This window comes from Ceratotherium simum, chromosome 19 (assembly GCF_057802395.1).
Source record: "Ceratotherium simum simum isolate JZ-2026a chromosome 19, ASM5780239v1, whole genome shotgun sequence".
Taxonomy (NCBI): domain Eukaryota; kingdom Metazoa; phylum Chordata; class Mammalia; order Perissodactyla; family Rhinocerotidae; genus Ceratotherium; species Ceratotherium simum.
This window is the reverse complement of record NC_141918.1, coordinates 34,339,211-34,395,555: the sequence shown is the minus strand read 5'-3', so window position 1 is coordinate 34,395,555 and position 56,345 is coordinate 34,339,211. Positions and strand designations below refer to the sequence as shown.

Sequence of the window (56,345 nt, the reverse complement as noted above, 5' to 3'; positions counted from 1 at the left end):
CTCCAGCCTTCTCTAGGTCCAGACAACTAGTTGTGACAGCCTTAAATCTTATTCCTTGAGATTTATCTACCCTTTGGGGAATTCACACTAATTGCTTCTGTTTCCTCTACCGTGGCCTCTAGATTGTCCCCAAATGTTCTGATACTTTATGACATGCTTGAAAACAGAAGGGAAACAGACACACAGAATAGCATGTAGTCTGGTAATATGATTCTTAAATGCTGCTTCATGGGTTGGGTGCAACAGAATCACCAAAGGGAATGAAAATACTGATTCCCAGGCTCCACCCACAGACATGCTGATTCAGAATGCCTGGGATTGGGCACAGAAATACATGGTTCAGAAACCAGTAATTTAGGAGATAACAGCTTGCTTACCTTCTACTTCCTGCTTAGTTCCTCTTAGTGACAGAAGCCTTCTGCCCTACTCCATCTGGGGGTTCTTTCATGCATGCTGGGACTTCTAGAAATCTAGGTTCTAGACTCCAAGTTGCAGAAAGAGCTGAGAATCCCCAGGGTGAGAGTGTGGTGTAATGGTTTAGATCCTGCACAATGGATTCTGCCACTGACTACCTAGGTGACCTTGGGCTTAACCTCTCTGGGTCTCAATTTCTTCACCTATATTTTTTTTTTTTTTTTTTTTTTTAAATTTTTTGTTTATTGCAGTAACATTGGTTTATAACATTGTAAAAATTTCAGGTGTACATCATTGTACTTCTATTTCTGCATAGATTACATCATGTTCACCACCAAAATACTAATTACAACCCATCACCACACACATGTACCCAATTATCCCTTTCACCCTCCACCCTCCCCCCTTCCCCTCTGGTAACCACCAATCCAATCTCTGTCCCTATGTGTTTGTTTATTGTTGTTATTATCTACTACTTAATGAAGGAAATCATACGGTATTTGACCTTCTCCCTCTGACTTATTTCACTTTGCATCATGCCCTCAATGTCCATCCATGTTGTCACAAATGGCTGGATTTCATCGTTTCTTATGGCTGAGTAGTATTCCATTGTGTATATATACCACAGCTTTTTATCCATTCGTCCCTTGATGGGCACTTAGGTTGCTTCCAAGTCTTGGCTATCGTGAATAAGGCTGCAATGAACACAGGGGTGCATGTACCTTTGCAAATTGGTGTTTTCAAGTTCTTTGGATAAATACCCAACAGTGGAATAGCTGGATCATATGGTAGTTCTATCGTTGATTTTTTGAGGAATCTCCATACTGTTTTCCATAGTGGCTGCACCAGTTTGCACTCCCACCAGCAGTGTATGAGAGTTCCCTTCTCTCCACAACCTCTCCAACACATGTTGTTTCCTGTCTTGTTAATTATAGCCATTCTGACGGGCGTGAGGTGATATCTCATTGTAGTTTTGATTTGCATTTCCCTGATAGTTAGTGATTTTGAACATCTTTTCATGTGTCTGTTGGCCATCTGTATATCTTCTTTGGAGAAATGTCTGTTCAGGTCTTTTGCCCATTTTTTAATTGGGTTGGTAGTTTTTTTGTTGTTGAGATGCATGAGTTCTTTATATATTTTGGAGATTAAGCCCTTATCAGATGTATGGTTTGCAAATATCTTCTCCCAATTGTTAGGTTGTCTTTTCGTTTTGTTGATGGTTTCCTTTGCTGTGCAGAAGCTTTTTAGTTTGATGTAGTCCCATTTGTTTATTTTTTCTATTGTTTCTCTTGCCCGGTCAGATGTGGTGTTTGAAAAGATGTTGCTAAGACTGATGTCGAAGAGCGTACTGCCTATGTTTTCTTCTAGAACTTTCACAGTCTCAGGTCTTACATTCAAGTCTTTAATCCATTTGGAGTTAATTTTTGTGTATGGTGCAAGGTAAGAGTCTACTTTCATTTTTTTGCATATGGCTATCCAGTTTTCCCAACACCATTTGTTGAAGAGACTTTGTTTTCCCCATTGTATGTTCTTGGCTCCTTTGTCAAAGATTAGCTGTCCATAGATGTGTGGGTTTATTTCTGGGCTTTCGATTCTATTCCATTGATCTGTGTGTCTGTTTTTGTGCCAGTACCATGCTGTTTTGGTTACTATAGCTTTGTAGTATATTTTGAAATCAGGGAGTGTGATACCTCCAGCTTTGTTCTTTTTTCTCAGGATTCCTTTAGCTATTCGGGTCTTTTGTTGTTCCATATGAATTTTAGGATTCTTTGTTCTATTTCTGTGAAAAATGTTGTTGGAACTTTGATAGGGATTGCATTGAATCTATAGATGGCTTTAGGAAGTATGGACATCTTAACTATGTTAATTCTTCCAATCCAAGAGCACGGAATATCTTTCCATTTCTTTGTGTCTTCTTCAATTTCTTTCAGAAATGTTTTATAGTTTTCAGTGTACAGATCTTTCACCTCTTTGGTTAAGTTTATTCCTAGGTATTTTATTCTTTTGTTGCAATTGTAAATGGGATGGTATTCTTAATTTCTCTTTCTGCTACTTCGTTGTTAGTGTACAGAAATGCAACTGATTTTTGTATGTTGATTTTGTATCCTGCAACTTTACCATATTCGTTTATTACTTCTAAAAGTTTTCTGGTGGATTCTTTAGGGTTTTCTATATATAAAATCATGTCATCTGCAAATAGTGACAGTTTCACTTCTTCCTTTCCAATTTGGATCCCTTTTATTTCTTTCTCTTGCCTGATTGCTCTGGCTAGGACTTCCAATACTATGTTAAATAGGAGTGGTGACAGTGGGCATCCTTGTCTGGTTCCTGTTCTTAGAGGGATAGCTTTCAGTTTTTCACCATTGAGGATGATATTAGCTGTGGGTTTCTCATATATGGTCTTTATTATGTTGAGGTACTTTCCTTCTATACCCATTTTATTCAGAGTTTTTATCATAAATGGATGCTGGATCTTGTCAAATGCTTTAAAACAAAAACTGTAAAACGAGACAAAGAAGGGCATTACATAATGATCAAGGGAACAATCCAACAAGAGGATATAACACTTGTAAATATCTACGCACCCAATGTAGGTGCACCTAAATATATAAAGCAATTATTAACAGACATAAAAACAGAAATAGACAGTAACACAATAATAGTAGGGGACTTTAACAGTCCACTTACACCAACGGATAGATCATCCAAACAGAAGATCAATAAGGAAACATTGGCCTTAAATGACACAATAGAACAGATGGACCTAGTAGATATATACAGAGCATTCCATCCAAAAACCGAAGAATACACGTTCTTTTCAAATGCACATGGAACGTTCTCCAAGATTGATCACATATTAGGCCACAAAACAAGTCTCCATAAATTTAAGAAGATTGAAATAATACCAAGCATCTTTTCTGACCACCAAGGTATGAAACTAGAAATCAACTATAGGAAGAAAATCAGAAAAGCCACAAATACATGGAGATTAAACAAAATGCTACTGAACAACGACTGGGTTAATGAAGAAATCAAAGAAGAAATCAAAAAATACCTGGAGACAAATGAAAATGAAAATACGACATGCCAGAATTTATGGGATACAGCAAAAGCGGTTCTAAGAGGGAAGTTTATAGCAATACAGGCCTATCTCAACAAACAAGAAAAATCTCAAATAAACAATCTAACAATGCACCTAAAGGAACTGGAAAAAGAAGAACAAACAAAGCCCAAAATCAGTAGAAGAAGGGAAATAATAAAAATCAGAGCAGAAATAAATGAAATAGAGACCAAAAAAACAATAGAAAAAATTAATAAAACCAAGAGCTGGTTCTTTGAAAAGATCAACAAAATAGACAAACCTTTAGCTAGACTCACCAAGAAAAAAGAGAGAAGGCACAAATAAGTAAAATCAGAAATGAAAGAGGAGAGGTTACAACAGACACCTCAGAAATACAAAAGATTATAAGAGAATACTATGAAAAACTATATGCCAACCAATTCGACAATCTGGAAGAAATGGATAAATTCTTAGAATCATACAACCTTCCAAAACTGGATCAAGAAGAAGTAGAGAATTTGAATAGACCAATCACCAGTAAGGAGATCGAAACAGTAATCAAAAACCTCCCCAAAAATAAAAGTCCAGGACCAGACGGCTTCCCTGGTGAATTCTACCAAACATTCAAAGAAGACTTAATACCTATCCTTCTCAAACTCTTCCAAAAAATTGAGGAGGGGGGGAAGCTCCCTAACTCATTCTACGAAGCTGACATTACCCTGATACCAAAACCAGACAAGGACAACACAAAAAAAGAAAATTACAGGCCAATATCACTGATGAACATCGATGCGAAAATCCTCAACAAAATACTAGCAAATCGCATACAACAATACGTTAAAAAGATTATACACCATGATCAAGTGGGATTTATTCCAGGTATGCAGGGATGGTTTAACATTCGCAAATCAATCAACGTAATACACCACATTAATAAAATGAAGAACAAAAATCACATGATCATCTCAATAGATGCAGAGAAAGCATTTGACAAGATCCACCAACTTTTTAAAGCAGCTATTCTCTGAGGCTTCTTCTAGGGAACAAACATCGTAGCCAGTCCTTTTGTATACACAAAACAGATACAGTTATCAGCTCTTTTAAAGTCTTTTAATTAATGATCCCGCTTGTTGTCCTATAGCCTACTCCCTGTCGTCATCCTTGCTGATTTCAAGCTTGTATCCCTCTTAAAATCTCACTGAGAAAGACAGTTCTTATCTCTACATGAGCTTTCTCTACACCATTTTCCTAATCTCTGTTTCTCCAGCACTCTCAAACCTGTCCTTTTTCTTGTATTTTTTTCTGCCATTTCAGTATGAATTGGGAAAGTAGAAGAGAGAAATATGTGTGCCCAGTTAGCTACCTTGATCCAGAAGTCATGCAAACGATTTTATTTTATTTTATTTTATTTTATTTTGCTGAGAAAGATTAGCCCTGAGCTAATATGTGTGCCAATCTTCTTCTATTTTGTATGTGGGTCACAACCACAGCATGGCCACTGACAAGTGGTATAGGTCTGCACCTGAGATCCAAACCCATGAACTGAACCGCCAAGACAAAGTGAGCTGGACTTAACCACTATGTCACGGGGCTGGCCCCCATTCACACCATTTTAAGTTCTCTAAAACCATATATTTAATAATGCATTCTGTAAATTTTTTAGAGAGCAAGATCAAGCCCCGCCTGAAACTGACAGACTATGTTTTCCCTTCTAGACAGTTAGTATAATGTTTCTCACACCTTTCCTGTGTGCCAGGATTTCTGCAAGATGATAAATGTTTGTTCTGAGATCAAGTCTGCAACCTCTTTCAATGCCCTGGAACGTACCTCAGCTTTTAAAGTTGCTGGGTGGTCTCTTCTTACCTCCTCACCTATCTGACGCTTCTCTTTTCTACCTTCCAAGTTTTCGAAACTGCCAGGTTGGAAATACTTTCTGGTGAAGGAGCATGTCATTGTATTTCATCGGCATAACTCTTGACTCCTTCTCAGGCTGTCACACAAAATGCAACCTTAAACGTATTTTAGAGAAGAAGACACCAAGCTTCGCAGACAGCAAGAAGGAGGATCAAACCAGGGGGTAAGCTGGAGAAAAGGTTTGTAACTGTTTCTGATTTTAAACATCTCCAGTATTTGTGACTGATTGAGGTTTCTGAAGAGGGAGGTTAAAGAAAGACTCTCCTTGATACTCACCTCATTTGGTTTTCTATACCTGGCCTAATTCCAGTAGTGACTTAAGATAGCGTTCAATGAAAGCCACATGATATAGAACTCTTAAAATAGAGATGAAAAAAATGCATATATTGGAAATGAGACAGAGGTGGGCCATAGTTATCACCACTGTATACAGGGGTCTCAATAGTATCTGCTGAATGGTTTAAATAAGAAACAACATACAGTTGGTTCCACGGGTAAATATACATCACAATGATGGACTAACTCTGATTGTATGAAATGGGCCTTCTTTTAAAAATCCCATAAGTTTGTCAAATACCCCAGTCGCAAGTAAAGCAGAGTTGCTTAAGATCTTATTATTTTTATACTTAAGCCCATAATCTCATCAGGAACACAATACTGTAGCATATAACTGCAAGAACTCAAGAGGAACCAAAACACTAACAAGAAACCACGGAATGTCAGAAGGGTGTCTAATAAATAAAGATAATAAATTCAAAGTCTTTTCAGAAAGAAAAAGCTTAAAAGAAGTTGCAAAATAGATAAGGGTAGACAGATGCTATCAAAAACAATGGAGAAGGCAAAAAATGTTCCTACTAGGAACTTGGCTTGTTTTTTCTTTAACCAGACCTGATATTGAGCTGGTGTGCACTAGCACAGGCAGAGCAGATGTTAAATATTGAAATGCTTCACAACTGGTTCAAGTGCATGCCCCTCCATTTCCACTGCCACCCTACAGCCAGTTCTACAGACCCCCACGCCTCTGGATGTGCTAGCAATTTAAGAGATTATACCAGGCACAGCAGGCAGCCTCCCAGATTTTTCAGCCAAACACCTGTTCTGATTGGTTGGTACCAGTGTTATATAGTTGTTAAATATTTAATATTACCCTTGTCTTTATTTAAATTTAATTTTAGTTTTTAGTGCCCATTCCACTGAATGGCGGAAACAAGGTCAAGATTCTCATCCTTTTTCCCAGGGGTTTTAATTAAGTTCCAGAAAGCTTAAGCGGTACAAAAACATTGGACAGGAGGGATATGAGGATGAGTGTGGAGGGATCTTGCCCTGTAGGACTGGAAAAATGTTCTTTGGCTACTTTCCACCTTATCTCCAATTTCACTGGCGCTCAGCTGTCAGCCAGTGGAAACCCAGTCCCTGAGATGTTAGCAGTCTATCTACCCTGTCCCATACAGGTCTTCTATGCCAAGTAGCACAGATTAGTAGGTTACAGAACAACCATTAATAACTCTAAACTTTCCTGTGCCAGGTTCACTCAAGAAGAAAGTTAAGAGACTTTTGATGACTTCACACATCATTTGGTCACTAAGGTTTGGAACTCAATAGCTCCAAGCTGCAAAACTAAGCAGGCCAATTAAATAAAGAAGCTATAAATAAACTGGCTCGCTTCTAACCTCAGAGGTGCATGGAGGTCCTTCAGAAATGCCCGTGGCTGTCTAGAGGTAGCCGTGGATAGCAGAAGGGGTTCAGTGGGCCCATGCTTCATCAGATCGGGTTCTACTACTTGAATGGAAAGGCAGCAGTGGCCCCAAATAATGGACTTCATGGAACAAAGAATGCTTTTCAGTTGGAGAGGTAATGAGGGGCAATGTCCAGGCAAGAAATAGAGAAAGAAAATATTTAAAGAAGAATATAGGCGGAAAATCTAGATTGTTGAAAATTTCATAAAAGTATTAAAGAGAAATTTTAAAGAACTAAAAGTAGTCTGGACTTGAGGGAGCTTAAATACAGCATCACTCACTTCAGGAACGGAATAAATAAAGTCACTGTCCAGTTATGCCTCATGTCTAATGAAGGCAAAGAGAGAAGGAATGAGATTAAATTCAAGCAGCAGTGATCAGGTAGGGCATAAGAAATACTCTCTCCACAGTAAGGGCCGGGCTGGATTTTAAATACTTCATAACCATTGAGGAGCCTCCTGTTACAGTTTAGAAAACAGACAGGAGGGAGACTGACAAGGGGGATCCTTGGGCACCCTGAGCTCTCTTATTCACTGCAGGGATCCGGCTGGCAAAGGAATGTTTATAAATATCATTACTCCATGTGTGCTCCATTTCTTCCAGTTATATTAAAAACAGCTGCTATCAAGGAACAAACATTTGGGCCGTTCTGGGGCTGTGATTTTCAACTCCGGAATGCACCAATAAATATGACATTTAAAGAGTACATTCAAAGCCTTAGATAAAATGTTTGGATAAAGAGTGGGTTTATTCTCCCACATTTTTCTTCTCATTCTGGCATCACCTTTGACCCTGGTTATGTTCCCTCGGGACAGGACTTAAAAAACCTGAATTATGTGGAGGCTCTCTCCCCACCCTACCCTGCACCTCCACCTCCTCCACTCCCACGCCCCTGAGCCCCGTAGGGCTGCTAGGATTGAAATTCACTTGCAGTGATGTGCTGGGAAATCAAGTGGACACCAGGGAGCTCTGCTTTTTGGCATTTGCTGATTTTCATAGCGTAAATACTCCCACCATGGCCCATTTCAAAGTGTTGAACAAACGGCTTCTAAAATTCCTGAAAACCTCACAATAGGCTTTCATGAGCTGGTGTGGGCAGATCCATCACCACTGGCGAGGAAAGTCTCCCTGAATCCAATTCTCTGCCGCACAAAAGTAATAGTCCAAACCTCTGAACAGTCTTAGACAAATACAACAATAAAAATAACAGCTGCCTCTTGGTAATCACTCTTTATGTGCCAAGCTTTAGAATAACATTATTGGTCCCCACAAGTACCCTACAAAGGCATTATCATTACGTCCAGGAATAAAGGCTTAGGATATCCTGAGCAAGGCCACGGATATTGGAAGTTACAGAAGCAGAATTCAAACCCACTTCTATCTGACTCTAGAATCCATGGCTTAACCTCTTCTCTATCCTGCTTCCTGTTCAGTGGAAGCCACTTATTCAGATGGTCTTTAAGCCCTGCTGCCTTTTGTGTGTGTGTGTGTGTGTGAGGAAGATTGGCCCTGAGCTAAGATCTGCCAATCCTCCTCTTTTTGCTGCGGAAGACTGGCCCTGGGATAAGATCCATGCCCATCTTCCTCCACTTTATATGGGATGCCGCCACAGCATGGCTTGATAAGCAGTGCGTCTGTGCGTGCCCAGGATCCAAATCCTTGAACCCCGGCCCACCACAGCGGGGCGCGCGCCTTTAACCGCTTGCGCCACCGGGCTTGCCCCCCTGCTGCCTCTTTTAAATACTTTCCTGCCGTTTCTCTTGACCTTCACGTGGTCCCACTCACTTTCCCTCTTCCTCCACATAAAGGAATTATTTGCTGTTGGAGGGCAGGGGCAGTGTCTCAGGCATCTTTGCATGCCACCAGTGCCCTGTGAGTGCTCTTTTGATGTTTGCTGGATGAATGAATGAGTGGATTGATTCAAACCAAGTCCATGAGTTATCTTTATTCCTGTTGTGTAGAAGGCTCAGCCTTTCGCTTTCTCCAGGCATCAGAGCCTCAGGGTAGAAGCTGACTTGTAAGGTCGGGGCTGGAAATAAGAAGATGCAGTGCAGCCTTGAGTTGAAGTTTGATCACAAGACACTGCTTACCATCTTCATTGAGTTTTGGTTTATTTTTTTAAAAAGAGAGATGAAAGACTCTTAAGGCAATATTCCCAGTTTATAGGTGACCTGGGCCGGTTGTCCCCTATATTTATATCTCATACGCTCATTAAAATGCAAAACTTCCAAATGGTCATTTCATTGCTTTCCTGCCCCCTAAAGGATTAAGTATCACTTCTCCAGACTTGAGGCTGTAACTAGTCCCCCTGACTCACAGCTCTTTGACCTATAAAATAGGCTTATAAAAATTACAGCCTGGAAAGCAACATCTGGAGTAACCCATAGACAAGGCTGATCAATCATTTCATAAATTCATAAAAACTTAAGAGTGTTTTCAAGTGAATAATAACAATCACACTTCAAAAGAATCTCAGCACGTGCTTTCTAAAATGAGGCACACTGGAGTTGTTAAGCAGCAGTGTCTAATAGGATATTTCTACATGTTTGGCTTCCTTTCACAACTCGTGAATTAGTTAGGCCAATTAGCCTGCACTTCTAAGGCCTGTGACACACATCAAATCCAAGAGATATTAAGTTTGACGCCGGTTAGAATGTGGAAATGTGACTTATTTCACTTCTGCAGATACTTGGGCAACAGATGATCATCCTCTTTTCAGTATAACCTCCAGGTCTCCCTTTGCTGACCCCAATGGCCCCAGGTAAGAATTTCATAGATATTCCAATTTGTTTTTTTGTGGCCTATCTGGGAATAACTATTAAATTAAACCAAGAGATATTCTTTCCGTATATACACATCTTTACATATATGGTAAGAATTATTTTAACAAGTTTCTTCTAAAAGACTATTTTGGATTTCCTTTCCTGAATTAATCGCAGTGCCCTGCTCATAGAAGGCCCTCAGCAATATTGTCTGATTGGCTTACTGACCTTTAGTTCTGGTAAAACAGCAAGGGGAGAGGTTACAGGGCTTCAGTTTTTATTAGTTTAGACTTTTCAGCTGATGGTGAGTTGACTGTATCATCTTTAAAGACAAAGATAATCCATTATTAGGTAGCTTGGAGTTTGTATCAGATAGAAAGATCCTAATTTAATATGCATTTCAATTTGTTTTCTGCCCTCATAGATATAGTCAAACAAGATCCTTCTCTTTTAATTAATTTACAAAACTATGGCTTTCTAACCTAGTTTTATCTTAGACAACACATACCATGTATTTTATTTCAAATAGCTCACGATTCAGAACTCTACCCAGTTTTCCAGTCTTAAAGTGAAGAACAATTTTGAATGTCTGACGATAAGCTATTTTTGATAAGAATGCTTTACTTATTCATTCTTCTATTCAATTTTATAGTCATAAAATGCTGGCAATTTTTCAAATATTAGAAGCATTTACAGAGGGAAAAAAAACCCATGGTAGATGGGCTTCTTGAGCTTTGTAAAATATTATAGACAAGATATTTCATTTCCCCAAAAATGGGAAACTGAAATTTTCCTTCCTTCAACTGTATACAGTCTAGTACGTTTTCTAAGCAGCAACATCACACTTTATAAAGATTGTAGATTCCATTTATGGTTTCTATAAAATTAGATTCATATCCATGCAAACTAAATAGCTTAAAACTCATTTTCCCTTTTCGCGATTTTCTTTTTCTTGGTGTTGGCCAGGAGAAGTTGATTGGCAAGTGGTAGAGATGCCACTTCATTGTCGAGTAAAGATGGAATTAGTTGCCAGGTTGGAGGTTGGTGCTTGTGGTAGGCAGAATAATGGTCTCCTAAAGATGCCCACATGCTGAGATGTGGAATCTGTGAATATGTGAAGTTACATGTAAAAGGGAATCAAGGTTGCAGATGGAATTAAGGTTGCTAATAAACTGACCTTAAAATAGAGAGATTATCCTAGGTTATCCAAGCGGGCCTAGTGTAATCACAAGAATTCTTAAAAATGTAAGAAGGAGGCCAGAGGAGAAATGGAGAAAGAAAGGTGATGATGAAAGCAGGGTCAGAGAGCTGCTATGATGCTGGCTTTAAAGATGCAGGAAGAGGCCACAAGCCAAAGAGTGAGGGGGAGGTTATGGCTAGAGATAAAAATCGGGGTAGCTTTGGTAAGAGTGGAATTGAAAGTTAAAAGACTAGAGGAGCTCACTTATGTAAATAGTGTAGATAGAGAAGAGAAGATGGCCAAAAACAAAACCCTGGGACACACAAACATTTAATAAAAAAAACTAATAGCACAGTTATTGAATTCTACTATTCACCAGGCACTTTGCTAAGGACTTGACCTGAATTATTATTTAATCCTTACAACAATCCTCTGACATAAAAACTATTGTATCTTTATTTTACAAATGAGGAAACTGAGGCATGAACAGGCTAAGAAACTTGCTAGTAAGTGATAGAGTGGGGATTTGAACATAGGCCATCTGGCTCGGTGAGGCAGAGAGGAGGCTTCAGAAAAGGAGATAGGAAAATCAGCCAGTGAAGGAAAATCACTGTGGAGGGGTCAACTAAGATAAAGACTGAGAATAAAATAGATTTGTAAGATAGAAGTCACTGGGAGTCTCCAGAACAGCTCCTAAGAGGAATGAAAGCCAGAATGAGACTTGATTAAAGAGATAATGTGAGATGAGAATGTGGAAACACTACGTAAGCATTGCTACTGAAATGTGTTCCAGAAGGTACTATTCATGGAGACCATAATATGAAGCATGTTCCCTGGAGTTGTGCAGCATATTGGTTCTGAGTGAATGGGTTCAGATGCAGGTAGGTTTAAAGGTTTGGTGGTGGGAAGATGCAGAGTTCTAATTGCTTCTGTTTTCTTAATAAAATGAGAAGCATGTGCATCATGGAAAGGGAATGTTGTTTGAGGAGAGAAGAGAAGGTATGAAATAGTCCCTCAGAGAGTATAAAACAGAATGACAAGGGAAGCGAAGCTGGATGGTTGGGCAGAGCGGAAGACCCATCTGAGATACGTGCTAAGTGTCAGCATGGATTTCTGTTTTTCTCCAGCCTCATTCAAATCACTTAATGCAGGTGCTGAATTCTGAGAGTTGGGAATAGTCAGTGCGGGGTGCTAAGGAGCTGAGAGTACAGGAGAGGGATCATCACAGCAACTGACTATCGAAACCATGAAGTGAGAACAAGAAGAGGTTAAAGAAGAGTGAAAAACTATATTGCCAGAAAATTCCAGGTAAGTAAGGGCCTGTGATTTCTCAACTCCTAAATAACTGCCAGGGCCCTGAACCCAAACCCACAAGAAGGGCTCTGTGAATAGGGAAACCACACTCCAGTTTGCTGGACAGTCCCATTTGACACACATTCTCCTGGACTAACAATTACAAGCACCCACTTTCACTCTGAAAATGGTCTCTTCCTGATGATAAGTTATGTGCTCACCCTACCATGAAGGAAGTAGAGCCCACATCAAGTATGTGCAAAAATAAAAATACTGGTGTTGTAGCGAAAGAGAGAAGACCTAATATTTCTTAAATTTCTTCCATGAACCAGAACACTGTGCTTGGTGATTTTCGTGGTTAATGTGTAATTTAATCTGATTGATCTTAAAAACAGCAGCTCTATAAGAGTAAAATTATCATCGCGATTTTACAAATGAAGATATGGAAGGCTAGCCTAATATTTTGCCTAAGACATAGTCTTAATAATCAGTAGATTTGTAATTTCAACCCAAATCTGACTGACTCCAATTTTAAAAAGTAGAGTTTCTAGGTGGTATATAACATGATAGACAGAAGAGACTCAAATGTATGTACAACTTATAAAAATTTATATTTAAAAATGTTTTTAAACATTTTTGGTTTTTTGCGTCATGACCAAGCAATTCAAAACTATGTAGAATATACTTGAAGTGGATTCTAAATAAAAGTCCAAAGAGACAAAAATAAGAGAAGGAGGGAGGGAGGGAGGGAAGAAGGAAGGAAGGAAAGAAAGAAGGAAGGAATCAAATCTGCAGTGAAACAAATTACCTTTTATTAAATCAAACAAGTATTTGATCAATGCATTGTAATCTGTCTTTTCAGTCTGAGACTATTCATATGAGGATGTTTGTTGTAAGGGAATTTGACTCGTACAAATTTCTAGGCAAAATCTGACTTCTGTGAAAGTAGACAGATCAGTTACCGCACCTGTGACGTAGTCTCACGGAGGAAACCAGTAAGCAACCGCCCCGCTGAGGCCACGGCCATGGGGATTCCTTCCCTGTGCCTAAACCTTCTATGCCTGAGTAACCCTGCATATCCGCTATAGCTGTTTGGACCAGAGTAAGCACCTCACTATAGACTGGCCCATTCGCAAGTTCTGCCCAACAGTAATCATGGTGATTTTCTAGCCCAATCAAAGTATCTATATTCCTCAGGAATTTTAATGTGGCAGGAATTTGAGTGTGAAATATAGAAAGAACTGTCGTTGGGGGCCAGAGTGGGGGAGGCAGCGCAGGGTGAAGACTAAAAGGCACCAAAAGCAGACATAAAGCAGAGGAAACATGAAGGAGCCAAACTGTAAGTAAGCCAAAAATATACCGTACAGACATGAGTAGGATAGAGAGGATGATAATTAGGCAGAAGCAGTAAAATCAGAAGGAACTCAACAGAGAATTACAGAACTGCCAATGAGGGCCCATGAAACACTTGGTTCCCCAGAGCAGCCTTGAATCCCAAACAACCATTTCCTCTAGGGTTGGCTCTGTAAATTATGGCTGAAGAGTGACTTCGGTTTCTTTTATGTGACTCATGTTTGCAGTCTTGTGAAACCCCATCCCCCTTACTGCCACACAGATAACCTCATAATAAATCTCCATCATTAGAGATAGCCTTATATTCTTACAACTAAATATCCTAACTAGGCACTCACTATTTTTGAATGGCTTCTACCTTTCCATCAACAATTAAATAATCAGCAGTTGCAAATGTATAGTAATCTTATATTTTGTGGGGGTGGGGAGTGCAGAAATGGAGGAAAGATTTATAAGAGACAGGGAATAATGGTGGGGAGCATAAATGATGGGGCTTCAAGGTTTTGGGTTGCAGGGGACTGTTTTGGGTTACAGTAGGTTTATGGGATGATGTTGCTTAATTGGGTTATCATCTTCCTATTAGGTGACATTTTTATTTTATAGTTAATTAACCTGTAAATGTTGGTACGAGTTGCTCCAAGTAGAAAGAAGGCAGTCCAGGTTTTAAATGGACTTGCGTTCCAAATCGGAGTTCTGAAAATGAATGGGGCATAAAGAATCTTCCTAATTTCTTTCAGTCCTGCAGGTTTGCTTGGCATCCCAGCTTACATAAATGACTGATTGTTTTCTCAATCTAGTTCCATTGGCCTCGTGGTAATATTCTTCACAGATTCTTACAATAAATTGATTGACAGTTCTAGTTTTCTGTGCAGTGAAATCAAATATTTTATTAAAATGTGTTTCTGTGTACATCCACATGTGAACTATGCAAGCCTCTTTTCTTTTTCTTTCCTTCCTTTTCCCTTTCTTTCTTTGAATCGAGTGGAATGGGATGGGATGGGAGTAGTGAGGGAGGCAGTCATTTCAATCAGCCTTATGAATCAGTCTTAATAATATTCCCTGTTCACTTTGCAAAGGAGAGGGATAGATCACCCCATTCTCATTACAGGCAGGCCCTGAGGTATATCCAGCACAGTCAAAAGGAATTGAAAGGGATCAGAAGGGAAGCAGGGCAGTGAGACACTGCTGAATATTCCCGGGTCATGGTGGGATGGAGGAGGAACAATAGACCCAGATTGTTCCCGTCTCGCCCTCTGCTGGAGGGTCTGGGGCAACCAGGAGCACTCTGCAATTGAGGATTCATGGCTGCTCACCAGAGGTGTGTGACAGCCAGGAAAACACCAGCAAGGTAAGATCTTAGGGTGCCTTCTTTCTCCTGGAGGAGTGGCTAACTCAGCACAGCACGTTGTTATTTTGGACCTCAAGTCTCTGGAATGGTGGACCTTCACCTCCCTCAGTGTTTGGGGCTGCCTAGGACTCCAGGCCTCCAGCAAGGATTCTAGTCCACATTTGTTCACTTTGAGTTACATTAGATAGAGGAACTTGGGAATTTGGACATAGTTATTTACAGGTCACATCTATTATCTATTAAACTCTAAAAATGGTGCAGTCCCCTGAATTTGGTAGAACAAGGCCAGTGATGAGGGCAAAAATCTTTAAGGGAGTGCTTATTCCTCCCGATATTCAGCTCACATATTTCACCGACATTGGACATTTATCCCCTTAAGAAGGTATTGCTTGAGTTCCTCCAAAGCCATGACACGTACCAATATATAGTCAAGGTTCACTATCATTCCCAATTCTTCCACATCCCCAGTCTCTGTCACCATGAGTTTGAGGCACAGGAAACACCCTACGGCTTCTTGCCTTCTACACCTACTTGTGTCAAATATCTGATAGTACTCGCTCTTAAAACTTAATTCTGAAAACCACCATCTCTAGATTAAATGGTCATGAGCATCCGGCACTCACAACACAGGGCCATGGTACATCTTCATGTGTTTACTAACCTGGGTTAACCTCTGCTCAGCCTCATTTGGCCTAGCTTCTTTTATGCCTTTACAACCGAGTATGCATAGGGACTCTGAGAAACAGTTATAAATAATTCTTTAATATAGATGCTCAAATTATTTATCTCTTACAAGCCATTCCCTCTGGAATTCTCTTGCCATAGTCTAGTATATTGTGACTTTATTTGAAGTCTCTCAGCTTGAACAAAGCTCATATCCCACTCAGAAACACAAAGTACAGTACTCCTAGCTCAGAGCGTCTCTCTTAATCTCTCCTTCCATTCCCTGGGCTCTGTGAAGCCACAAAATTTAAGATGCAGCAGAAAAGGGAGAAGGTACATCCTTATACATTTCCATTCTCACACCCACCTTCTATTTCATCCTTGAATGTTTTAAATTTCAGTGATTTTAATGTGAGTTGAAATGAATAAGATCCTAATGACTCTATCATCTCCATTTGTATTAGACAAGTATATAATCCAATCTACATAAATATGCATGCATTCTTAAAAACAGAATACTAATGCATCATGCTAAAGAGAAAATCTCAAAAGGGGTATTTTAAAATTATATACCTAAATCTGCAAGTACCTATCACACTTTCAGCATAGGTGAAATTATCTGAAATTATCAAGCACTTTCTATATTTGGGGTCAGAGAGTGTCTGAAATTTTGAAGCGGAGGAAATTTTAACAGTAGGAGACACTTCTGACTATGCTACAGTAATGTTTTTAAAATCTGCATCTGTCAACCCCAAGTGTGCTTTCTTACTTTTTTAAAATCAGGCGTGAGTTCTCAGGAGACATTCAACAATTACTAAGATGTGTTTTAAATTTTGAATATCCAGAGTGCTAATCTATGATTAAATATCATTACCAGCAAAAAATCAGGTCTATGGTATCTGCACAGATATACAAAGTAAATAATTCAATCTTCTTCTACTCAGATTGCAGGGAAGTATAATTCAGTCTTGAGGTTTTAATTAAAACAAGCTCTCAAGTGTAAAATGTAATTCTTATATTTTAAAACAACCAGAATGTAAAAGTCACTGAATGGCAGCAAACCAGTCAAAAGGTTCAATTTTGTGTCAAATTCAAGTTTGTGTCAAGTCCTTTGAAAGGCATCAATAACTAGTTCTGGCAAACTGTACATGCTGAGCCAAAATGATACCAATCTTCCCTTTTAATTTACGTAATTTTATTAAACCGTTGAATTTTATATATACATCATCACATGTATATATATTAATATACCAATCAGATTGTCAGAAATCACTTTAGTGCCTTATTTGATGGCTATCTATTACACTTCAAAGTGATTCTAATTCCAGGTTGGATATTTTATTGCCATCAATATGCAAAATATTTATTGAGGTCTATTATGTTGAAAGTATATTTCATTCCAACATTCTTGACTCTCTTGCTTATAATTCAGGTTGTCAACACTGCAAGAGAGTTTTTGTATTGAAAGTGTCAAAATCAGTAAGTGCTGTCAGATTCCTGTTCTAAAAATGAACTATCAGCCTTGTCACTATAAGCTGGTTATTTCAGAGTGAAAAAGAGTTAAGAGTTTGAAATGACAATGGAAAGTGTATTCCTTTTGCCTCTAATAGCTACACTTTAAGTTGATGTGTATAAGAAACATAGTACTATATGTATTTTGAACTAAGAGAAAATTTTGCTCCAAACTAAAGGCTAGTTTGTGGTGAACTTGTAAGGTATTGTTTTGCAAGCACTGTCTCTTACTTTTCCAAGGATGTGCCACCGTCACCACAACTATCCTACCCAAATGGTTCCCATGGGAGATGACATTCTTATCTGACTTTATGGCCCCAGTTGGTTAGCCCAGGTATGGATACCTCATTCAAGCTTGGCCAAGTAAAGCCCTTCCCAGGGATTTTTTTAACTGAAACTGAGAAAGTAGGTCAGTCTTTTGGGTTGGTGGAAGATACATAATATGGAAAACTCATGAATATTGATGTCTCTATTCAACTGTCTGGGGAGCAAACTAAAAATGATGATGGTGACATACAGAACATCAGAGATGAGAGAAGTTGTATGCTGGTGGCATTCAAATCCCTGGTCACAGCTGCTTGTGAGAACCGGCTGCTTCTCTCTTGGTTGTTCAATTCTTCCGTGGATTCTGGGAGGTAATTTTGAGTTTGATTATGGTCAGTTACAACTCAAAGAGTCTGGTTCTTACCAGGGTAGGACCTAAATTTTTGATATGGGTGAATCCAAGTAGGGTGAGAGTAAGTATCTTTTTGAAGGTCAGAGCTTTAGAATTCCACAGTTCAATACGTACACTCATTAAGATATACACTTTTTGAAGGTGGTGAAGCAGTTGGTTAAAACATGATCTGTCACCTCTTGGATTCAGACCAAGTAATAACCAAGGCTAGAGCCTGAGGGAGCTTAGGAGGAAAATGCTATCGTCCCTATCATAGGGTGTTGGCTGCTTCTTTTAGCATTCATAAAAATGAGGCAAAGAGAGACAAGCTGACTCATCTGAAAGTTGACAGGGAAAAAAAGGACAGATGATGTAGCTTTGTTAAAGAAAGATGATTTTCCATTCGACTCAGTAATCTGAGGCCTCTGAAGATCAGATAATAATACAATTTGATTAACTGCCACAAACTTGGCCTCACCCTAAAGTAGTGAGCTGAAAGGCAAAATATTGGCTCCTAGCAATTGGAATGGGTATATTCCAGAGGATCCAGGGTTATTAGCAATACCTGCTTCCTTGGCACTTCCTGTGTACCTACTACCAGAAAAAGATGATAAAGCCTCCTATTAAAAAATTCGTTGGAGTTCTAGTTGAACACGGCAAATTAACCCTAGGCTCCTCTTCCTCCTTGAACCTCATTAAGGTGATAGTTAAGGGGGATAAAAAGATATAACCCCAAAAGGCAACAGGAATGGGAGGCAAGACAACTGTTGAGGAAAGATTTTAATAACATTTTTGAGGATGAAATTGGATGGAGTAGTAGTAACTAACTGACTTAGCAGAGTTGAGAAACTTTTAACTTACGCAGTTAAAGAGAGAAGACACTGACAGGAAATGAGCCAACACACCTTCACAGCACCCATGAAAGGCTCAGGCTTAGAGATACCAGGTAAGTGTTAGGTGTGGATTAAGCACAGATGGCCTTATTGACAGTCTAAATAGCGAGTAGTTGGACTTCCCAGTTCTCTTCCCCAATCAAGCAGAACACTTAAGTACCCCTTCAGTAATTTCCCAAAAGAAATTGAAAGATTTTTTCTTTGAGGAAACCTAAGCAACGAGGATCTAGACTAAAGAATGCATGACTGTGGTAAAGTGTAAGATTGAAATGGGGATTAATGAAAGTGTACTTATTGAACTGTTGGACTCTAAGGACTTTTATTGTGACCAGACTGCTTCTCTGGAGAAATTGAACAGCTAAAGATAAAAGATATCTACATAGTAAGTTTTTGGCAGCCTCCAACAAAAGGGCAGTTTCAATATCCATGCATCCTACAGTGAACTCTCTGAGTCAAGCAGCTTGATGCACATACACGACTTCCAATCAACTTTCTAGTGACTCACTCTTCATTATGGACAGCCAAGGGTCACCAGACACTTGAGGAAATCTTCAAATATTTAAGATGGGCACCAAATTAAACAAAAGGATCTCAGAGGAAGGAAAGACAATTAAACTAGAAAAAAAATTTAGTCCTATAATTAATAACCTCAGAGAGATAATGAGTGGCAAATGCCTATGGAGGCTGTTGCTATGGGTCAAGCTCTGTTCCAAGCACTTTAAGTGCATTAACTCATTAAATAATCATAATCCTATGATGAAGGTTTAGCCCATTTTACAGTTGAGAAAATTTAGTAATTTGTGCCAGTTTATACAACCTGTAAACGGCAGAGCTGAGATTTGAATGTAAGTGGTCTGGCTGCAGGGCCACCTCTTAACCATACACTACAACACAACAATATAAGAAATCATTCTCTGTCAATGAAACAAGTTTCATCAAGCCGAGAACAAGACAGAGCTCTTGGAAATGAAAATACGATAATCATAATTAAGAATACAGTAGAAGACTCAAAAGATAATTTTAAGAAACCTCCCAGAAAGTTGAGTAAAAATAAAAACATAAATTAAAAAGATAATAAAATTAGAGACTTAGTACATGAGATCTAATATGTGACTAACAGGAGTTCCAGAAAGAAAGAACAGAAGGAATGGAAGCAAGAAGATCATCAAAAATGATGATGATGATGATAATGATGACGACAATAATATCAGAAAATTTCTCAGAACTAATGGCCATAAATTGCCAGCTTGAAAACATTCACTTGTGTGCCAACCACACATAATAAAAAAAAGTACTAAGATACATGCTCATGAAATTTCAGGATGACACAGGTGACGAGAAGATCCTAAAAACCTGCAGAGTGCCAAAAGAAGCCGACATGCAAAAGAATGGGAATCCAAATAGCATCAGATTCTCAAGAGCAACACCAGATACTAGAAGACGGTGCAGGAGTGCCTGTCAGGTTCCAAGTGAAGATTATTTTCAATGAAAAATTCTATATAGATGAAAATATCAATGGTGGAATTGATAGGTAGAATAAATGGAAGTATAGAATAAAAACATTGCAGGGATCTGATAACAAAAAATGGTACCTCCCATGCACTCTTTTTTGGGAAGCTACCAGTATATGTGCTCTAGAAAAACAAAGAAATCCACCGAGAAAGAAGAAGATCATAGAATTAAGACATCCAACCAAAACCCAGCATAGAAACATGGTGAAGGAAAGTTTCAAAATGAGAAGCTGTGTGCCAGATACAGAAGCACTTGCTCAGATCAGAGCTCAAGGAGGGTGCCAGGAGCAGATGAATGAATGAAGAAAGAAATTCATAGGTTATATGAAGTGTTTTGAGCATTTGCACAAAGATTACTAGAACAGTATAACAAATTGTTTTAGAAACTGTTAAAGAATTAGTGTTTGATACATAGAGAGTTTAGAAAATAAAAAATTATTAAAATATGAAATACATGAAATATAATTATAGTTAACTACTAGACTCATGAGTGAGCATGTTTATATATTCATTAAAATGTAACAGTGAATATTTATTTAACCAAAGTTTATGACTATACTGGTTGGACAGAGGGAGAGAAAGAGGATACCTTGTAAAAAAGCTAGTGCCTCAACTACAATAACAGGATGTTATAAACAAAGTCTAAACAGTCTAAATCGAAAAGGAGCAGCATAAATAATTTTTGTAAATATATAAAGGTAAATCCCAGAGGAAACAACTAAGAGTTGAATGTATGTACTTCTAGAGGTGGAACTAAAGATAGGGAGACGTGGAGAATGAAAAATCTTAATACGAGCTTTTTAGTAATTTTTTGATTTAAAAACTATGTGATGGTATTACTTTGATAGGGATAAAAATTAAATTTTGTGAATTGCATTCAACTAGAACCCTGAGTGGCAACATTCCAGGGCACCGCATTCTCCCCACCTAGCCTCTGGTCTCCCTTCCATGTTCTGTGAATGGCAGAACCCACCCGCTTAGTATTTAGAAATGGAAACTCCAAGTGCAGACTATCAATTCAAAGGGCTTAGCTGGACATAATTTCTGGCATTATTAGTTTATGCAATCCTCCAAAATTAGGTTGGCAAGAAACTGACAAAGATATTAAGTTGTACTGCCAAAGGGGAGAACAATAACAGGTAGGTCTGTGATTGTTCAACTACTCAGGCAATGCCCAGGTTTAAGCAGCATGACCAGTGGGAAGGGCTGTCAAGGCAACAAAGTGGGAGCAAACACGTTGTCCCTTATGCCCCCTCACAGTGACCCTGTGGATACTAGAAAAGGAGTGCATGTTGCTATGTGGACCCTAGGGAGGCCGAGAGAATAACCAAGGACTCAGAGATGACTCTGACATTCTCAGGTCTTGTCATGTATCCCTGTGGTCTTCGAATTATTTCACACTCCTAGAATTTTGAAAAAGTATGTACTTCTCACATATTGGCATTTAGTATCTTTCATCATAAATTCAAATTGTTGCAAGTAATATAATCCCTGGTATATTGACACTTTAAAATAAGAAGCATCATTGTCTAATATTTTCCATTATAAATTTAAGTGGTTAAAAATAATCTAATTCTTGGCATATTGCAAGTATCGATATTTTGATACTTTAAAATAAAATAAAACTTATATCACTCTTTTAATGTATCCAATGGACCGAAAAAACCGTAGAGGTTTTACATCTGTCATCATCCATTTAAAAAAACACATGAGTACATTCACCTTTAATAGTCAGAAATTTTACATTCCTTTTCTCCTTGAATTCGTATTTCCAATGTACTTCCTCACATAATGTTTTACTATTATAATATATTTTATGCTTTAATATATTTTCTTAATCACACGTATTTTTCTACAGCCAAATTTTGTATATAGATTAAAACATTTTTAAATTTTATATAATTGTAAGGTTCTAAGCATTAAAGTAAATCTTAGTGATATCATTTGTTATTATTAGAACACAATTGATGAAAATAATCCTAGTGTACTATAATTCTGATAAATATTATTAAACATAAAAATAAAATCAGTTCATCCTTGTACTTATTGCCAGAATGACTGGTGATTCCAACAAACAGCCAGGGCTAAGGACCAGTGGTCTGCAGGAGAACTGGAGGGGCCAGCCTCCAGGTGTTACAAATGGCCTGCTCAGCTGCAGCCGTGCTTCTCAAAGTTTTATTGGGGGTCTTGTTAAAATGCAGATTCTGACTTGACTCAGTAGGTCTGGGACCTGAGCTTCTGCGGGCCTAGCAAGCTCCCAGGTGATGCTGATATTACTGGTTTAGGGGCCTCACTTTGAGTAGCAAGAAGCTGGAGCAGTGATTCTTAACCTTGGCTGCACATTGGAATCGCCTGGGGAGTTTCAATAGCATCCCACCTACCCCTAGCCTTCTTGATGTAATTAGTCTGGACTGCGGCCTAACCACTGGAATTGTTTAAAACTCCCCAGATGATGCTAATGTGGTGCAAAGTTTGAAAATCACTAAGATAGAGGATAAGAGAACTATTCTAATCCCCCTTTCCACCAACATGGTTCAACCAAATTGAGCGCTTAATATCAAAACTCTAAAAAATAGGAGGCCTAATTCTTGGGTAAAGTGGGTAAGAAAGAAAGTAGCATTAGCCCTTCATTCCCTCTACTTGCTCATTCTGGGCACAAGAGCAGATCACCCTGTGGTCTAGGAATTCTCACCATTGGGGTAAAGGAGCTAGTGCTAAATAGGGCGTTGATGTTTCCTCCCAGGCCTCCCCTGGACTGCGCCCCATGCCCCAGAAGGCCTGCCACTCTAAGAAGAAACAATGTAAACCTCAGGACATCATCTGAATAAACTGTCTGTTGGAAGCAGGGCTGGCTTCATGGGTGTATAACCAGGGCCGTCACACAGGGTGCCATGCTCAGAAGAGCACTGTCCTTGGTTTAACACTCTGCTGTCACCATCTTTAAATCCTTAATAATGCTATCTCTGAACTTTTGTTTCTAAGTGAAGTCTGATAGGACACTGGAGCGTGAGCACAGGAGATACATGCAGTCTGCACATGGACCATTCCTTGCTGCCTATTCACATATGGCATCCTCGATGCCCCAGGAGTGAAAAATTCCAGGGGACCCACAATGGTGGGGTCCAGCAAGACTCTAAGTAAGTACAAGGTAAGCATGTTATATCTGTGACTGAGTAAATGGAAGCCAGACTTTCCATTCCATCCAGAATTCAGAAAGAAGGCAACAGTTGTCTGAAAAACATTGAAGACTAAGGAACCCTACCATATCCTTTCTTATTTGTGTTACTTCCCTGTATTAACCAACCACTTACACTGAAAATGATGACACAGAAGGAAAGGGGGAAAAGGGACTCGTAGAGTAATCCATATTTTTGCATGTATCAAGAAGTGAAATAAACACAGTTGTGTTGGTTTTATTGCAGCTTTTCCACTCTTCTAGTAAGAACGAAATATATATGCATGCACGAAATACAAATTATATAATTTCAGTGATTCTGTATACAAGTTAAATACTCTTATATTTGCATGTAGAACTGGCATCGTACAGGATAAAGATGAATGGTAAAATTCATGTTAATAATTTAAAATTGTAATTTTTTTTACTTACAACAACATTAAGTAGCAAATTAAAAACACTGTGACAATTTGAGAGAAAGATGGTGGAATAAAGGGAAAAGCTTTATATTTTAGTACCTTTAATGGCACTGTTTTCCTGCTTTTTGAACAAGGGACCCCACATTTTCATTTTGCACTGGGCCCTGCAAATTACAAAGCCAGCCCTTAAGGATAGTGTCGTTCTTTGTCACCAAGACTCAACAGAGTCCCCAACTCCCACTCCCTCCTGTTCATTAAGCCAAGCCTGCCTCTCCTCAATGTAATATACACTAAGGTCTTTAGAGCAGAGGGGGGAGTTACTTCTCCTTGGCTTATTTCCTCTTCCAAGAAGTAACAGCCTAATCAAAAGCCCAATTTCCTTATCTTAGAGAAACAAAGTTTAAATTCTAGTTTAGTGCTAGAATTTAAAATATTTTAGTGGCTCAGTCATGTTGATCAGCACAAAATTATCTTTATTTACTCAAAGCATAAAATTCTAAGCCAAAATGTACTCCATATTCAAACCCAAACAAATTCCTTTTCACTCTTATTTTACCTTTTATAGAAGAAAAATTATTTTGAAACTTCCCAATGCTGTCCTTTCCTTTATAATCTACACTTTATGTGTCTTTCCCATATAGACATGAAGGGATTTTAATTATAATTGTAGTAGTTGATTTTCCTTCAAAATGTCTTTAACCAGACAACTTAAATAATGCTGAGGATTAAAATTATGTCAGTAATTTGCATTTCTGAAATCAGATGTTTGTAGTTTCTGCTCAGCAGAAGGCACACTGCATTGGCCTGCTAATGTCTTGAGGAGCACTTCCCCTTGATTCCGCAGAGACCCTGACCTAATCACTTGTTCTGAAATAATCAAAGAAGTAATCACAGTGTGGAACCCAATTCCTATTAGAAAATTAAACGAACAAAATAAAGCCTGTGGTAGACCATACAGGAAGGTAAATTTGAATTGCATATTAAGTTCCCACTGTGCTAACTGGCAAGATCTACCTCACTGGAGAAGAGTCCCTCCTTGCAGAAGCCCCTCTAAAGACAAAGTATCTTCTGAGTCCAAGGAGTGGTAGAGTAACTTGGGTGTTGATTGAAAACTGTAGTGCAGGAATCTTACAATTTGATTGAAGCCCTCTTCTGGGGATTGGAGTCTTGACCCATCTCAACGCTACCCCAGATATCTCCCAAACCATCTTTGCCTCTCCACTGTGAGATAGTCTAGGATTGTCCTGCTTTTCCTGACTCGAGATCCAACAGTGGCTTCACTCCAGAGAGCCCTCTCTGCTTTTAGTGAAAGGTCATGCAAAGGACCATAAACTGGGTGGTAGACCTGCAGGTTCTATCATGCCGGATACACATTGGCAACAGATTATCTTCCATTCTGTGGGTTGCCTTTTCACTCTCTTAGTAGTGAAGTAAACAGAACATCTGCAGAAGTAGCAACGGTAATTTTTGCTACTGAACAAGAATTTTTCAAAACCATGAGTTCATGCACATGTTTTCCATTTAACACCTGTGGCTGTCACTATCCTTTTCCCCTTTTATGTATTAAAACAAAAAAGCACTTAATATGCTCAACCTGAATTTTCTGTTGTTTTTTTCCGATATGATACATATAAACCCTTTTCTTCAAATTTCTTTATATGTTTTCTACTTTTTCCCATAAAATGTTATAGCAAATAGTGAGTATCTATTAATTTATGCTTACATGGTGAAGGTTTCTGGATTTAACATCTCTAATCTACTCAATATATTAGTAATGGATTCAAGAAAGTTCTAATGCCAATATTACCCAATGTTCAGTTTCTTTGATAGGATTTGATCATATGAAAGCATATTAAAAAAAATTCATAGTATGTAACATAAAGACTCTATTAATTTTAACTACTTAAATTTACAGAATGATTTGAGATACAGTCCATTCCATGTAACGATAGCACTCTTATTCAAAGTAAGCAGCATTAAATTGTTTTCTTTTTTTAATTGTGCTACCAGGATTGGTTAATTGGATTTCTGTATGGAAAACAAAACGTACAATTCTCAAACCATGAAAAAATCAATTCTAGGTATTTTGCAAATCTAACTGTAAGAGTTAAAACAATTAAGTGTTTAGAAGAAAATGTAGGCAGATATCTTCATGATCTTCGATTAGGTAAAGATTTCCAAACAGGGCTAACAATAAAGAAAAGATTATAATTGGACTATACCAAAACTAAGATTTTCTATTCATCAAAAGACACTGGTAAGAAAGTGAAAAGACAGCCCATAGAATGGAAAGTATTTGCGATATTGTAATCCAATAAAGGACTTGTATCCAAAATATATAAAGAACTGCAAATCAATAAGAAAAAGACAACTCGATTCAATTGAAAATGGGGGAAATGACTTCAGTAAACACTTAAGGTACAACACTTGATTAGGCATCATGATTATATAAATTAAAAGCAAATGTAATACCACTATATTCCCTCAAAGAAAGAAAATATCCAGTGTTGCCAAGGATGTAGAGCAACCAAAACTCTCATACACTGATGGTGGGAGTCTAAATTGATACAAACACCTTGGAAAATTAATTGGTAGTATCCACAAATGCTGAAAATATGCCTATCTTATGGTCCTATATACACAGAAGATATGTGTACACATATTCAACAAAAAACACAAAAATATGTCCATAGCAGCACTTTTCACAACAGCCAAAAACTGGAAATTATTCAAATGCCCTTCAAGAATGGAATGAAAAATAAATTGTGATATATTCACATAATAGAATACTATGTAGTTACAGTCTTCAATAATACTGTGCAGAAGGAACCACAACTATGCACAACAATATAAATAAATCTCAAACAAAATTTCAAGTAAAGGAAACTAGATACAAAAGAGTAAACACTGATTTCATTTATATCAAGTTCTTGATTGTTTCTTATCCGAGTGTTAGTTTACATAGATGAGTTTATTTTTAAAAAACTCATCAAACTTTACACTTAGAATTTACATACTTCTCTGCATGTGTGTTAGGCTCAATATAAACATTAAAAAAAAACTCTACTGTGTGTAGAGTGTCTATATTCTTAGCAGAATATTTTAAAACTTTGCTGAGTTGCCTAACATTATCTGTATCTGACAGAAGAGTTCAGTGTGTGTGTATGTGTCTGTGTGTTTGAGTACGGAGTTGCCTTCCTGTGGGTCTCAGCATGACCCACAAAAGAGCCATTATCCTCAATTAACATTGCTAATTCAGGGGAATCAAATATTTAAAGTATTTTTATCTGCTTTCCTTGTACCTGCAGAATTGGAAGGCTAATAGCATTGAAAGTATAAACTTTTTTTTTTTACTTTGCGTCACCTATACTTGACCTCAAATTGAGTTAATTTGCAAATAAGAATTGGAAAGCCATTTTAGGATGTGAGTTTATAAAATCAAATAAATTTTTAAAAGTTGATAAAATTTTCAAATTTGAGAAACTTAACCTTAACTTTAGGTTTTTCACAACCAGGAGCCTTAACTATGAGTTGACTATTCCCTGTCCACAGGAGCAAAACAATTTAGCCACTGTTCATTTTCTGCCGAGGTATTCAAACCATTGATCACCTCCATTCTGCCCACTTTCCTAAACCTGCCCCCAAAATAAGTAAAACTAGAGTGTAAACCCTGATTATCTATCACTAAAGTTTCTGGAGCTTTCTGAAGGGCAAGAGAGACATCTGAGCCTCTAGCTTCCTCTCCATGTTCTCACAGGGACACTGCAGGATTTGGGGGTTTGACCCAGGCTGAAGTGGCAGGGATATGGGCTGTGGAGGGCCCTTGGTGTTGGGCGGTACAGGTATCCAGCTGGGAAAAAAAGAAAGAGAGAGAGACACACATTTGACTCTGAGGAAAGCAAAGGTCCCTCCGGAAATAAGGTGCAATGGTGGACCCAAGACTAAAACTTGGTCACGGCTTCTAATGCCTGAGCAGTCTTGGTCTAGTTATCTAAACTATATGAGCTATACCATTTCCTCATTGGTATATTGGTGATAATAATGCCTACTTGCAGCATAACTATAAGAATTTAAACAAAGTTGACAAACCACGTGGAGTTCAGTAGATGCTCCACAATTAATACATGTTATTTATCCAGTAGACTGGAAGCTTCTCAAGGCAGCAGCCATGCATTATTCAGTTTTGTCCTCAATGACCAGCCAAATCCCTGGCAATAGTAAGTGCTCAATAAACAGTTGTTAAATGATTAAGCCAACGAATTAAATAATTCTTTGGAAATATATTAATGGCTGCAAAATATTCCATTTAATGTATAACCTGGTTGGTTTTGAAATACTAGGTGCACCTGTCCTGCTTTTTTCCTGAAATTCTCTACCAAAGCACACAGATTAAAATTAAAGTATCCACAATCCAGGTGCAGAGAGTCATCTGCTCGGAGGCCAGTCTCTTTCCTATGGGGCTTTCTGAGAAGGGCCATTTCAGCAAAACTACTTGGCATGGCCTCTGTTTTCTTGATTGAACATTGACAAATATATCCTCCTAATCCTATCCATTCTCCACCCTGTGTGGAGACCACCCAGAGGGCTTAGATCAGACTAATGGCAAATATACACGCACACTCCATTTTGGGACATTCCATATTTATTCGTTGATCTTTAACCTAGCTAAAATTTTGAAAGACAGTGAGAAATACACTGGTACTCAGTGTCCATTACCAGTCTCAAATTTTCAAAGGAAAAATGATAGCCATCAAGAATACCAGCGAGTATCAAGTTGGGTTTCTTTATCAGTAGGATAAATGAGCATAACACTGCACTCCCCCCCTCACAGTTCAAAAATGGACGCTTCTAGGAGTCAATGTACTCTTCCAGATTGAGGTATAATCCCAGGTATAAATCCCTGCAAAATACATCACAAAACACGTTAAATTTTTGACTGGAAACTGAATTTCAGAAGCCAGATTCAAAGGATGAATGTGCTTATTGACTATCAAATGCTAGGTGTTAGAATACAGCTATGAATAAAACAAAATCCCTGTGCTACGGGAGCTTACAGTCTCAAGGAAGAGACATTCCACAAGTACACGAATAAATAAAGAATATTATTTCAGAAAATTTTAAGTGCCATGATGAAAAATATAAGTGTGGGGGACGGGAGGGAGGATAGAGAGTGGGGAGGGGGTTTATTGTTGGCGGGGTGTCAGGCAAGGCCCCTGAGGAAGGGATGGGGCAGTGGTGTGAAGGATGAGAGAGTCAGAAGTATAAAGAGAAGCACATTCATTCCCAGCAGACAGAAGAGTAAAGATCAAAGCTCTGATGGGAGAATACAGAGTGGGTTTGAGGAATTCCACCCTGGCTCCTGCATGTGCCCTTGTAGACGCTGCATCTATAGTGCTTTCAGATTCTCATAATACCAGTGAAATTATATTTCAATCATCTTTGGTCCATCTCCCAACACTCTCACACTCACACATATTCCACAATTAAAAATAACCATCTCTTAACTTTTCTCGATAAACTCATTTATAAATTGTTGCAAACATCCCCATTATTTGCCTAGGTTCCGCTGGAGTTTCTCTAAGTGATAATTCCCGGGCCACTTGCTTTAGCATCACTGGGGATTCTTATTTAAAATGCTACATTCTCATGCTCCCCTTAGAACACCTGGTCAGAACCCCTAGGCTGGAGGCCTGCAGATTTGTGACAGTCTTCTCCTGTAGCGTTGATGCGCCCGTCGATGCCTGTATCTCTAATTTAGCATTCCATGGTTGGTGAAACTACAGCTTGCCAGCAAGTATATAAAATTTCCCAGTAATATTCAAGTTCACCTCCCCTTCCAAAAAAAATCCCATTTAAGTGAAAAGCAATCATTTGACAGGGAAATATCCAAAGAAAAAATATATATATAATTTAATTTGTAATTCTGATTTCAAAGGGCCAATTTTTTTAATCCCATTTGGAACTTTGTCAAGATTATTAGCCATCCCTCAGTGTGCCTTTCTCCCTCTCAACTCAAATCCTCTCAAAGATGGGATTTGGGCCAATATGGTCTAATAAGGTCTTCACTTCTCTCTGTGTCTCTGGGGCTGCTGGTGAGCTTAGAAGTAACTTTGATTAAAAAGAAGGTCCAGGGGCCGGCCCCTTGGCTTAGTGGTTAAGTGTGCACGCTCCATCGCTGGTGGCCCGGGTTCGGATCCTGGGCGCGCACCGACACACCGCTTCTCTGGCCATGCTGTGGCCACGTCCTACATACAACAACTAGAAAGATGTGCAACTATGACATACAACTATCTATGGGGGCTTTGGGGGAAAAAAAAAGGAGGAGGATTGGCAATAGATGTTAGCTCAGAGCCCATCTTCCTCAGCAAAAAGAGGAGGATTAGCAGGGATGTTAGCTCAGGGCTGATCGTCATCACAAAAAAAAAAAAAAGAAGAAGAAGGTCCAGCTGTCTCAATTTCTGGGCATACCGCCTCTTCCGTACCCTTTCCCTCCTGCACGTTGCCAGTACATAACTAGCAAAATCATAGACAAGTACTCTCAGACTAAGGTTCCTTTACAAATGACTATATCTAATTTACATAAAGAACTTGGTAGTTTAGAAATACTATCTAATTATAATATGTTTAATCTAAGAGCATAGAATTCTGTTTAATCTTGCATTTTTCTTTAACAGCAAACCAAAGAAATTGCAAAATGTTTTACATCACCAAAATTTTTCCTAATAAGCCAAATTCACATAGCTTTTGGTTTGGAGGCTTGGAGCCGGTAACCATATGTCTCACGATTTCAAAAATAATAAAATTGCTTGCAGGCCCATCAGAAATATTACACAAACACAAAGGAAAAAAGCCCTTCCTAATTGCAAATCATAAATTTACATTCCAAGTCAAGCAATTCAATTACGTATGTCAGAATTATTATTTCTAACAATTTGTATTATTTTTGGTACTTTCGGAACACTGTTTTTTTATGCAAGTGATTTTAATTAATCCACATATATACATGTGAACCTATCTAAAAACATGAAATTTGACACATGCACATTTTCAAAAGAAAATTCACTTTAAAAAATCAAAACAAAGAAAGGAACCAACCCCTGATAGTGCTAGCTTTGTGGATATTATTCAGCCACACTGTCACTCTCATCTCTGGATCATACTTCCCATCTCGTTGAGTGGAAATATTCTTTGACTCCACAGTATTCCAGAAGTTAATTGAGAGTAGGGTCAGTGGTGACAGCATCACAGTATTAAAGAAAATATTCCTGCTTGCTTTTCAAAACTTGAGCAATTCTCTATGCACCAAGGGATTTTTGTCTAATGAGAATTAGGAGAATTTTTCTAACTTTGCAATCAATTTTTCTTACATTTTTGTATTTCAATGCCACAATACCCAGACACTCCGACTCTCATTTCTGTGAGAAGAGTCTTTCTCCAAACTTCCTCCACTTCCCTAATGTTTTACAAAGGGCAGTAAAGCAGCAAGCTCTCCACCACACCCTACATACACACACACACACTCACACACTCACACACACGCACCTATAGCCATTCCCTTCTTCCGGTCCTGTGGTTAGTCTTTCAGATTCCTCATGTTACCACAAAGGTAGTAACCACTAAACTGCAGACTAAGGGTGCCAAGAGCGCGTGATGTTATCACCCAGTCACTGACCCAGTTCCAACCTGTTTTGCACAACAGTCTATGCCAGTTCTTGAAGTGTCCACTAGAGTGTGCACTCTTTCTTTCCAATTTATTGAGGATGACCCCCAAATTAGTGATATTAATGGCAATCTATTCCAACTCTCCTAACCCACCCAAATGCTTTGCCTAAATTAAGCACTCAATATCAGGGATCTCAAAAACAAAACAAAAAACAACACAGAAGAGTCATAGTTAATGGGTCTAGCCGCCAACATTGAAGTAGCAACAACTACCTCCCTTAGTACAACTACAGGATAATTTCTTGATAGAGGACGAATGTGACTAGCACCGTATACACCATGATTTGTCTATGCTACCTACCTACCCACACACACACACACACACACACACGCACGCACACACACACAATCCTCATGCTGGCAAAGTTCTTGAGGAAAAGGTGAAGGAGTGGAGTTGAATCTCAGGTCAGTAACCAGGGAGGATAGAAATGACAAGTGCAACAGCCCTGTTTGACACCAGAGCTCACCCCCGTTATTAGTGTCCCTTGTTTCTCTGCCGCTCCGTATCAGAGCAAGGTGGTTGTTCCCTGAGTTTGTTAACTCAAAAGCAGGCTTGTCAATAATGGATCAGTAGGGTAAGTTCTTGACTGTGTGCCTTGTGATTCAGACTACATGGACACCAAGAATGAGGCATGAACATCAGAAGATCAGGTGCGTATTACTCCATGCAACTTTTCATAATTAGAGTTGGGGACAGCTGAGATTATGGATACTCATTATTAAGGAAATACAATGGGCTTTTTTCTCAATAGCAATTTTAATGTAATGCTCACAATATCATGCGCTCAGTATATTATCTTTTTTTTTTTTTTCTGTTTTTGGAAGAGTAATTTAAGTTTTTTTTTTGTTGTTTTTTTTTTATTTTTTGTTTATTGCAGTAACATTGGTTTATAACATTGTACATCATTGTACTTCTATTTCTGCATGGACTACATCATGTTCACCACCAAAATACTAATTACAACCCATCACCACACACATGTACCCAATTATCCCTTTCACCCTCCTCCCTCCCCCCTTCCCCTCTGGTAACCACCAATCCAATCTCTGTCCCTATGTGTTTGTTTATTGTTGTTATTATCTACTACTTAATGAAGGAAATCATATGGTATTTGACCTTCTCCCTCTGACTTATTTCACTTTGCATTATACCCTCAATGTCCATCCATGTTGTCACAAATGCCTGGATTTCATCGTTTCTTATGGCTGAGTAGTATTCCATTGTGTATATATACCACATCTTCTTTATCCATTCGTCCCTTGATGGGCACTTAAGTTGCTTCCAAGTCTTATCTCCAAAATATATAAAGAACTCATACATCTCACCAACAAAAAACTACCAACCCAATTAAAAAATGGGCAAAAGACCTGAACAGACATTTCTCCAAAGAAGATATACAGATGGTCAACAGACACATGAAAAGATGTTCAAAATCACTAACTATCAGGGAAATGCAAATCAAAACTACAATGAGATATTATCTTTTCTTTAACTGAAATTCGTGTGTTTAATACAGTTGTCTTTCCATAGTCTGTGAGCACGACCCATGTCACTTGGCTTTTTAAATATTATTATGCAACTAAGGCTCCCGTACAAACTCAACCTGTTTCACTTCATGGTGGTAATTGACTTGTTTGTCATCACTGGTTCACTTTCATCGGGCTGGCCTCTTTTCCCTTCTCCACCCTCCCCTAGAAATCTCTGAAACTATCATTGCTCCCCATCAACTAAGATCTTCCAGACCTATCTTGTCTTTTCTGCCACAGGTTTAGCAGTAGCTACCCTCGACGGAGACCTGGTTCACTTTGGAGAAAGATAGTACAAAGTCCTGAAATCTGGGTCCTAGTCTGCATTTTATATCATTCATACCAGCCTTGGCAGTAAACTGCCTAATACTTGAGGCCGTATAAGTGATTTTAGTAACACAGGAACAGACTTGCAAAGTCAGTTCTTCAGCTGTTTGTGTGAACTAACTGGTATTCACCAGGATTGTTATAATGGTGGGGGTTTACAGCAATGCACGTTGCTTTCCTGGTGTTTACAGAAGAACAAAAAATTATTGAGCAATTTTTTGTTGAACAATTTTTTGTTCTTCTGTAAACAGTATCTCAGAGCTTTAATTTGTATTTCATTTATTACTGTGAGGTTAAACACCTCATCTTTGTATATTTTTAAGCATTAGGATATCTCTTCATCATAATCTTTGCCATTTTTCTATTATTTAGTTTTCTTACTTATTTATAAGAATTTATAAAAGTAGATAAAATACAAAAACTGGTCCCTCTAAAATGTCAGAAACCTGTAATGTGTCCATACCTACACATAACCAAACGCAGGTCCACTTCTGTTTATTTTTCCTACATTATCAAGTACAGCATAGAATTAACAAAATGATAAAATGTCCTTGGTTCTCAGTCTCAGTTAACAAAGAAGCAATTCAATAAAATGCAGTCCATTCACTTCACTGTTCTTACAGTACTGCCCTATGGGGTGTAATATCTATTCTGTACAGGTGACCAATGTACATGGGGTCCTGGGTTTCCTTTGACTTTATTTTTGCACTACATAGGACATTTTATTACAGCTTTCTTAGTTTTTTTTACCTATTACATATCAGTTATGAATGTAGTAGTTATATTTGTTATTTTAGATGTAGGTTCCAGACAAACATTTTCTTTATAAAGGTTATCTTTTTTAAAAAAAAAAAATTAAGCTGTTTGAGTTGATTTCTATTACTTCATACTAAAGGGTCTTAATTTTTAAAGGTGGTCTCAAGTAATTGGCTATCTAAAATAGAACATCCTTAGCATTTTAATCAAGGAAGGGCAAGATTGGAAAAGCTGCTCTTTTCTGAGAAGAGTCTACAGGAGTCAGAATTCATTGGCACATTTCAGAGGGGTAAATTGAAAACTTTAATCAGGGCCTGAAGTCTGACCATTTCCAGACAGTAGACACTCACCTCAGCTGTGCTCTTCACAGGTCTCCTCACTGAATTATTAATGAAGGGAGAAAACACTAAACTCTTATAAGAGTTTCTTTACGGAGTTCGTTTAGAAATATTTCTCTCAGTCTGTCTGCATCTTCTGAGGGATGCTGCCTAGGGTGAATATTGACTTCAGGGCCTGAGCTGCTTTGTCTTTGGGATTCTCAGTCCAGGGAACTCATCAGCACAGCAACCGCTTTTAGGATAAATAACTCACCCTGTTAGGCTTATGAAACTGGTCCATGCCTACAAAGTCTCCTGCTCCTGAGACCCGCATCTGGAACAAAGTTCTAACACCCTGTGGATCAGAGGCCAGCGAACAATATAAATGGGTAGAGCTGACTTCTGGAAGACAGTAAGAGGAGGCAAACTGTGCGGATTGCTCCACATCTGCCCACCTCCCGGCTCCCACCAAGTCAGATCTTAGGTTGTCAAATCTCCTTGTATCTCAAGAGGAATTGGTTTCTTTGTAAGTTTGTTTATTGTAGGGATGTCAGATGAGCAGAATGGGATTGACCATGCCATCAACTCACAACACATTATCTTCACTTGTTTATTTTATTTTGTTTTACTGAGTTTTATCCCCTTCATCCCATATAATCCAATTTCTCTCCCCTTTCCACAGGTTTCCAATCTAAAGTATTTAATATTTATACTTTTGACCCACCTTCAATAATTTTATTTATATATGTGTGTGTGAGTATCTTTAAAATATGGACGTTATTGTTTGTGTATGTTCAATTTACATAAATAGTACTACAAAAATTGTGTTTGAGAGATCTATCCATGTGGCTAAATGTCTACTAGTTCATTCCTTGTGACTGCTGTATAGTCTACATTTAATCTAATTACTCCCCATTCTTTGCTACCACAAATAATGCTGTGATAAGCATCTTCATAAATACCTCCTGGTACACTTTTGTGAGGATTTTCCTGTTGTTTATGGTCTATGCAATAATTACTGAATTCCACTAAGTACTGCTTTATTCCTTTCCAAAATGACCATACTTCGTCTATACCCCCTTCGGCAGTGGGTGAGGTTTCCTACCTCTCCACGTTCTCAACAGAATTTCGTATCCAACTTTCTAACTTTTTGTTCTTCTGTAAACAGTATTTCAGAGCTTTAATTTGTATTGCGTTGAATACTGTGAGGTTAAACATCTCATCTTTGTATATTTTGAACCATTAGAATATCTCTTAATCATAATCTTTGCCATTTTTCTATTATTTATTTTTCTTATTCATAAGAATTTAACCTTTTATTCTAGATATTAATTCTATGTTGGTGCTAAATATTCTAGAGATCTTCTCCCAAACTGTCACTTATCCCTAAATTTTGTCTGTGCTCTCCTTCGTTATTCTTCATTAACCACTGACGGGACAGCTGAAATGCTCACCATCTCAGACTCCATTGCAGCTAGGAGTGGCCGGGTAACAACTAATTTTGATGTAATGATATACATTAATTTTTCCCTTTATAGTTTATATTTTGAAGAATTTATTTTAAAATATTTCTACATCTTGAATCACAAAGAAGCCTTCTTGTATTTTTTCTATTAACTTTACAGTTTTGACATTTCACATTTAAATTTTTAACCTATGTATTGATCTAATTTAATTTTTTCACCTATATTCTACCTAATTTTCCCAACACTATTTATTAAATAATTCATCAGTTTTCCAAATATCAAACACCAAGTTTATGTGTGTTTTTTTGTAATTTCTATTGCTTTGAATAATGTCTTAAAATCAAGTAAAATTTTGCCCCTTGTAAAATTTTTGCTGCTCCTCATTTTCTGAATTAGCTTAGCTATTCACAGACCTTTATTCCTCTATATAAATTTGGGAATCAGCTTGTGAAGATTCACACACAAAAAATGTCTGCTGGAATTTTATTGCAATGGTCTTGAATGTTGAAAATATTAAACTGTCCCATCCATGACCATGATTTAGTTCTAAATTTTTTCAGGTTTTTTTAATATGCTTTACTCATAAAAGTACAATGCATTTAAGTTAATTCCTAGATACATTATAGATTTTGTTACTGTGGCTATTGGGATTAATACTCAATTTTTTTTTTTTTTAAGATTTTATTTATTTATTTTTCCCCCAAAGCCCCAGTAGATAGTTGTATGTCACAGCTGCACATCCTTCTAGTTGCTGTATGTGGGACGCGGCCTCAGCATTGCCTGAAAAGCAGTGTGTCGGTGCGCGCCCGGGATCCGAACCCGGGCCGCTAGCAGCAGAGCGCGCGCACTTAACCACTAAGCCACGGGGCCGGCCCTAATACTCAATTTGAAAGCACTTTTTCTCTTGCCTCTACAGTATAGAGACTAGAAGCTAAAATACACAACTTCCAGACTCCACTGCAGTTATGGGGGCTCTACCCAGTTCTGGCCAAAGAGAGAAAGTCCTCGTGAAGGGGGTTTCTTCCCCAACCCACCTCCCCAAAAGGCAAACCCGGATGAAGAGAAGACTCCAAACAGATATCCACCTGAGACACTGAAGTTCTATTATTCATAAAGTTTATAACTTTATTTAACGCATTTGGAATATAGTGATGTACTCACTAAAATCCTGACATGGAGATTTCTTCAAATCAGCTTCTCCAACAGAACAATCTCAAAGGAAAGAGGCGAAGGGGGAATTTTGGAGATATATCAGCCAATAGCAACATCTGTACCTTATTTGGATCTCAATTCAAACACAGAAACTGAAAAAACAATCGAGGAAATGTGAATATTGAATATTTGATATCACTAAGTAATTTTTTAAAATGTGATAATGGTATTGTAATTATTTTTAAGGGTTCTTATATTATATATGTGTATATATACAGTGAAATATTTATATATAAAATGATAGTGTCTGGGATTTGCTTCAAAATAATCTTGAGACCAGGTATTTATTATTATTGAGGTTGGCTGATAGGTGCATTGGGTTCATTGTATGCTCTATGCATATGTTTGAAACTTTATGTAATAAAAAGTTTATTTTAAAAAGAGAGTAATAATTTTTTTTTGTTATTTGTATTTTCTGAATTATTCTATTCTTCCAAGGGTCAGTTTTTTGTTTGATAATCATGGTTCTTTTTACCTAAGATATTAATCCTCCTCAAAAATGTCTGGTGACCTTTGGTTGTCTGCACATATTATTAGTTAATGAAAAATTGATAACTGTTGGTATATGACATGAATTTCCTCTGCCATTGGTAGGACTGTTTATCCCATAGTCTTCTTGGATTTGAAAGGAGAGCTAAAGGGTCAATGTAAATGGATAGTGAGTCAATACTCAGGCTTCAAATAAAAATAAGACTAAACTAAGGGGTGTTCACTGTAGTGTATTACTTTCCTGAGAAGAAATGGTCACCTTTAAGTTTCCCCCTCGTTGCTCCATTGTGGACATCTAGAATTACCATAAGATTTACTGTGCTTCTATCTGGTTCGAAGCCTCTTGTAGGAGCCCCCACTAGGCACTTTCTTTAAAGAGCAAATGTTGAGTTTTAACCTGAAAGATAAAAAACGACCAGTTTGCAGTCATCATGGTCATACATCTTGAATGAAGTACTCTACTTTATGCCCCAAGCCCACTCCTACTTTCAGTTCTGATTTTCTCCAAACTCTGAACATCTCTAAAGCTCTGTTAGGAAATGACCTCCAGCTCCATTGCACATTTTGCTGTGTTTTCTGGGCTCAGGCTTTCTCTGTTGCATATTATGTGGTAAAAAAAAAAAAGGCTAGATGCTTTTCTAAATTCCAGAAATCCATATATCATACGTTTCCAGCTTCCCATTCTCAAAATTCTTACAAATTCAACCTCTTGATACCTCTTTGTCGTCATTCCAAGAGAAGGTAACATGTGCTCTGGGCCCATGAACCTGACCCAGAAGCCTTTGTACACGCATGAGATATATTTAGATACAGTATCAAGAAGCAAGGCACGAGAGTGGAAATTCTTTGCTGCCATAGATGTGCACTTATAGTAGGGGCAGCAGGAGGAGGGGGAAGGGAGGGTATAATTGCCAATAATGAAATGAGGACCAACAAGAAGAAATCTCATAGTTTTTGGCAGAGTGCTCATGAAGCGTGGCTACCAGCCAATCGTTAGCTAATCATTTATCATCACTACAGAGATCCGTATTTTTTAAATCAGGTCCTTTTTTTTTAACACCAAAGTGTTGTTCCCCAACTTCATTGATTACGCTGATCACCACAAATCAATAACTCTCTTTGAATAAAGTTTAGATATACAATGCCGGGCAACTCGGGAAATGAGTAGTTTGCACTGAGGGTGTTAAAAGAGAGCCCTGTAGATCCAAGAGAGTTGACGTCCCCTCATGCAAAACATTCATGTCTCTGCAGAGAGAGTGTGAGGGGCAGCAAGGACGTCAGACGCTTTTCCTTTATAGATTCCCTAAGAATAAATAGATGATTTTTATTAGGTAATCTGGCTTTGGTCGAAATGAAAGAAACCCCAAACTGAACCGGCTTAGATAAAAAATGGAGTTTATCGGAAAAACAGGATAACGTCTCATGGCAGAACCAGGAGCAAGCGAAGTCGAATGTAGCTGGGCCCCAGAATCTTTCAGAACCTGGGACTGCAAACCCGCGCAATTACTGCCGCCGTCCACCAGCTGCCGCCAAATGCTGACTTTTTTCTCCTCTCGATACTAATCAGCCTTCTCCACGTGATGGAAATCATAGATGCTATCTGTCCCACGCTTTATGATTTGCGAATTGAACCAACACCAAAGGAGGCGTGCTCTGTCTCCAAGGGCTGGATCAGCAGTCAGGCCTGCATTTTTAAAAATCTCATTATTTCTGAGAGTTGTTTTTTCCCCTTAAAGATTTTCAATGTATGAAATCATATGCTCTCCAGGTAATAATTTTATCTCTTCTTTTCAATGTTAGCTTTATTACTAGCTTATAAATCAGTGCTGTGCTGGTAAATGTTTAACAACTAATTCTCAAAAGAAAAAAAAGGGAAAGAAAAGGAAAAAAGGCCTTAATTGTAATATTTGCCAGTTTGCCAGTATAAACACCTCCACCATGGCCAATTTGAAGTTACCAGCATGATGTCACTGAACCCAGACTTCGGATGAGATGCACACAATCCGATGCTGAGAACCGGTACAAGTAGCATTCAGTGCATCACTGCTTATAATTTATTTATTTGGCCTCTATTTGCATAACAATGATAAGTAGCCATGATAACAGTCAGCAACCTTTCCCTGATCTTGATACTTTAGAATTCGGTGGTAAATAGCTTACATCCTTAGTGGTACATTTGCTTAAATATTAGTAGGCCCTTGGAGCTCTGCATCTAGACTTAGACAGAGGACGTGTCACCACCAGTTAGAGATGCCAGCCAAGGGCTAGGGAGGAGGAAACGGCCTCTGCAGTACCCTACGTCTGTCAATGAAGACTATGGTCTCGGAACACACATGTTTGGATCCAGAGTCTATTTTTACCTTTTTTGACTATATGCCTCTTATGGAGAAAGGGGACTTAACAATTAGGCAATTAATTGAAACTCCTTTTGCCTCAGTTTCCTAACCATTAAAATGAGGGCACTAGGATACACACCTCAAATGATTTTTGTGAGGATTAAATTAAATAAATCAGGTTACACAATGAGTTCAGTGCCTGGCACACCATAAATGCTCAATAAATGTTTCAATATCCATTTGAATTGTCGTTTTCTTTTTAATACTCTGTTAACCAGAGTATTGTTTAATATGGTCTATATTACATTTTAAATGATCCTTCTTGGCCTTGTTTTCTAAGTTCTTTTTGGAAATAAAGAATGGCTGTTAAATTTTGTTATTTGCCTTTTCAGTGTCTGTTGTTTGGTTTTTCTTGTGGATCTAAGAAAGAACTTTCAGTTAATCAGCATAACCTAATCAGTTACCTCCTCACCTGTCTACCTGGAGTCCCCTTTCTCCACCAGGCCTGGCCTTCTTCCAGCCCCAGCCACTGCCCCAGACACCACCCTCTGTTACCATTACCAGTTCCCTTCCTGCCCACTCCTCCATTATCTCACTGACAGCCCCTCCCACTCACTCCCCACAGAAGCACCCTTTCAGCCACACAAAATACCTTGATCAAAGCAGTCTACCTCAACTTATGACCGAGGAAAAAATTTAAGAAAACAAACAGAAAACTGAAGCCCTTAGAAAATTGTTGAAGGGAGGGGTGCTACTTGAAACCACAACTGACTGAAGAAACTTCTCCCTCCCAAGAAAGCAGAGATAAAGAGACCTAATTTGCCTGCATAAAAAGTAAGAATTTGAGTTTTCTACAAAAAAGTTGAGTTTTTTGAATTTCCTGAGAGCAGCACACACTCAGGAAGAAAAGGAGATTGTCTGTCTGAATGGGCATTGAGGTGGGCGAGGCAAAAGCAATGGCTACAGGCTGGGGGCCACAATCCGGGATCAAGGTCAGCTAAAAGGGTTACAAGATTTTTACAAAACCTGAATATCTAATATCCAGGATTTGGCTGTGTGATGCACAATGAGTATCCCATCATCTTGAAAATGGAAAACCTGCTACCCTCATAGCATGATGTTCAAGTACTTTAGGGAGAGAAGAGCAGACATTCAACGGGGTTTCAGTGTTGCCTTCTCCTGGCTGATCAGGACAGAAGAGACACACAGGCTCCAAGCAGAAGAACTAACTGAATAGTGAGGGAACAATCACTAACCAGAAAACCTCATTTTCCTCAACTCAGCATCTAGGAAAATTCCCACACAGTGGAGGCGAGGGCTGGCAGAAATTCTGCCCTATGGAGAGGAATTGGTGTCCTTAGAGGATTCTGTGAATGGAGGCCCAGCAGAGCCCTAGAGCCCACTCTCCTCTCCCACTTCTATGATCCAACAAAGACCAGAGGTGAAACAGGGGTACCCAGGACACAGGATATTGGAGGAAGTATCTTGGGGTCATCAGATATGTCAGATGTGACAGATCTTCCCACACAGGACATTCCTTCGGTCATTGGAGAGGACAAGGAGGGAGGTGGCAGCAATAACTTTGAGGGTCACATCACTAAGAACCACTGCAGTTGATCACACATCTTCAGACTTCCCTCTGGGAGAGTGCTGTGCCATTTGATGAGAAATGCCACCTTCCTGAATTTGTCCACATTACTTTCTTGTTTACTCAATACGAAAATCTCATCTCTTCCTGTCATCCCATCTACTCCGTGATGCATTTAAAGCAAAATTGTGCTAGCATGAGAGAATATGGGTGTTTGGGAAATAATCCAGACAAAGAGGACAAGTCACTTTATTTTTGAAATTTTGCCATACTTTGTGAAGACCAGATGTCATTGGTTCATCATCTCTCCATCTTCATCAAAACAAAACAAAAAGACATGAGCTCAAATGGACCTTCAGTGGTTATGAGAAGCACAAGTAAATCTGTTTTAAAAATATATGAAAATCATTAGTGAGGGTTTATGTACTTAATCTTCCTGAGTTTGTAACATTAAGGAGATATTGCCTATTTTGAACTTAAAAAGTCTTGATAAGCAGTATTTGTGTTTCTAAGTAGAACAGATATTTGACAAAATCTGCTTGTGATTTCTAAAACCTGTATTTGTTTTTTTTCTCAAGAACTCAACAATTGGGCTTAGTAAGTGCTATATCTGAGTAAGAAAAAATTCTAAGTTTTATGCACAATAAAATATATGCATAAATAAATTGTTCTAGTAATAACAGTAAAGATCTTCTAGAACTACTTGTAATAATCAGCTTTCCAAGGTTCTGGTCCATTTTAATCAGGAGAAAGAATGATCTCAGTTCTACTCTTTTGGTTCATCATCTTAATTAAATCATTGCTGATACAATCGGTGGATAGACACAGCTCTAAAACGACCTTTATAGATTAGTTCAAAATTCCTCTTCTCAGGCTGGCTGGAGTATCTGGGCCTGGGTTAATTATTTACAAGCCAAAGGCTACCTCTGCCTTCTTTTGTGGACTCTCCACTCAAGCCAAGTTTTAAAAACATCAACATCTTTTACGATAAACTCGAATCCCTGTTATGCTTACAAGCCTAGCTGGGGACCCCCAGCACTGCCTGCCCCTGGGCTTCCTCCTTCGGCCACAAACTAGATTCTCAGAACCTGGTAAAGTGAAGCATCACCATCTTTTTTCTCTAAGAAACTATTACTAGCCTCTTCCTTGTCTTCCCACCCCTCACTAAGGTCTCCAGAGAATCACCTAAGATCACCATGTCCTTTAATAAATCTGGCATCTCAGCCTGTTCCAAGGGTTTTATCAAAACACCATTTTTATTCTACCCAACATGCTGTGCTTGAAAAATAAAATTATTTTTTCCTTGAAAGATTCGGGCCATGAGGTCAGTCTGTTTTCACCGCTATTTTGTAATAATTAGACATTCTTGCAGTTCTTTGATGGTGTCATTCGTTTCAGAGTGACAAGTGCTAATGACTTCCTAGAAAAACCTAAAGAAAATGTTACACTTATAAATCTGACCGAGAACTGTTTTCACAAAATTGACTGATTCAGTTGATAAACACAGTAGAGGAATTCCTCACTATCTGAGTCCTGGGAAAAGACCACTTGAAGTAAATCTCCTCAAATATTCCCCAGTGAAAAAAGCGAGGTGAAAACAACGTATAAACTAAATTAACGTTTAGGTAAAATATATATATATGCACATAGCATACCTCTGGAAGAATCCCCAAGCAATCGGTAACGGGAGTTGTTTTGGGGGACAATGAGGCAAGTGGGGACAAGAGTGCCATGAGACAGTTGCACTATGTGCCCTTTTGAATACAGTCGTCCCCCAGTATCTGTGAGGTACTGGTTCCAGGACCCCCCACAGACAGCAAAATCCGCGGATGCTCAAGTCTCTTAGTCAGCCCTCCCTACCCGCGGGTTCCGCATCCGCGGGTTCCGCCAACCACGGATTGTAAACAGTACTACAAGATCCTAGGTTGGTTGAATCCTTGGATGCTGAACCTGCGGTTACGGAGGGCTGACTGTATTGTATTACACGCATTTATTATCTGGTTTAAAAAAATGTAACAAATATCAGAATGTCAAAAATACCTCTAGTGGATATAAATCTGGAAGTCGCAACTTTAAGATCGTTGGTGCGCTTAAAACAAGCTACACCTTGGTGACTGTGCAGGATCCCAGGTGCCCCTGCAGGCTTTGGAGTGGTCCAGTGGCTGAAGGTGGGGGTTGGGAGGTGAGGGGGGCCCTGCTTGCCTTCGTAAGCACCTAAAAAAAAAGTGCCTGCCTGTTTTGAGGTCGGAAACATTGATACTGAAAGCACAAGGACTCTGAAATGTAGGCAAATAAATCTTGAACTAGTTCAGGATAACCGGGGCTACTTAAAGAGAATCTCTCAAAGCTGAGTCAGAAGGGAGAATTATGAATGTTGATCGAATATTTGATATTAAGGAATCATTAATTTTTTATGTATGACAATGGTATCACAATCACATTTTCTTTCTCAAGCAGTTTTCATTTAGAGATATTTACCGAGCATTTACAAATGAAATATGTGAGATTTGCTGTTAAATAATCTAATGAGGAGGATTGGACATGTGTTGATAACTGTTGAAAATGAGTGATAAATATATGAGGATTCATTATACTATTCTCTGTTTTTGTACATGTTTGGAATTTTCTATTAAAAAAGAAAGCTGAGGCAAGCTTTGTTCATCATCTTTCAGTTTTTGGAGCTGGGCATGGAAGGGAAGGAGAAGGAGGCTGAGCGCAGACTGTGGGTGCCCAAAATCCTGGAAGGTGCCTATCAAGGTTCTAACAGGAAGACAGGGCAAAATAAACAGGAGCTTTCAGGGCTGCTCTCCACCTCTCCAGGAGGCAAGTGCTATGCCCGGTGGCATAGCAGTTAAGTGTCCGCACTCCACTTTGGCAGCCCAGAGTTCTCAGGTTCAGATCCCAGGCCTGCACCCACGTACCCGCTTGTCAAGCCATGCTGTGGCGGCATCCCATGTAAAGTAGAGGAAGGTGGGCCAATCTTTCTCAGCAAAAAGAGGAGGATTGGCATTGGATGTTAGCCCAGGGCTAACATTTTTTTTCCTCACAAAAAAAAAAACACTTGGGTCATTATAGTGAGCAGTCATTTTTATATACATTTCAGGGTAATATCAGGGTATCAGAATTGACTATGGAAATCTGTGACCAGTGTGAGAGTGGGAAGTGGGGGAGGATAGTAGGTAAGAATGTCCCTAATGCTGTATGAGTTTTGTTAGCACACTAATCTAATCCCAGCTAAGACCACCCAACCTCCCTCAGTCCTCTCTCCCTTCCCTTTAATTGTTTCAGGTCATTTTTTGTTTGTTGGTTTTTTTGTTTTTAATTCAGGAATTAAAATTAAAATGGAGTTAATGTAAATTAATTAATTAAAATTTGATTAGTTGTATGATTAATTTAATGCAGGAATTAAAATGCACTGTGCCCTCTAGTCCACTGGTTTCAAAGTGCGGTTCCCACCAGCATCACTTGGGAACTTATTACAAATGCAAATTCTTGGGCCCCACCCCAGGCCTACTGAATTCATCCAAGGGATTCTGACGCACAATAAAGTTTTGGAACTGGTGCTGTAGTCCAGTGATTCTCAACCCTGGGGGCACATTGGCATCATCTAGAAAACTTGGAACATTACCACTGTCTGGGTCCCATCCCCAGGGATTCCAATTTGATTGGTTTAGAATGTGCTTTGCAGTGTGGGGATTTTTGAAAGTTCCTCACGTGATTGTAACGAGACGCCAGGACTGAGAACCGTTGCTCCCGTCCGCTACGTCGTCTGGCCCTTTATGGCCAAATAAAGCCACTCGAATCAACTACATTATAGGAGCGGTGGGGAACTAGTCTTCCTCCCAAACACAGATTTTGAGGGTGATTTAAGTGTTTCTCTGTCCCTCATCCACAGGGACAGGGGTCCCTTTCTGACCCCGGTGGGGAGGATTGAGTTGCTCCAACTCCATTAGCCTCCATTGGAGCTCAGCCCAGCTCTCATCTTCTCTCTTTCCTTGCATCTCCATGGCCTTTTCTAGTTCTCCTTCCCCACCTGGCCTGGAGTTTTGGTCAGTAATATCAATTGAGGCTTACTTAATGGGCTTAGTCCAAGAATTCTGTGGTGGAAAGAACATTGTGTATAAAAAGTATTTTTTGGAGGGATACTGTGGGAGAGGCAGAGGCAGATGTGAAAAAGAGTAGAGAGTACGATGTGGGAAAAGTTTCTGTGGGAGGTATTCTATTAAGGAATCCCAGATGGGAGAGGATGGGTTGAGGCCTGGAAAGCAGAAATTCCAGGAGGGCTGTTGGAGGGGAGGTGGGAGGCACAGTAATAATTGACATTATCCTATTATGCTAATTAGAATTTAGAATTATAATCTATTTCCATACTCCTGTTGCTTTCTGAGGCAGCCAGAGTTCCGTTCCCCAAATTGACTCCACCTCTACTACCAACACCAATTAAAACCTTCTGTATGCAGGCATACCTCATTTTATTGATCTTCACTTTATTGCACTTTGCAGATATTTGTTTTTTTACAAGACCTTCCACCAACAAAAATATTATGACTCACTGAAGGCTCAGATGATGGTTAGCATTTTTTGGCAATATTTTTTAATTAAGGTATATACATTGTTTTTTTAGACATAATGCTATTGCATACTTAATAGACTATAGTACAGTGTAAACATAACTTTTTTTTTTTTTGGTGAGGAAGATTGGCCCTGAGCTAACATCTGTTTCCAATCTTCATCTTTTTGCTTGAGGAAGATTGCCTCTGAGCTAATATCTGTGCCCATCTTCCTCTATTTTGTATGTGGGGCGCTGCCACAGCATGGTTTGATGAGTGGTGTATAGGTCCACACCCAGGATCTGAACCTGCAAACTCTGGGCTGCCCCATTGGAGTGTAAGAACTTAACCACTATGCCACCAGGCCAGCCCCATAAACATAACTTTTATATGCACTGGGAAACCCAAAGTTTCGTGTGACTCGCTTTATTGAGATATTTGCTTTATTGCGGTGGTCTGGAACTGAAAAGCTACAATTTTTGGGAGTGGGTGGGATTAGCTGGGGAATGGGAAGAAGGAGGGAAGTAACCTACACAGATGAGTGAGGGGGAGGGGCACACCATGATGATTTCTTCTATCAATCCATAAGAAATACCAAACAATCATTTTATTATTAAAAGACTAGTCCAAATGCAATACCTCTTCCTAAATATGTTTAAAGTATTTTAAAAACTAAGATTAAAAAGATATTTCCAACATGATAAGGAGTATGTTAAAAAAAATAGCCAACCTCACACTTCACCCAAAATAATAGATGATGTCACTAATTGGCCACAAATAGCACATTCTAGAAGCAAGCCCCAGAGCTAAACAATCAGTGTGAATTATCTCACTTAATCCTCACAACAATCCTCAAGGTTAGGCTTTTTATTAATCCCTTTTTACTGATTAGGAAACTGAGGCATGGAGAAGTTAGATAATTTGTCTCAGATCATGTAACTAAAAGTAACATAAATCAGATTTGATCCTCTGGAAGCTGGTTCCGACAGAATCTCCAACAGAAAAAAAGCTAGTTAGTGCACCCAGAGCTAATCAAAACCCAGAGAGGAGTGAAGGGGAGAGTGTGGGAGGGGGCGACTGAGAGAATTTATTCGAATTGCCCTGTTTAGTCTTTGCAGGGTTTAAGACAGGAATGACCTAACTGATCTGATTGATAGTTTAAAAGAATGGTTCTTGTGGCTGGTTGGAAAGTAAACTGTGGGAAGGCAAGGGAGGAGCAAGGAAGAGCTAGGAGGCTTCACACTAGTCCCGATGGGATATGGAGAGGTTTGGATCAGGTTTGTAGCAATATAGATGCTAAGGAGTGGGATGTGTGAGATATTTTGCTAAGGATAAACATTGACTGACCACAGGATGAGCAGGTGTCCCAGCCTGGGCCCATCAAGGTTTCTCCTGGGCCACAGCGATTCAGTCAGACAGGAGAAAGAAACCAGGCCAATTATCGGCCACAGGCATTTTCCTCGAATGTTTGAGGAGGAAAAAAAATCACTCAGGTCCTTCAGCTGGGATAAAGGGAAGCTTGGAACTTAAATCTCCATGAGGAAGAGACGGAAAGTCCTTTGAAGCAAGTAGTCCTTGATAGAATTGCAAAATATGCAAATATAACACAAGATGTTACAGGAGCTGCCCTCTCTTCATTGTTCAAAGACATGAGAGGGGCTCTGGAAGGGTCTGGAAGCCCAGGGCCCTTCTCAGGTTTTCAAACTGCAGTTCTCAACCTATTGGCAAGTTGTGAAATCAAATGTGTGTGAGATCAGCATTTTTTTCCTAAGGAAATATAATAAAAAATTATAGTGTATCACTCATCGTTAAGTATTGTTTTAGAAAAGTGTTTCAACATTACAAAGACCTGTTAAGGTGGGTCAGGGTGGACCCCACCCAGGCCCAATGTTAGAGAAGGGCAAGGAGGCCCCTGAAATAAAATCATAGGGATCAAAAGGGAATAAGAGGAAAAGTAGCCAAATTGGGCTGTCCCCCAGTGGAGTCTTTCCAACTGGATGGGAGATGACAATTCGGGGTCTCTTTGGAAAGAAAATCAAACTCAATGTTCCAATCCAGCCCTTTCTAAGGCAGATGTCACCGCTGAAGTGGCTGACTCAGTAAATTAGAAAAACTATAACCCTAAAGGACCTGAATAGTTTGAAAAGGAGCCATCGTGAGCAGATAAGACTGGGGTATGGGAAACTGCAGTGTGGGAAAATGTGGATGTGGTGGGGAGGGCATAGATTTCAGATTGGATGTGAGAGGGGATTTAAACAGAACACGAACAGGAAATCATCAAACGTTTACATATTTAATTGCAAGAAAATGTAAAATTCTAACACTAAAAAATAACAAATTCAAAAGAAATCTGGAAAACAATTTTTGGTGAATATATGTTAACAAGTTAACACGGTTAATCAGAATTCCTACAAATCAAAAATCAGCAGTGATGGCCTGAAGGACTTGCTGGAAGATGTACTTTCATCTCAGTTAGAACACACAGGGGTTCCACATGCATAACTGCACCTGGTGGGCAGAAGGACAGGGATCCAGTCTTCAAAACAGTAATTTCCCTCCTTAGGTAACTGACTCCAGAAGGTTCAGAATCGTAGAAACTTGACATTCTCTGATTGAGCCCATTGGCATCTTTGCCTATCACATATACTATACCACTTTGACAACCACACAACAGGCCAATTATTGAAATGCGCAAAGGCCAATTCCCATTAGAACAAACATGAATCACCATTAACAATATACATCTCAGTGAACGTTCTTTGTCTTTCAAGAACATAAAAATGAGAAGCTTAGTTCTTTCCCAGTGTCTTTGTCTCGCTCCCTGAAATTTCATGTCAAAATACCTCACACTGGCTGTTTCATTCTTCTTTTTCCCTAGACAGCCATTGTTACCAGGAATTATACTATAGAAAAGGCATAAAATAATGAAAAAGACATTGTTTTTATCCAAAAAATCTAATAATCTATTTAACTTACAATCTAAAATTCCCCATTTGTATTTACTACAAAATAAATGCACAGTATTGTCTCTGATCATCACAGCTATTTAGCTGAAAGAGATGATTATTCCCACTTCAAGACTAGGAAACTGAGGCTTAGAATGCTTAATAACACCCCCTAAAACCTCATAGATATTTAGCTACAAAGTCTACAACATATACCAAAAAAAATCAATGAAAATTGCTTAGCTACAAAGTCTACAAAATCTATAAAAAATCTCCAAAATCTTTCTACTATAGCACATTGTCTCTTCCTTGGTCATTCAGACCTTTCTCAGGTCAAAATTTTCATTCACCTCTCATAAAGCTTCTAGAAAGGGCTGAATTTCTCATGGGCAGATGCTCAGGGGGGCACCTCTGTCACCTTCTCCAGGCGACTCGGGACAGAAGAATGGACGCAATGGCTCCAAACAGGTGAGAGGACTGTGTACATAAATGAGGGCATCATTTCTGACATCAAAAAACTTGATTTCTTCCATCTCAACATCTAGAAAAATTCCTACACGGCTAAGGCCAGAGCTTGCAGGAATTCTGGTTTCTGGGATGGAGCTGGCATAGATTGCTCCTGCATTCATGCTGATGATCCAGAAGCCATGCTCAGAAGAGAAACCGCTTTTCCTCTTTCTGTCCACTGATTCTTTGCAGACCCCCAGAGCCCACTCCTTCCCCTCTCCCACCTCTACCTCCCAGTAATGGCGGCCAGAGGAGAAGCAAGGGGTGCCCAGGATACAGGGCAGGTAGGTGAATCTCTGGGGATCTATCATCAGGTTGTGGCAGATCTTTCCACACCAGACATGCTTTAGGTCATCAGAGACGACTAGGTGGGAGTTGGCTGTGACTGCATCCAGGGTCACATCCTTCCGGAACCTCAGGAACTCTTCACTCATGTGCAGACTCAGCTCCAGCAGGGAACTGTGCTGTTGGACGAGAAGCGTTAGTCCCCTAATTTGCCATTGCTCCAAAAGGCCTTTCTTATTTACTTGTCGACACATGGGGCAGATCAATTTCTGATTCTTCCTTTCTAGCCTCCAATTTTTTATGCAATCAAAGCAGAAAGTGTGCATGCAGGAGAGAGAAAAGGGCTTGTAGAAAAATTCTAGACAAATTGGACAGGTCACCGCCTCTTGCAGACTTCTGGCCATGGTCCCTGAAGGTTACTCCTTAGCAGTAAACTGTGCCGAGACAGGGGCGATCAGGAGCCTTCAGTACACAATCTGCTCTTCAATAATCAGGATGTATCTAAATTCAATACAAAAATTAAATAATATAATTATTATCTTTCTGTAGTTTATACATGAAAGTGACACTAAGTCACCAGAGAATCATAGTAAAGGCAATATCTATGAGAAAAACTATCCAAAACTATTCAAAATCTAGATGATCACAAGAGAGAGACATAGGACAGTTCCAGATGGGGCAGCTTACCTGCTCTGGAGACTTCCAGGTGAAGTCTTGTCTGCTCTGAGCACAGCTTCTCTCTGTGGGAGCTGAGTCCGACTGGGTCTTTAATAGGATCTAGGAGTTCAGTCTCCACCCCTAACCAGCATTCCTTTGTAGGTCACCTGGAGTTCAAGAAAAAGAATTTCTGCATCTAAATACACTCGTAAAAATAAAGCCAATCTTACTCTAGTCATCCCAGAAAAGCAACCCTCAGGAGCCCTCAGTATTTCAAAGAAAATTACCATATGTGACTAAAACAAGCGAAAACCACTGTAAAATGAATGAGATGCTCATCATAAAATCAAGTTTAAGGACAAAGTATCATTCAGATGAAATGCTTTAAAGCACTCTTAGAAAATGAAGCAAGGCTTGAGTGAGTGTGAATAAAAATATATTATAATCATTGTCACCAACTTCTCTAAAATAATCATGCCTGAACACAAGCCCAAAGGTGTTCCTGACAAGAAAGATGCCCTCCAGCTACCGCAACTGCTCCCAAAGCTTAAGAACCCTTGGGGCTCCTAGGGACACCTTCTGGGCCTTCCTACAAGGGTTTCATACTTGGGGTGAGCTATGTCTGACCGGCTGGGCCCCTGACCCAAAGACAGCCATTTAAGGCAGGTCAATGCCCATGAGATGGTGTGAACCAAGGACTCTTCTTGAAAAAGGGCCTACACTGAACAATAACTAGCAGAACTTCTTGCTAACAGTTCACAAACCACACATTCAGTTGTGGCCGGAGTAACAAAATCAGAGACAGAAAAAGGAGCCACATCCACATTACCACAGAGGGATAGAGTAGGAGGCCATGAGCACTGCGGACACTAGCCCAGAAAAACTGGGTTACTACAACATTCTGGAATACATTCCCTCATTTGCATCCAACAAACGCTTCTTAGGAGCCTTCCACTCTCCTGGGCACAGCTAGACTCTGGGATACAAGCCTGTATAACGACAGACAGGATATCTGCCCACAAGGAACTTGGACTCTTTGGAAGCCTTCCAGTTCCTGAACCACACACAGTCTGATGGGGTCTGGCCGAGTGACAACAGAGATAACCTAATCTTCCTTAAACACCCCATCAGCCTTTCCAAAAAACCTGACTTCTTTTTAAGGCAAATTGAACATGGTGCTTGCAATCTGAAACAGCTTGCCTAACCAACCTTAGAATGTACCTAAGAAAACAATCTGGCAAAACAAAAAAGCGCTACCAAAAAATGCCATAAGTTGTTCTTTTCAGTGTTTTCTATAATCCCAATCAGAAACAATCTGATTATATAATAATGAAATGACTCAGTTAATGATAATACAGCTATTAAAATTGGTGAGTATATTTAAGTGGAAACCCAGAAAAGCCTTTTAAAAATGTTAGAAAATAAAAAGGAACAATTTTAAAACATACGTTCTAGTTGAAAACGCAAAAAATATGTGTACATATAAAAAACGATCTGAAATGAACATGTAAAAATTTAACTGGTGACGTTCGAGTGGAAGGTGGAAAACGTTCTCTGACACAGAATAAGACCGACCTTTTCTCTCGTGAAAGCCAAAGGTAAAGGCATTGGAAAGATAAGTTGAGCCCAAGAGAGAGAAGTGGGACAGTGGAACTATCCCAGACAGAAGCGATTGCTTACCTGGACCCGGAGACTTGCAGCTGAGTTCCTGAAGCTCGGAGCCTGCACCGTTACCTCTCCTGGCCTCGACTTCTCTCTGAAGTGAGTTTGCGCGCAGACACGCTGGCTTTTTATACAGCCTGGGGCACAGTCTCCACCCACAATCAAGGTCATCATCTGCGTCAGAAGATTGGCCCCACCCTAGTCAAGGCCCCGCCCACTCGCCCACTCCCCCGCCTCTCTCTGAGGGTAGTTACTGAACAGGATGAAGCAGATAGCTAAGTCAGCCTGTCGCCCTGCCATAGTTATTAATAACACCGCCTTTTAATTTCAAGAGTGTCCTGGATTAAACAATAAATTACATACTCTCTGTGTGGGAAGTGGAAGGAGCAATGGAATCATAACGAAGGAGAGCTAGGACACAATCACCAAAAAATGGAGTTGGAGGGTCAATGAATTCCTGTTGCTGAGGGAAATCCCGGACCAGACCATTCTCCTGAGAAAAACACGCTCTGAATAACCTCGCATGTCTCAGGGTTCCTGTTCTTTCTGCAAGGCCAACCGCACAGCTTTCACTGTATTTTTACCTGGTTGCTATCTCCATTTCCATGAGCTAAATATCTTCAGCAGTGCTTCTCAAACTTTTTAAAATATTTTTGTGTGTGTGTGAGGAAGACTGGCCCTGAGCTAAAGTCTGTCAATCTCCTTTTTTGCTGAGGAAGATTGGCCCTGAGCTAACATCTGTGCCCATCTTCCTCTATTGTGTATATGGGACGCTGCCACAGCAAGGCTTGATGAGTGGTGCCTTGGTCCGTGCCTGGGATCCTAACCTGTGAACCCCGGGCCACAGAATCGGAGCTTGAGCACTTAACCGATGCGCCACTGGGCTGGCCCTGTCAAACACTTTAAAATCTTAATGTCAAGACCGTTTACACTCTTAAACACGACTGAGAACCCCCAAAAGCTTTCTGTTTATATGAATTCTATTTCTCCATATTTACATTAGAAAATAAAACAGAAAATTTTAAAAGAACTTATTTAAATCATTTAAAATAATGAAACCATTATATGTTAACATAAATAGCACAGTTTTATGAAAAATAACTTTGTTTTCCTAAACAATTAGTGAGAAGAGTGCCCCTGTTCTGCATGTTTGCAAATTTCTGTAATTCCTGTTTAATGGAAGACAGCTGGATTCTCACATCTGCCTCTGCTGGATATGTTGCCATATATTGTTTTGGTTGAAGTATGTGAAGAAAATTTGGCTTCCCACAGATATTTGGTTGGAAAGGGAAAGACCTTGCAGATGCCCTAAAATGATGACAGGGACCATCCATGACCCTCTGACCACTACTGGAGGACCACTGCTCTACAACAAATTTCATAACTCCAAGGGGCAGCCCCAAGTCTTAGTTTCTTGGCAACCAAAGACCCTACCAATGCACCCAACCCTCTTTTTGTATGGCTTCTGCAACCTCAAAACTAATTCATATGATGTGGCCAAATATAAACATTTTGCTTTCTGTGCCCAATCATGATGAGATTCTTTTCATTTTTTCTGTGTCATTTATTTAACTATGATGATGATGCCAAATCAGGTTGTTCTCTACTACTTTCTCACATTTAATAGGCCCACAACAGATGTTTAACAATGACAAAAAGCATCATTTCTCATTGATTTTACTTTTTTTTTTTTTTTGGTGAGAAAGTTTGGCCCTGAGCTAATATCTGCTGCCAATCTTCCCCTATTTGCTTGAGGAAGATTGGCCCTGAGCTAACATCTGTGCCAATCTTCCTCTAATTTGTATGTGGGTTCCCGCCACAGCATGGCTTGACAAGTGGTGTAGGTCCTTGCCTGGGATCCAGGGCACCAAAGTGTAGCATGCCAAACTTAACCACTATGCCACTGGGCTGGCCCCTGACTTTATATTTTTCAGCAAGCTCAATTGTGACTTGAACCTACGCTGACTCACTGCTGCTACTGAGCCTTTTCTGCCAGGAGAAAGATTTCTTCCCCAGAAATACTTTAATTCCCGGATTCTTCATTACTTCTATAACGCAGAATTCAGGGGAAAATGTCATTTTTTTATTTTCAAGTGCTGGAAATATTTGGAGCCACTTATCTGTAATATCTTAATACCCTCATAATCACAACATATCAAAAATGTTGTGAAGGTTTTTTTATTTTTAGAATAATGTTTAATTATCATTAATGCTTCCACGAGTTAAGATTAAATCACAAAAATAAGCTTGTTTTCATAGCTTCCTGATTAAAAAAGAAATCGACTTTCACACATGCTAGTTGGATAAGACGCAGCCACTGGTGGGGAAGCGGGGCATAGTCAGCCCTGTCAGGAATCTAAGATCCCCACAAGGGCGTGATGTGTTTGCTCAAAACACAGCTTGTATTTTTCAAAAGGCAGCAGCGGTGGTGGGGCAGCTTTTCACAATTAGCTTCCATCCCCTGGTATGGAACATGCACTGGTTTGTAGCCTCCTCTGCTGTTCAATCCTCGTCCTCCTCTCCTCCCGCTGCCCAGCTGTACATTAAAGTGGACCCTTCTGTCTCTCTGAAAGAAGACGACAGAGGGCACATCTCTGAATTATTTACGCCACGAAAGCAGGCTAATGGAGCTCCCGCACTCTCTTCTCCAAAAGGAGCTGTGTTTTGCGGACCTGGCGAGCTCCACGAAGAGAATATTTTTGGCACTTTAGAATATATAAAATGTCCCACTTCTGCACTTATTTTAAAGGACAGACTCTCTACAAAAAAAGTCAGGGACCATTAGACTCCCTAGTCACATATGTGGTAATATGTAATCCCTACTCTGGTCCTATTAATGGACTTTTTATTTTTTGTTCTTCTGAATTGTCTTTTTTTGTCAAAATATTGAGAAAAAAATTGAATAATGTTTATGTGTTTTATTCACGAGATGTGTTCCTATATGTATAAGAACTGACAACAGAGTTCCTGATCTGTAGCAAATTATCTATGAAAATAACAAGTTCTAACCTGAGTCTCTATGTAAGTCTCAGTGACCTTAGGCCAGCCACCCTCAGATAAAGGAGTAATGCTTAATCATCTCAAGTAGTCCTACCCTTCTTTCACCTGGTAGTTCCCAGACCCTGAGCAGAGGCCAGAGGGGGACCTCTGAATTTAAGGTAGTGGTGACTGTGTGGGAGCAGGGACACACATGTGACCCTGGCCCTTGAGCTGTTTATCTGTGTGGCTTCCAGAGCCAAATATAAGCATTTTCAGATTACCCATATGTTTTCTTTTCTGGTTTAGGGCTGTAGAAATACTTTTGTGTAGGTGAGGAAGTCTGAGTCAAAATAAATTTTCTTTCCACCTAATTATTTGGCATTCAATATATTAACCAAAGCTGCCTGCAAATCTCTTAAACCGATTTGAGCTTCACCCCGACTCTGGGGATGAAGGTACATCAAAGCAAGATGTCTGCAGTCCCGCATGGGGCTCACCAGCCCCAGAGAGGTCAGAGACAACCCATCTAGCTCAGGCAGAGATCCAGGTGCAGTAACTCCCTGCTCCACCAATTCATCCTCTCAGGGGCTGCCCATCACTCTTCAGACACACACTGAAATCCCTACTGTGTCCTCCTGGCCCCTGCCCCTCCCTCCAGCCTCATCTTCTGAAATCCAGGCACAAAGCCAAATTTTCACTCCTTTCCCGTGCTCCCTCTGCATTCAGGACAGGTCTATTCTCTCTCACTGGAACCAGCCCCAGCCAGTCTGCCAGCTAACATCTACCATCTACTCATCATTCAGATACAGCTGGGACGTCAGTTCTTCAGGAGAGCTCCCCCCCAGACCAGGTCAGAAACCCCAACTATATCCTCTCGTGGTAGCTTGCATCCTTCCTCCATGTAAGTTATCACAACGTTAGTTATATACTTATTAATGGATCACTTAATTCATCTGTGGCTCCCTCACATTAATAAATCACACCCACTGAGCACTTACTGTGTGCCAGGCATTTTTCTAAGTGCTGCACATGTTTTCTAGCACTGAATCCTTGTAGCTCTATGAGGTAGGTGCTATTATCATCTTAACCTCTCAGATAGTGAATTTCAGACTCTACCACCACCAAGCTGTG

General features: G+C 39.3%; 1 protein-coding gene across 1 annotated transcript; it reads right to left on the bottom strand.

Annotated features, from left to right (window-relative positions):
• Positions 1 to 48,453: 48,453 nt before the first annotated feature.
• RFPL4B (ret finger protein like 4B) lies at positions 48,454 to 52,316 on the bottom strand. Its single transcript, XM_087443746.1, has 3 exons — positions 52,254 to 52,316; positions 50,604 to 50,740; positions 48,454 to 50,417 (listed from the first exon to the last, which is right to left on the bottom strand). Exon 3 carries the CDS (start codon positions 50,318 to 50,320, stop codon positions 49,508 to 49,510), a length of 813 nt encoding a protein of 270 aa, XP_087299872.1. The 5' UTR covers positions 50,321 to 50,417; positions 50,604 to 50,740; positions 52,254 to 52,316; the 3' UTR covers positions 48,454 to 49,507.
• Positions 52,317 to 56,345: the final 4,029 nt, after the last annotated feature.

Bases quoted from the DNA above. Each gene is read 5' to 3' on its own strand.
- RFPL4B (XM_087443746.1), bottom strand. From the start codon at position 50,320: ATGGCCAGAAGTCTGCAAGAGGCGGTGACCTGTCCAATTTGTCTAGAA.